At 46.9% G+C, this 54,704-nt stretch overlaps 3 protein-coding genes across 3 annotated transcripts; all 3 read left to right on the top strand.

The window, feature by feature from the left end:
* The first annotated feature begins 1,016 nt into the window (after positions 1-1,016).
* EPGN (epithelial mitogen) lies at positions 1,017-9,366 on the top strand. Its single transcript, XM_072336310.1, has 5 exons — positions 1,017-1,127; positions 1,611-1,700; positions 6,756-6,876; positions 7,517-7,669; positions 7,939-9,366. The coding sequence occupies exons 1-5, from the start codon at positions 1,091-1,093 to the stop codon at positions 7,991-7,993; spliced, it is 456 nt and encodes a 151-aa protein (XP_072192411.1). The 5' UTR covers positions 1,017-1,090; the 3' UTR covers positions 7,994-9,366.
* A 13,166-nt stretch (positions 9,367-22,532) lies between these two features.
* Positions 22,533-30,742, top strand: EREG (epiregulin). The gene is made up of 5 exons (XM_072336308.1): positions 22,533-22,819; positions 27,826-27,909; positions 28,334-28,457; positions 29,008-29,154; positions 30,336-30,742. The coding sequence occupies exons 1-5, from the start codon at positions 22,774-22,776 to the stop codon at positions 30,394-30,396; spliced, it is 462 nt and encodes a 153-aa protein (XP_072192409.1). The 5' UTR covers positions 22,533-22,773; the 3' UTR covers positions 30,397-30,742.
* A 10,024-nt stretch (positions 30,743-40,766) lies between these two features.
* Positions 40,767-47,334, top strand: AREG (amphiregulin). The gene is made up of 6 exons (XM_072335851.1): positions 40,767-40,869; positions 40,956-41,114; positions 43,172-43,355; positions 43,804-43,962; positions 45,459-45,561; positions 46,097-47,334. Exons 1-5 carry the CDS (start codon positions 40,827-40,829, stop codon positions 45,544-45,546), a joined length of 633 nt encoding a protein of 210 aa, XP_072191952.1. The 5' UTR covers positions 40,767-40,826; the 3' UTR covers positions 45,547-45,561; positions 46,097-47,334.
* Positions 47,335-54,704: the final 7,370 nt, after the last annotated feature.

The raw sequence follows: 54,704 nt of genomic DNA, 5'->3' as shown, positions 1-54,704 counted from the left end.
AACCAGCTTGTGTTTTTTCCCGAGCTTATGAAGTGGTTACACTGAATCCCATACATCACCAAGAGCTTGGTGCAGAGGGAGAACTCAGGCTGACCGGAGTTGCTAGAGCATCTGTCATTAGGTTTTGGCTAAAGAAAAGATTAAGTTAAGTTTTTTTATTTTCTGAAGCTCACTGTGGGGAAATTGAAACTTGGGGTGAAGATAGCAGCTCTTTTGGGGTGAGAGTGAAGAGTTCGGGAGCCGTTGATCTGTTTTTCCATTATTCAGCTGGGCCTTCCTGGTGATCTGCCCCAGTGCTATATAACAACACTGCAGGGGGACCAGTCCTGCTTGATCTGAGCTGCCTGCGACAGAGGAATTGACAGCATTTAGGGCTGTGGAGAGTGGCATTAAGAAACGTGTATATCAGGTATTAAAGACCTACAGATTCTTAAGGTAAAAAGCATAATCACTCTCACTGTGTGTCTGCACAGCTCCAGCTGTGATCAAAGGCCTTTTGCTGGCAGACACAGATAGGGGATATCACCGTTATCTCTGTCTGATCACTTCCCAATCTCAGTACAGCTGTTCTCACCGTTCCTTTTCTGGATGAGGAGGAGTTGAAGTGCAGGAGGAACCAGAGCACAGCAGGAGCTGGACCCTGGCTCCTGGCGCTGCATGCTGACCACCCTCCTGGAAGCAGCATAAGACTTTATCACCAGGGGACCAGAGATCTCATTTTTCATGATAGATCTCATTTGTTTGTTTTGCTACCTTCTGGTTTTGCCATATATCATCAATCTGCTCTGGCAGATGCCAGGTCTCTCTAAAACTACATCTCTGCATACACAACAATGCCCACGGGTAATAGGAAACTGGGGTTTCAAGAGAAAACCCGATCCCAGTGCTAGATAATAGCAGTTTCCTAAATAAATGTGTGGTTGCCCCAAGGGCTGAGCTTGCTGCCAGACGCACCTTTTTCTGATTGGTGAGAGCAGTAAATGACGCTTCGTGGCATATAAGTGCAAGAGAAAACACGGCAGCACGGATAAGTGGATCCAACAAGCAGCGGCAGAGGAGAGTTGCAAAGGTGCTAAAGCAGCTGCTTGCCATGGCTTTTGGAATGCTCATCTACATTTTGCTGAAAGGTGGGTTTGGAGGGGCTTTTCCATGTCATGGTATACTGGGCTCTCCTCAGGAGAAGTTTAGTCTTTCTGAAGTAAGCTGTAGGGGTGGTGTGAAGCAGATTCATTTCAGTTCTTTTGAAACTTCAAGGGCAAGGTTTTAAAGGATAGAATGGAACCAAGACCCCGCTAAAAGAAATTTCTTCGGTAAGTAGGTGCAGTGTTTTCTGGTAGTACATTGCAGGTATCTGTGCCATAAGTTACATAGATAATAGAATGGAGAATAGAATGGATGCGTATTTAGGGATTCTGCAAACGTTTGTTTTCCCTACAATCATAATAGTTGCTCTGTAACAAAAGGAGGTTTGGGGCAAGTACTTCCTAAACTGTGCATTTCTGCTTTACATCAGAAGTGTATGAAGTAAGTAAATGTTATCTGGATGAAATGAACCTTGAATAGCCATGCTGAGTTTTCTGTTTCAGTCAGCATCTGTTTGCATTACACAGCAATGGGGGCACTGAGTGAGGAGGCGGCTCTCACTGTTCCATCCCTCAGCACAGAACTGTGGAATAGCTGGACAAAAAACAACACTGAAGGTATTTGTGCTTTGTTCTGTTTATTAATCACTGAGTAAAAGGAGATGTTTTGAGGCTGTTTGTGACAGATTGCCTGCACTTTTGATGGTCGTTTTTGTTTTCAATAATGCCCGGTTTCTATCTGCCTTCAGTCTGAATCTTTATGCACTCAAGTGGGAATGCAGCAAACCAACATAAAGTGATGACACGTTCATTGCTGTTACTCAGGAGTTTTTCTTTGTTGCAGTGTTGCTCTTGGCTATCACAGCTTCTGCAGCCCTTCTCAGAGTGTTAGCTCTCTTTTCTCTTTCTATTCTGACTGAAATGTGAACTCAAGCTATTTACTTGCCAACATCTGAGCCCAGAGCGCTGTGTTTATCCTGCCAGCTGCATTCTTGATGTTACTTCAGGTGCTAATGATGTCATTGCTTTGGGAGAGCTGTGCAATCTGGACCTGAGGTTTTGGCAGGTCAGTAAAGGGGGAAAGGATTTGAACTGTGATACTCATTAATGTCTTTGTACTTTTAAAAGAGCATATTGCACACGAATCATCTTGTGCTAATTTTAGGTCATCTGTCTTGCAAGCTTTCTTAGCAGATCCACATGCTTTTTATTTTTCTCATGACAAGTCAAGCTGCTGTGCTTTGTTCTCTTGTATCTAGTTTCTCACAGTGGTACAGTTTTACACATATACGTGCATTCATATGTATGCTATAAATGTTACACTATAATTTTGCATAATGTATGTGCACATGCTCATACATACACACATATATATACAGACTTACAGAAGTCAAGGTGCTGTTGATTTTTGACAACAGTAGTTTGACTTGGCAGTACAACACTTGCATGCTGGCTTAGGTATTTGTCTATGATATGGTTCTTCCAGAGCACACAGGAATTTAAGGAGCTAGCAATATGTGTTGTTTCTTCAGAAGTACCCAGTAGTATTTCTAGAAAGCAGGAATTATGGGTCAGATTTTAACAAATAAGAGATTTTTGTTTACAGGAGCACAACCATGACTGCAGTTGTTCCATGTACATTTGTGCAAATGAACTAGATACCCATGCTTCTAGTTAGAGAATGTTTCCCTTGGAGGTAATAATGCAAATTTATAAGCTATCAAGCATAAGTTTGCACAGGTAGTTAAAGGTATGTGTAGGTGGTCCTTATCTACAGCCCTTGAAAAACCAGAAAATGGTATTTCTGGCAAGAAGATGAGAAAGAAATGCCTAAAGAATCACCAGAGAAATTGAATGGGTAGGACATTCTGGAGGAGCTGGGAGTTTTCTGTGGGAGGTTCATTTCTGCTCAAGGAAGAACAAGTCCATTTGCATCCCTCCTACAAGATCATGTCCTGTTTCCTTGTTTTATACCTCAGGTAGGCCTATGTAGCTGTGCTGGGGCTAGGAAACGCGAGGTTCCGTGGTCAAAGAGCCATAGAATCACCAAGGTTGGTAAGGACTTCTAAGACCATCCAATCCAACCATCCAGCTATTACCAGTAGTTCCCACTAAACTCAGTACAGCATCTACCGTTTCCTTGAACACTCCCAGGGACAGTGCCTCAACCACCTCCCTGGGCAGCTTATTCCAGCACTTCACCACTCTTGTGGAGAATAAATTTTTCTTAACATCCAAGCTGAATCTCCCGTGGTGCAGCTTGAGGCCATTCCCTCTCATCCTATTGCTAGTTATACAGCAGGAGAAGCCAATCCCCACCTCATTACAACCTCCTTTGAGGCATTTGTAGAAAGCCATAAGGGATTCCCTGAGCCTCCTCAGACAGAACAATCTCAGTTCCCTTATCCACTCCTCAGACTTGTGCTCCAGACTCTGCACACCTTTTCTGGATGCACTCCAGGGCCTTGATGTCTTCCTTGTAGTGAGGGGCCCAAAACCAAACAGAGGTGCAAGGTGGGAAAATGATGGTGAAGAGGATGCTTATCTGGGAGCTGGCTAAGCAGGAATAGGGAATTTCAGGCACAGCTTCAGCTGAAGGGAGGTCTTTGAGCCCTTTGCAGCCTATGAACTGTAGGGGAGTTTCTGACCCTGGAACTGACTTTTTCCCTCCCCTTCTGATGCTCTCATTCTTCTCCGAGCACCATACTGAAGGCCGATCTGCCATGGCCTTGGTGGCTCGCTCTTCTTGTTGCCACTTGGTCTGTGTTGACGTGCCTCAGCTTTCAGGTACCTGCAGGTTTTAACTTCGTGTCATATCTTGCCAGGTGGATCTTTTTGAGTGACTCAATTGCAGGCAGCTGTCAGGTGCTTACACAGCATGCTTGTCTGTCTTTCCTCACGGGACTTGAAAGGCACATGTGTTTGTTCAACAGCTTGCTTAGTATCGAGGTGGGTAATGTGATAGGAGTTAGCATCATGCTCTGGGATGGGTTAGAAAATCTTTGGTTTTGAGACTCATCATTCTTTTGAAGGTCATCATTTGTACTTTTGCAATGTCATAATAATTAACACTTAGGATTTGTTCGTGTACACATAAGATGAGATCTTGCAACCAACACTGGACAAAGTTCTTGCTACTGACAACGATGGAGTCTGTGGCCTGTGCAATAAGATGTTTGTCTCCAGCACTTCTTAGGCAGGCTTCTGTTCTGAGCTGACCTTTGTTTCTAGTGACAATCTTAACCACCACTGTATGCAAGGGAAAGAGGTTTTCCTGCTCACAGGAAGGCAGCTTTCCTCAGCAACGAGTGGATGCCATCTCCTGGCAGAAGTGGTGTAAACCACGAGAGATATTGGGCTGAGGTCTGAGCAGAAGCAGCTGCTCATACCACACGTCTGACACTTGTATTTACACCTTTTCCATTTTTTTTCTTTGTGGCAGAGACCTAAGGGCAATGTGTGACTGTGACTATACAGTAGATGTCTCCCCAGAGTCTGGTAGAAGAGCAACACATTGAGCAGCAGGGCTGGGCAGTGAAGGGTTTTACTTGAGGGTCAGATTGAACTGCTTCATACTGTGTGGTTTGGCCCTGTTGTGCTGGAAGCTGATGAGAGCCATGAATGAGTGTGAATGGGTTGTTCCTTGAAGCTCTCATGTGCAGCATCGTGAAAATCAGCCCTTGCAGTTCTCCTGCATCCTGGATCTCCTCAGCATGCTGCTCCTTGCAGACATTCTTGCCATGTGTTTTGTCTCATACTTTCCCCAGTGACAAGCATCACACTCATCATACTGTCCTGTGGACTGAGTAGCATCATGAATCTCTTTTCATGAGATCAGCCTCGTCTTCCTTAGATCTCTCCCTCCAAGGCCTGGTCCTCTCCTGATTGTGCTCTTGGTCAATGAGCCCAGTGTCTTGGCTGGTGTCTCTAGAGTGTGTCTGCAGTGCTCCCCTGCCAACCAGATGAGTGCCAGAGCTCCATGTTGGAGCTCATTTGCCATCACTGATGGCAGCTCCCTCACAGAGAGCATGATCCAGGGTCCTGGGTGTGTCTGCCCTGCATGAGGCTTCCTGAGCAGAGACAGCATGCTGGTTCCAGTAGATGTGGACACGCTAGCAGTGGTAGCGTTGTTACTTCATTCTGCTGCATGTAATACAGAGAATAGGGTATAACCTTTGGCCCCTTCATTGGCATGTGTGTCATTTTATAACTGAGCAAAAAATGTGCATCTGATAGATAACTTCTAGCACCATTTCCAGATGTAGGTCTGCTTTATCCCTAGTGTAAAGATGCACCTGTGAATGTTTTGTTTTGTTTTGTTTTGTTTTTTTCCTTTTAATCATGCCATTTTCTCCACCAGCAACAACTTTATTTTCAAAAGAAGTTGGTTTCTAACACTTCCACAGCTTTCCCTGGAAACAAGGAGCGAGTCCATCTGTGCTTTTCCAAGAAGATGTGAATTGTCACTTGTTCTCTATAAATCTCTGCAAGTCAGATTTCTCTCTCAGATTTTAGAGGACTCTATTTTCAAAGCAGTGGTGTTCAATTGGATTAGCAGTAATAGCATCAAACCTCTTCGATATCCAAACCAACTTCATGGCTGAAGTTGTGAAGTGCCTCAGCATGTCATAGCGTAGAGCAGCTGTTGACCGTCACTTGCCATGTTTGGGATGCAGCTGCACAAAGGACAAAAAGTCAGCAAGCTGAGTGAATGGTTGGATCGTGGCTAAAGAATGACTCAGAGTGGAGTTTGTTCAGGAAATGGGGGAATTGGTCTTATTGCTCCTGAAAAATCTGTCTTGACATCTCGAGTTGACCGCAGACGGGCTGGAGGCATACATATCTGACAGTATGTTCTTCAGTGTACCATCTCCAAAGCTTGATTCAGCGCTTAGTCAGAAGGAGGGTTTCTGCTGCTGCCCCATTGCTTCATCACTGAGCAGACCTTGTCACCTTCCTGCATGGTGTTATTTTGCTTGTGGTCATCACTGAAACCTGGTGTTGGCATATGCTAAGTTAGGAAATCGCTATCAGTCATCTCTAGGACAGCACTTGGAATATTAAGACACTCAAGTTTAAACACTGAGCAGTTGTGGCCCTGGCTTCCTCTTGGATAGAAAGGCCATGTGGGGAGTGCTGATTACTTAAAACCATAACTGGACACTCTGCTAACATAGGACCATGGAGAACCATTCATCACTCAGTTGTAGCTGCAGCACTGATGGACAGGAATGCAATAATTTGTCGTGGGATTGGAAGAAAAAGATAATTAATTGTTTGAATTCTAGCAGGGAAACATACCGAGAATGATTCCATGCTGCCATTGTATCCTTAACACCTGATGTTTTGGGATACTTTTTTCTGATAGATTGCACTTTGGATAATGCTGGTGTTAGCCAGGGTGAATCTTCCATAATCATTTTTATACATGCCCCTCATTAGGAATTAATTTATTAACAATTTGTTCTTCCTCCAAAGCCAAACTGATATGTTGCAGAAGTTTGTTCTGATCAGCATTATGAGAACCTTCTTGAGAGACACATCACAGCAAACTTATATTAAGTTTGGTTTCTGCAGGAGATGCCTGTTCACCTTGAGTTGTGAAAATACTTTCAAATACTTTCATTTTTGTACTTTTTCTAAATGTAACATGGCTTTTTTCTTTGTTCACAGCAGACTATGCAGAGCAACCAAGGCTCCTGAAGCTCATGCAGACCTGTCTGGAGGAACACTACAGCTATTGCATCAATGGGCTCTGTGCTTTCCACAGTGAACTGAGGAAACCCATATGCAAGTAAAGAGCATTGCTTTTAAGTACCCTTCTTAGAGAATTGCCAACAGTGGCATTGTTTCTTTGTCTGCCACAAGTTATTGTTGTAATGTGACTAATTTTCAGCAGAGCAAAACTTACATGTACCAGCGAAGTTTTTTCAGGCTTCAAGTTTGGCAAAGTCTGGAGTGCTATTCTGATACCAAGGAAAGGGGAGGGAAAGGTGCTGACTTGATGGTGTCTCACATCAGAACTGTGAAAGGGCCAAGATATTTGAAGATGTCAGCTGAAGCTCCAACACTTCACAGCTATTCCATGCCGATTAGAAATGTGATGTGCTCGAGTATCTCTAAAGTACTGAACAACTTGGGAGATCACAGCAGCTGAGGATCAGCAGGGCACACAGCTCTTCGTCCACACCCTCTGCTATGAGGGTATGTTTAGATGGCATTTGGTGCTGTGACTGCAGTACTGGAGCTTGCTTTAAACTAGATGGACTGGGACAACTGGTAGTCTTCAGGAAGAGGCTCTGACCAAGCATTACGTTCAGCCCTTCCTAGTTCAGACTCATTCTACGTTGCTTAAAACTACTTAAAACTAGCATGTATTTCTGAAATAGCAGAAGTTCTGATTAGTTTTTACGTGGTATATCTTTATTTTGCAGGTGCCTTGCAGGTTACAATGGAGAGAGGTGTGAACATTTAACACTGAATTCCTATGCGCATAATTCTTATGAGCGCTACATTGCTGTGGGAATTGGCATAGGAATACTCACAAGTGGGATACTTGCAATCATCTACTGCTATGTAAGAAAGAGGTATGGGAAATATGTGACCTCGTTGCATTGATCTGATTTATGGTGGGGAGGAGAGCAGAGTTGTACAAGAGCATTGGGAGTATGTGTGATCTTAAAGGCACTGACACAATATTTCTGCTGTCTGTTCTGCCAGTTGTATAGCACTGTACAAGTTTACTAAAAGTGGCTTTCACTGGGGCTGCTTCAATGAGCTGAGCAATTTGATTGAGTTCTGTTCAGACTACTGTGGATTTAGATTTGTCTGATTAAAATGATATCTTCTATTTTAGATGCAGGAAATTGAAATCTCCCTACAAAGTCTGCATGGGAGAGACAGCGCTGTGAAGCCCTGGCATCAAGATGCTTACCAGTGTATCTGTAAACAAGAGGCAGTTCTGTTTGGAGGGTCACTCCACGCAGTCTAGCAATGCCCCAGCCTCGCTGAGGGGATGAAATAAAGGGAATGAGAGAGTGAGAGCATGAATGGAGCTGCTGCAGAACTGATGGGCTCCAATTGCTTCTGAAGAAAGACTTACTGTTTTTAGAAAAGGTTGCTAGATGAGCGGGTCAGAACAGCGGAGAATACTTGTAGCCTTCTCAAGCCTTCTCAACGCTCTCCTGTGCTTCAGATTTGCTGAGGGGGAGGACTGACTTCTTTCACCTATTTTCAGTCATTTCAAGCCCCCATTTCAGAGTATTCTGCTCTGCTCTTTTCTGTCTTTTTTTTTTCCCCCTTTCTGCTCTGGAGGAGAAAAACAACCTTGTTTCACAATGGAACTGTATTCTGAGCATCACGTGCTGATGAGAAGCTGTCTGGATTCTGCTGTCACAATGTTGACTGCCTTTCAAAAGGAACTGGACATCTTTCTTCCAATGGATTACTGAGTGCACTCACAACAAAGAACACAACTCCTCCCAGACATCATAGGGTGGCTCATTACATTCCTGAAACTTAAAGCAAACCTTGCCTTGCTGCACTGTGATTTCAGAGCGAGACTCTAGTTGCTACAGAAGCTGGACTTATGAAATGACATTGGGTAGAGCTTTGCCAAGGAAGCAGAACCGCTTCACTCCTTTCTCATATTACACACACAATGTGGTCACTCAAATAAGAAAGAAATGAGCATAGGGATTTTGTTCCACCCCACCCAGACAGGTTATTTATTATCAGGTGCTTGTTTTGCTTCATCTTCCCTGCAGAGAAGTGCAAAGGCAAGAAAAGAAGATTTTGTTCAAGGAGAGGGGAGGAAAATTGGTTCCAATGATGATGACACTAACTGTGATTTCTCACTGACATTTGGAGTTACCGGCCAATGCTAGTGGGACTGGAGACGGCTCCCAGATACCTTTTTCATTTCAGCTGTTGCACATTGTAGACACATCTTCCATGCTTAGTCATCTACGAGGAAAAGACAGTTAGGTACCTTGGCAATCTTTGTGACTGTTACGGAATGATACAGGCTCCTAATTTAAGTGAATTGCTGGGAAGTTTCATTTCTTTGTTCCGTGAGTTCACCTTTACCAAATGATGAACATGATTCCTTTATTAAAACAAAACAAAACTAAAACAACCACAACCAACAAACAAACAAAAAAAAAACCTGTATTTATAAATAACACAGATGCGGTATTTATTTGTATTTATAAGTAATACAATGGTTGTGCTGAAATGTATATGAAACAGTGGGCTTTGAAAGGGTAAATGTGCTTTAGCACGTGGCTGGTCTGAAGTTGGTGGCTTTTCCCATGGGGGTTTCTGGTCAGTAGCTGAATCCTGAACTGAAATGCCTATTAAGAACTGCATATCATCAGGAAAGCACAAGTGAGATATTTCCTCTGAAAAGTTGTAATTGCTGGTCAGCCCAAAAGAGAAAAAGCTGCAAAACATTTGTCATGCACGTTCATCTCCAGAACGTCTCTTCCTGCTGTCACAGAGTGGTGGGTTTTTGCGTATGTGTTTTAACCATTTGTGAATCCTCTCATTAATGTATTTGACATCCAGTAGTACTTCTTGAAAGAAATTTACTTGTCTCAGTGAGATGCTCTATACCTAGAGAAAGGCATAGCAACTTTTTCTATGTTTTGATAAATATGTAAGATAGATAAATATGTAAGATATTTAGATAAATATGTAAGCTAACTGGAAAGGAAGGTGTATTTCAGTTTAGGAGAAAGTTCAACTGTGCAGTGTTTTCTTCTGGTTGCTTTGTGGGCTGAGGCAGCTCTGTAAGGGCAGTCTGTGAAAGCTGATTGGGGTTTTAAGCTAATGGAAGAAAAGCTCAAGAGAAGAACACCAGATGGGCCCCTGCTATGCAAAATGAAACTGAAAGTGCAGGGAGAGGAAAACGGAGAGACAAAGGCACGGAGATGGAAGGGAAAGGATATCTTTGCTTTGTATCTTCTGTTTATCCAAATGGTGTTGAGGCTTCCGAAAGTGGGTTACTCCCCACCTGGGTGCCATATGTGCTTAAGCCTGTCTTGGGAGCAGGCTGCCAGCATCTTGCCTGCTCGGGGGTGGCACCCACCCAGATGATGCTTTCTGTTGGTCTGCGGAGTGTTCACAGGCTATAGCCTATGTGGGAGAAGAGTCATTGCTGCAGCTCTGAGGTTTTCATGTGGCCAGCTGGGTCTCAGGCATTGCTGCAGGAATGACTCACCGCTGAATGGTGGCTCAATGCAGTGACCACGCTGAGGAAATCCGTGCTGCATCAGATCACTTTGTGAAGTCGGCTGCACTCAGCTCTTCTTCCATCAGTGACAGATGCTGCCTGGCTGGTATTGCCCGCTGCTGCTTACTGTGCAGAATTTCCTGCAGAACTGGCCTGGCAGAGGAGTGGGACCATCCTTCCTGCCTCGTTTATCAGACTCCTTCTGTAAAGGTGCACAGTTGGAAGCTGCACGTGCCAAGAATGCTCTCCTCTTTGTGAGGAGACCCTGTGATTATGTGGCTCCTGGGCAGTCTTGTCAGGCTTGTTGGGGGCAAGAAGCTCAGTAGAACTAACAGACAGACAATAAAGTCTGAGACTGCCTTCCCAAAGGGCACAGCACCTATATCGTGTCTGATCCTGGCTGCTGGAACCACACCACATTTTCTGGTGGTGCATCACTCCAGCCTGTCTGTCCTCAGGCCATCAAGTCCTGCACAGGTGCCTGCTCTCAGCATCTGTGTGTTTGTTGCCACTAATGCTGGGGCTCGGGTACCTGTTCAGTATCCAACACTCATTTCCATCTAAAACATCTATGTAGCCTGCAGTTGCCTGACCCCAGCAAGGTCCCCTTAGAAGAATGGGGTACAAGCTTGTGGGAAAAATGGCTGTCCTTGCAAAATAATATTTATGGAGGCAAAACCACTGCTTCTTGTGCATATAAAATAATTCACCTGAAGAGTGCTGATGTGCATGGCAGAAGCCACCTGGTGTCAAGTCTGAGCTATATAATACTGGACTGTGTCCTAGAACACTGTCTACAGTCTGAGCCTATTGTATGTAGGGTCTCCAGTGGTCCTGCTCCTTGGGAGCTCCTGGCTCAGAGCAGAACAGCTTCATGGCTGCCTTTAGAAAGGTCAGCTTGATAAACAAGGAGTGCACAGAGGGAATGTACAGGTTATTGCTAGCATCTCAAAGTGTTAGGTGGCCCTAAGCTGTGATTGAATATGTGGACCTGACAACAGAGAGACTGGAAGTGTTGTTTGCACAACTCTGAGCCATGGAGCACTGATAGCACCTGCAGTGATGTGTGTACACGTTATATTAGCCTGGCTCTGAGGAGGGAAGCACCTGTAGAGGTCTCCGTTGTACTGTAAATCCAGGAAATCATTTGGAACACCTCTATGACCCAGTTAACAAACAAACAGAGGGAAAAAAAAGAGTGCAGGTACTCATTAAAAGCTCATTGTAAGTAGTCGTTAATTATCATGACAGCAATAAAATCTTGTACTATGACAAGACTGGCTGCTCCTACTCTCGCTGAATTGCATGGGAGCGAGAAGGCTCTGTGAGAAGCAGATTTTGGCGATCTGAAGGACATGTCACAGCACTGCTGATGCCTCTTGTTTGAGCAGAAGAGGAAGATGTTGATTGTGCCATTGCTTGGAGCACTGTTCTTCCTAGCTCAGGTTGGAGTTGCATTGCAGATAGAAGGAGCACCCACCCACTGGAGGTCTGACACAGACTCCTGGATGGAGAGCTGTGTTTCACTTGGTTCATGTGCTCATGGCCATGTAGGCAGATGGACCCTTACAAAAAAGGTGAGGTTGGATAACTACAGGGAGAAGAGAATGCCTCTTCTGGAGGAAGTCAGATGGAACAAGAGGGAGGAAACAGTCCTGGAAAAGCGAAGTCACTATACCTAACTTCCACAAGGCAAGGCACATGTGTAGATCCTGGGCCCTCAGGTCACTCACCCTGGACCCCGTAAGGGAAACAGCAGAGGTGTAGGGCATGAAAGGGACTGAAAAAATGTCCACCTGTGGCAGGGCTGCCATCTGCTGTTTCTCATTAGTGAAAGGATGGAAATCTGTTTGCACTTTTGGTCACTTTTCCATAGCCCAAAGTCTAGATCTTTTGTCTTCCTTACTTCAGTTGGATAAATGATCTCGTAGGAAAGGAAGTAAAAATGTAGGCAGGAAGTAGCACAGAAAAATGTCAATCTAATACCCCCTGTCATGGAATTCTCCTTGCAGCTCATTTGTAAATGTTGGTTACGGTCTGTGTCTGCCTGTTACATCTGAGTAGGAGCAGCAGTTTCCTCAGCCACCCTGAGGCTGCTGCATAGCCAGTCTCAAAAGATTGCTATGTGGACTGAATCAGACAAGTTAACATTTCAATTTAGGGAAGAAAGAAAATTAAAAATTTGCTTGAGAATTTCACAAAGCAGGGCAAAAGCAGTTTTAAATGCTCACTATACAGTTTGGCTCTGGAGTTCCACCTTTTGGGAGTTTTCGATCTCTATTTTTTCCTCCCTACTGTGACAACAAATCTAACTAACAAGGAGCACTGGGATCTTTCTGCACTGCTCATTGCAGCTGTGCAGATGCCTCTCTGTAGCTCCTTCTGAGACACAGCACAGCCAAGGCTACGACATGAGCGCACAGCTCCACGCTTTGCGAGAGCATCTGACTAATTCAGGCGAAGATAATTTGTTTGACATCATTTCTGTACATAAGGCTAAGTCTTTTTGTGTCTCATTGTTATGAAAAATCCCATGATGAACCACATGTCATTGACTTCTGCCAGCTGTTTGACAGAGCCCAGTGGCAGATGTGAATGAGCATTGCTCCAGGAAGCTGTCCAATAAATACCAGTCTCAATTTGGAAGGCTATGGGCCAACCCATAGGCTCAGCAGGTTGCTGTGGTGTCTTTGCATAACAGGGAGGACCTGGTGTGTTCAGTGCATCCCTGGTTTGCTAACCTATGAACAGCCAGATCATGCTGGTTTTGATTAACAGTTCTTGTGCCTTTTTTCCCCCTTCAAGACTATGGCATTATATGCTCATGTCATAGAATCATAGAACTACGGTATCATTCAGGTAAGACCTCTAAAATCACCAGGTACAACCACCAACCCATCCCCACTATAGCCATTGACCATGTCCCTCAGTGTCACATCTCCACAGATCTTGAACACCCCACCAGGGACAGCTACTCCACCACCTTTCTGGGCAGCCTGTGCCAGTGCCTCACCAGTCTTTCAGAGAGGAAATATTTCCTAATACCCAACCCGAGACGGTTGAAGTAATGTCTATATGAAGGACGGTGTTCATCCAACCAAACATGAGGAAGGTGCCACATGGCCTTATCTGCATTTGTTCTTTTTGGAAACTCTCAGCATCTCATATGTTGGTTTGTTGGGTGCAGTTGCTGCAGCTCTGGCACAGCACCTCATGCAGTGCTGGTGTTGGTCTACATGCCCTTATGCTGAATAACACAGGTCTAGAAGAATATCCGTTCTGTTTTTCCAGTGAGGAAAACATCTGCAGCTGCAGTTCCCAGCTGAGTGGTGGCTGTGACATGACATCCAATCCCTTTGTCTAACATTAGTTCAGATCTGGGTCTACACACAGAAACAAGTCCAGTGATGGCTGTGACAGGTGGAGTGGTGGCTGTGGAAATCTCCAAGTAGGGATTCCTGCTGATTTCTCTTGCAGCCCTCATGGCAAGAGGCAGAACTGTGAACTTCAAGATAAACATGAATGTGATGACGAAGGCAATGTAAGCCTGGCAAAAGGCGCTGAGCTTAATGGACCTTTGAGATTTGTAATTTCTAACCTGCAAAACAAATCAGGAGAATCTGGATGGTATATTACAAAGCAACAGACTCCCAGGGAGCTGTGGGACTGGAAATTCTCCTGCCCTTTCCCCTCACCTTGTTAATGCTTCTCCTGACTTTTTTGGTGGCACGTTCGTGATTTCTCATGTGCAAATATGTTTGAATGTTCTCTTCCCTCAGGCACTTCTCAGCCATCTGAATGCCTTCCTCCATCACCAACTGCTTTTTCCATCAAGATTACAGCAGCAAAAAAATGTTCTCTATGGGCTGGGTGCTCCTCTGTGCATGAAAAATATGTGCAGGAGCCAAGAAACACCAGGAGTTTCTTCCTGATTGTTCCAAGTAAGAATGGGCAGTGACGCAGTCTGGGGGCACGACCTTGCACACACGTGTGCACGTGCTCTGGAACCAGCACAGAAGTGCCCATGACCTCAGCAAAACCATACAGAGTCTGGGGGTAGCTGGACTGGGCTGTGTTTGTGCAGGGTTGACCTCTCAGTTCACTGAGGCAGAGGAAAGATACACCTGTGTGGGAAACAGCTATAAACTGCTCTGGTGCACTCTTGTAATTCAGGTGCCATTTTCAAACTGCAGCCTGGAAAGTCCTGAAAAGGGTATTTAGGCAACACTTAGGTGGTGGTTGCTTTTTAAACCATTAAGCGTTTGTGAAATGTAGAAATTGAATGTCTCCACTGGAAGACTTTTAAGAGAGAATATTATTAAGAGAAATAATCATTAAGTGGGCATCTGGGATTCCCCTGTTAGATCTGGCCTGGCTCCCAGCCCTGCTGCAGCAAACCTCTACTCACTTCAGTGGGTGGGGACTTGGGCTACCTGTACTGTCGGTATCCTTGAGTGTCCTGAGAGCCTCATACATGCTTTGGTCTGATTCCTGCCTTTGGCTGCCAGCAGAGTTCTGCATTTGTGTGTGTAACAGCTGTAGCAAGGGATGCAGCACAGAGCCCCAAATGCCTCCTAATTAATGACTGCTGACTGCTGCATGCAGAAGTAAAACCTCTGTTTTCAGCCAGAGCAGAAGTCAGTGACACACAGAACTTTTTCTTGCCCTACACAAAACCTTGAGCCCACGAATTAAACTTCCTAGAGGATTATAGCCTTACGTGAAATAATACTGTCATACAAATAAGACAGAATGACAATTCCATATGATACAATGAAGATCCAGACAAGGGTTTCCACATCTCATGAGGATTTGGGTAGTAGCTCCAACATGGGTCTACCCATGTAGACCTCCCAGCTCTCCCATCTCTCGTAAGGCAACAGGCTACCAAGGTTCAGGGTTTGTGGCACAAGATGCAGGCTTACCTGCCTGTGATAAGGGGGAGGAAGCAGGCATAGGAAGGCTTGGTTCTTTGAGAGCACCATGACAACTCCCAGCAGGCAGTGTGTGTATCCAAGGGACAAAGTGATGGCTACAGTTAGAACCCCCATTCACATACACCACACCATCTGCTTTTGCTTTGCTGCCTACCTCCTTCATCTCTCCCACCTTCAAACAGCCGAGGGGAAGTTTCAGGTGTTAGTAATTTGAAACAAGTGGTTTTAAGAATGCTTTTCCCCTCTGCAGTTTTCATCACATGCACTGTGTTATGTTATTGCCTGGTGGATGCTGATTTGGAATGTTCTGTTACTGAAGCTGTACACCCTCCCACCATGGCTGCTCCAACTTCCAGTCTCCTTTGCTTTTGGAGGCTTACGTCAGACTTTTAGGCACTATTGAGCAGTACTGTTTCTGTTTATCAATTTACCAGGTAAGGGAAAGGTGAGCAATTTTTATGCTTTAAATGCTTCTCGTATCTCTCCAAGGACACTGAATTATCTCATCTCTTAGCTGGAGATACATTCATAGTGCATGTAAGTTAGTTTCTCCCTGATTTATCTGCAAAGCTATCTGAAGCCAAGCTGAGTTCATAGTGCAATACACAGAACAAGTGACATCAGGGCTTCACAACAGTATATTCTTGGGGCTCCCTCATGCGCTTGAGTAACACTGAATGTTACATCAATTATTATTTCTCAAATGTTTTGTTTTTACCTGATCTTAACTGACCACGGCTGTTGCCTGGAGTTAACAGTTCCTGAGGGCACTAGTGTTGGAGCTGAGGATGTGCTGTCAGGCTGCCCTGTATCAATGCAAACCCAGCAGTAGGCTAGTCATTCTTGTGCTAGAAATGACAGTGTACCAGTTTACGTGCAGATCCTGACTCACTGACCACCCAAATGTCCTGTTCTGCAACACTCAAGAAAGTCCCAAGAAAATTTTAGAGCAACAGACTTTTTCCATTTGTATATGCTAGTTTGGACACTCATGTGTCCCCATCTCTGTTCTGCTGAAGGGAAGTTTCTGTGAAGAGCAAAAGGTAATGCAACAAAAACCCTCTAGGTAAGTTATAGCAATGGGAATTTAGAGCTATGTAATTCCCTTGCTATTGCTGAATATGGAAAATGATGACAAAAATTGGGCTTTATTTCTTTGATTCTGTGTTCCCCAGAAAACATTCTGAAGATGTACCAACTCCAGAATCAATGTGTGGAACCTAGGAAGTACAATTATTGATACATGCAATTAGAATCATGGAATCATTTGACTTGGAAAGGACCCTTAAAGGCCATCCAGTCCAACTCCCCTGCAATGCAAGTCGATTGGGTACTCAGATCCCCTCCAGCCTAACCCTGAATGTCTCCAGGGATGGGGCATCTACCACCCCCTGGGCAACCTGTGCCAGTGCCTCTCTGCCCTCACTGTAAAAAACTTCTTCCTTACATCCAATCTAAATCTCTCCTCTTTTAGTTTAAAAGCAATTGCCTGTGTCCTGTCACAACAGACCCCGCTAAAGTGTCTGCCCCTTCTTTCCTGTTACCTGTCATTAGATACTGAAATGCTGCTTTCAGGTCTCCCCAGAGCCTTCTCTTCTCCAGGCTGAATAGCCCTGACTCTCTTAGTCTGTTCGTGTAGGGAAGGTGTTCCATGTTGCATCCCTGCGGTCATTTTAGTGTCCTTCCTCTGGAAGTGCTCTAACAGGCCCATTAGTAGCAGTTTGTTGTGGTCAGAAATGGTCATGTAATGTTAACAATGAAGGTTTTTTTTCAGTAGGGATAGACTTACTGCAGATGAGCATATACTAAACTGGTCCATTGTGAATTTGGAAATCCACAGCTGATGGATTTCCAATGGATATTTACAAATTGTTAGCATCCTGTTTATGAAAACTGTAAACAATCAAAGGCCATTGCCTAGAGGCTCCAACCTTATTTAGATCTACGTAAAGGACGATTCCCACGTTTGCAATGCTGTCAGCGATGCTGGCATGTCACATGGTTACTGCACATGGTCATCAGAGTTGCTCCAGTGTAATCAGATGCATGCCACCGTGTGCAGTGCATTGTGTAAGAGTGCTCTATGAGAGAGGAGAGAGAATTGCGCAGAGACCTCTTTTCCGATGTAGCTAACCCACGTGCCCTTTAAAGGGGTTGATTTGGAAAGACAGGCAATTAGTTTTGCATACGATAGTCCTTCCTGGAAATTGCTCTCCTTGGTCCACGCAGGGGAATGTTACGCGAACAAAGAGGGAGGGCTGGGAGGTGTGGATGGAGCAAAAAGTTGGGCTGTTTTCTGCATGAGCTCTGCTGCCTGGCATGTTCCACCTGAGCACAGGCCATCTCTGGTGCTAGCTTAATGCTCTGTGTTGTGATTGATGTCAGGCTGCCTGTACACCTGGTTGGGCAAGGTGGATTAATCTGGGTGTGGAGCTGGAACATGTGTTATGTATGAAGGGGTGACCGCTGCTGTAAGCATGCTGCAAGTTGGTGGCTGAGATTGTCTCATCCAGAGCATCCAATGCACAGCCTCTGTTTGGAATCCTACAAAAATTAACTGAAATTTTTAAAAAAAGAACAAAAAGTTTTTTGGGGATGCCTATGTTCTCTGAATACCCTTTAGAGGGACCATCTTTGCTGAGGAATTGAACTGGATTCAGAAGACTCTGTTCTGTAGTTTTGTCCAGTGTTTCCCAGAGTGCATTCTTCCTCACCTGGCATTTCATCCTTAGCTTCAGTTCACATTAGAATGGAATGCAGTGGAAGGAAATCAATGTTGGAACAAAGAGGTCCTGTGTGGGATGGAGCTCTCCACCCTTCTCAGTTGTGCAGATGCCAGCAGCTTCTCCCTGCAGCTCCCTATTGGTACCCAGCCCATGACCCAGCTTTCTCATCCCTTCCTTCTGTCCATCACCTAGAGATGATCTTCAGGGAAGCTGGATACCTGAGGTCGTGTTCAGACTGTGGATGGGAGGGGAAGGTGACTGGAAGATTATTTCAGTTACTCTTGCTCGTTCCTACTCACAGCTGGCTCTTGGAGCTGGTGATGTGAAATTCACAAAGACCAAAGAATATGGGGTTCTATTGCAGATTGCACTAGCAGAGTGAAAATACAGAAGGGAAACATCTTGTTGAGTGCTGAGATCCAGAGGTGTTCCTGGCCAGCTCCTTACCCTCCAGCCACACTTGGTCGGAGCATGATGCCAGCATCCTGGCTCCAAGCAGACACAAATGAGGCTGCTATAGCTCAGCCCAAGGGAATGCTGTGGTTTGTTTTTGCTCAGGTTGTAGAAGAGCTTCATTGGGCACTACAGTGTCCTACTTTGCAATGTGACTGCGGTGATAAATTGGGCACCATGTTTATGGGTTCCCTGGGGCGGGCTGTCTCATCATCCCTCCATGACAATGCTGCTCCAATGACGGCCTGATCCTGACTGCTTTCTTTTTGGTCACTGCAGTAATAGTAATGATTAACAGTAATTATAAGAACAGTAATAGGAGTGTCCCATAATGCCAGTGGATGGGGGAATTCCACTAAGTGCATCTCCTCTCATGCCTAGCAGCCATCACTGGGCCAAACAAATACACCATAGACCTGTACCTCTTTCCTAGGTTCTGCGTTGGGGATGTGCGCTGGCTGATCTGGTTCCAGTGAATTGCTGTTTACTTCATCATCCCCAGCACCACACCTCATGCTGAGAGTACCCATCTCCATGCACATGGCCAAGCGTGCAAGTGGCACTCACCACTGAGTCACAGACAAAATGCGGAGGCCACAGCAATCTGTCTCTTTCCCTCTGATGGTAACACTCATACAGAGCATCTCCTTGCCCTCTGCCTTCCCTAGGCTGTCCATGGCAAGGATGCAGGAGAGTAAAGAAGGGCAGTGGTGCAGAGCCCACAGCTTGGGCTGAGTGCTGTGGTGAAAGCCAGTGGGAGGCAGTGAGTGCAGCTGAGTCACACCACCTTGCAGCAGTGGCTCTCGCTGCCATTTCTCAGTCCCCAGAGTGTTACTGTGCTCAGAGCCATCAAGCAGAAGTGCCACGAGGTTGGCTGGCAGCAACGCACTATCATTTCATGGCGTGCTTACTGTTTGCTAACAATAAAATGCCTTTAGATCACGAGGAAGGCAATTCAGAAGTGTGGCATCGTGCTTCCCTGAGCCTTTGCTGAATGCATGTAAGAAAGTATCAGTTGTGAGTCCAGGTGAAGGGGGGAAAGGCAGAAACCTGTATGGCTAGTAGCTTAATTCTTGCCACCCACAGTGGGGAAACCACTCCTCTTCCACCTTGGTCCTACTTAGAGTCTTAACAAATGATTAGGAGCAAGGGTCCAAACTGACTGAATGCATAGATGGGACCTGGCTTGGTGCACCCTTCACATGGGTACAAATACAGGTTTGCTTAGCAGCAAGTCAAGACAGAAACCATGAAAAGATCCTGTAAATGGAAGAAGCTGCCACCTCCTTCGAGACGAGGGAACTACTTTGCAGAGAGCTATAATTAGGAAAGGGAAAACAGCAGATGAGCACTAAGGAGCTCTTCCTGCCGGCGGCATGTGTTGGGACACTCAGGAGCTGCTCAGAGGAATGGAAATTTCCTATATGCCAGCAGAGTGAAAACCTGCTTTTGCCTTTACCTTTCCATCTTTTGAGATGCATCAAGATTGATGGGATTTAGAACTCTTTGGTTTGTTGCTTCTGTTTTTGTTTCAGTTTCTGCTTAATGCTGACCCAAGAAGTTGCCCAAGAAACCACTGAATTTGGGGTGATTGTTATTTTAAACAGCAAAATGTCTTTTGTCTGGGAGCTTTGACCTCACCATGCGTTTCCAGGAAGAGCTACTTGCAGCCTTGGGTTAGCATTTTGAACTCATCGTTTATGGAAGAGCTTGGTTAAGTACACTGGCCCTAAATGATTCATCACAGATGTAGATTTGAGTCTGACCTCTCTATAGAGTAAGTCTGGCTCAAGGCTTTTTCCTTACTCCATTTCCTGCAGCCTATCTCAAGTATGGATCCCAATTAGGTATATGCCTTCTTACAGCATTTGTGATCATGTTTTTCACCTTTTTAGTTCTTATGTAAAGTTACCCAGTGCTTCAAAGCAAGGTTATGATTGTCTTCTATTTTCAAAAACACTTTCTAACAAAAATATGTTGTTTTTGGAAATAGGTGATAATCTTGACAGACAAAAAAGCAATGCAGATCAGTACCCAGAATGGCAGTGCCTAACACTGGACGTGGGTTTTACAGAAAGTAGGAGTCATCTGTCATGTATGGGTTTGTTATGCAAGAACACATACATAAAGTGACAGTTCACTATTAGGAATGCACCTGTATTCTTCTACAGCCAATCACTATGAAGAAATGCATTCTCAAGCATCTTCTGCTTTTCTCCTTGGATTCATGGGATGTAACAAATCTGCCTTACAATGGATCCATTGGTGTAGAAAGGTACTACCCAATGTGAAGAGTAGCAACTGGAACAGTGGCTCTTAAGAGTGTGTATGGTCAGTATCCAAAGAGGCACCTCCACACAGGGGAAGAGGATGGTGAATCATTCAAGTGGGGATGGCTGATGTGGAAACATAAACCACAAGACAGAGAAAATTACAGAAAGGTGAAGCAAAGATCTGTATGTGGTACTTGTTGCCTACAGATTCAAATCTGAAAGAGGAAATTCCAATGAATGGCTTCAGTGGTGTCAGCGTTACCTGGTATCTGGATACCGGTACAGAACTATAATTAAATGCTCTCTTTTCAGAGGATAAATCACACAGGAATTTAAGGGTGAAATTAATTATAAAGTGGAAGTTCTGCAATGATGTTGCTTTTAAAGCATCCTGGAAAATGCCCACATGCACAAACGTTTTCCTATGATTGCAATTACTTCCTTTACTCACTGTGAGCCCCAAAGGAGCAGACAATAAAGTCCTTAATAAAAGGGATCAGCCCCAATTAAAGAAGCAACAAAAGCAGTCATGTGGCATCAGAAAAGCTACCACCTGCTCAACTTAATGCAATGAAGTGATCGTATTGGGGCCATAGCACTGCAGGGACAAAAATGGACTTGGCAAAAGATTCAGGCTAACATTATGTCCCATTTCTTCACAGAGTGAACTTCGGTTCCATGCAGAGCTTTCGGTACCCAATCTTGCCAACTCTATGTTTGCATAGTTAACAGCTTGTGCTGACGTAATGCAGTAGTAACACACTGAGCTTTTTACTTTCAGCATCTCCACGCTTCCGTGGATCTATGAAAGTGTTCCCAAAATAAGCAGAAGAGTGACTTGTAAGTACCAGGTCTGTTCCCAAACTCCCAAAATTGATGTGTTTATTTCTTAGAACTGGAATCCGAGTATGGAGACATGCTCTGTCATGTTCTCCAGTATCTTCTGTAGTGAACTCTGTTGTATCAATAACACTTGCGCAGTAGAGAAACTATGAATACTGGAGTTATCAGCTATTTAATTGCACCTTGTTATCAACAGTCCCATTCCTTGCACTATGAGGTAGGCTTATCAGTTCCACAATAAATAGGGTATAACATTACCTTTTTTGATGAAAAAGGTCATGGTGTTGCTTTAAAAGGAAAACAGCTCTCATTGCTGAGCAGTTCGGGCAAAAAGTGTTTCACCTGTCAGACACATGTACAGAGAGATGTGGGGTGGCGTATCCCCCAACTCTGATGGCGTAGGCAATGAGGCCATGCTTCACCTAGCAATGGAGTGTAGCAACTGCCTTCAGCAGAATGCAGGAAGAACTAAACCCAGCCAAGTGCTGGTCAGTTGGCATAGCAGCTGCCCACGCTGCCGAGCACTGGAGGGACACGGTGCCCTTCAGCCATCCCAGCAGGCGGAGGTGAGGTACTACATTCCTGAGTCCTATTCTGGAACCTAATGGACCATTTCTGTGCCTAGCGCCCAGGCTCATGGCACGCGTGGGCTGAGGGGTGACAGGAAATGCCAGCAGGTGGGAGACTGGGGAGGGCAGCGAGTTTGTGGCTGCCTTCCCAACGCTGTTGGTCAACGTTCGGCGGTGCTGGGGGTATGCTGCATCCCCAGGCCCCATCCAAGTGGTTCTGCACCCACCTGCGCTGGCACCCACACCATTATACCCAGCCCCAACAACGCTGCCCTCAGCCGTGGCTATGCGTCCCCGGGCCCGCTTGGCAGCCCGTTTTACAGCCAGGTGTGCCACCGCAGCAATGTTTGCTGAAAGAGGGATAAAGGCAGCACGTGCACCAGGGGGCGGGGTCCGGGTCGAGGGTGCCCCAGTCCCCCTCGGGGCATCGCCTCCGGGCACGGGGGGACGGGAGGAGGCGGAACGCGCCGCGGGAGGAAGCTGGTGTGGACGAGCACCTGCTCCGAGCCCTGCAGGGTTTCATCACTTCGCCGCCCCGCCTCTCCGCCGCACATAAAGACCGGGACGGCCCGGCTGCCCCACAGCGCTCCGCAGCTCTGCCGCCGCCTTCCTCTTCTCCTCTTCCTCCTTCTCTCAACCAGTGTACGCGACAGCGATGGACGCCGGCGGCCCTCGAACCCGCAGTCTGCTTCTCTTCTTCGGTGAGTGCCTGGAATCTTGCATGTGCAGGGGTGCGATGTGATGGGGGAAAGTGTGTGCTCGTTCCCTTTTTCCTGCCCGGCAGCAGGAGCTGCTCTGTTCTCTCATCCTGTCCTACTGTTCTGAGTGAGCTCAGTGCTGGGGGCAAATAGAGGGGCCTCTGCTTGTCACAGCAGGCCGTGTGCCCCTTGCCTTCCTGCTTCTTACATCCTTACCTGAAGTGAGCTCCTCAGAAAAGTGCTTCCTCCTGGCTCCCAGAGTCCCAGAACACACAGCTGATTCCCATCCTACAGCTCCACTGGGGCTGTGAGGCAGTGACCCTTTGGGGTGATGCACACTGCATGCAGCAATGCTTGAGGCAGGGCTGAGACTTGCAGCGCTCACTCTGCCCTCATCACAAAGCGTGTTCTTATGCCTGCAGTGCTGGGCTCAGAGTCTGAGGCAATGGGTCAGTCAGCTCCCAAGGCCAATTCCAAGACCAATTGCAGCAGGAGTTTCTGTCTTTCCTCTTGGCCAGGTGTTTCCATAGGGCTCATGCCTCAGCTGCTGCAGTGACAGCAGGTTAAACCTCTTTTAACCTGTGACTCAGCCGTGCTTTGCGCACAGCTGGCACTGGAAGGAACTGGTATGTCTTCATGGATTTGTGTACAGATTGATGTATTTCCGGGGCAGGCACAGAATCTAATGGTAGGGGACAGATTAGTCACAGCGAGGTGGCCTCATAGCAAGTGCTGGGAGCGCTTCAGTGCCTTTCTAGCCCAGGTCAGCAGTCCAAGCAGAACTCTGTGATGCAGCTGGGAAGTCCGTCTCCAGCTGATGGCTGCTGTTGTGCCAGGCTGCAGAGCTTCACTGCCCCAAGGCAGGACTTAATTCCAGTGGCCATCATCAGCTCCATATCCAGGCTGTCACTGGCTCAGGGGAACTTTGTGGTTTCCTATGCCATGTCTGAGCTGACTGCAGAGGTGTCTGAACCTGGAGGTACAGAAGGTGGCAGCAGGTGGTGTGTCTGACAGGAAGCAATAATGGATTTCTCCTTCCCCTGCAGTGTAGGGCCCTCTGTCCCATGCTAGGAGCAAGGGTGGTGTGTGAATCCAGTCATTGGTGTGCAGGTCTGCATGGGAGTGGAAGTGGTGCTGAAATGACTGGTGTGCATAATAAGTAATTATCTGAATTATCTCTTCGTAAGAGTAAGTTCTGTCACAGAGTACAAGGTGATTGTGGGGGCTTTGCTGGAGTGATGGTACTCCCATGCAGGCTGCTGTCTGCAGGGCTGCTTTAGGGCATCCGTGGCTCTGAGTCAGCAGTTCTGAAGTTGTGGGTGCAATATGCAGTGCAGACACTGCTTCCCAGTGACATGCACAGGTGCTTCAGCTCATTGCTGCAGGGGGAATTCATTTGGATCTCTCTCTTTACCACCATGTGTACACAGAGTATGGAGAAGTGGGGGGCAGAGAGGGTGAACATCTCCTTTACATGGTGGGACATGCCTGTGCCTCTGGCATGTCTCATTCCAGGAAGAGGAGTGCTAGGCATGTTTGCTGGCCATGGCCATACAGTACAGTTACATCCCACCTTGGGCACTAAGCAGAAGCAAGGTGTTATATCCCAAGCATGAAGATGGGGAGGTGTGCTCTCTCTGCAGTGGTTAAAATAATTTCAAATGACTGCTTTCCCTTTCCCAGAGCTTTGTTCAGCGTACACAGATAACCCAAACTCCAGAGATGCTGTTGCAAGGGCAGAGTTGCACAGCCACATGTTGAAGCAGAGCAAGTCATTAGCAAGGCTTTCATTGCCAGCCCTATGGCTCTGTACTCCTCACCTGGAGCACAGCCACTCCACCTGGCCTTCACTGCCAGAAGGAATTGCTGGGTTTGACATGGCCTGGAGAGGCGTGTGGTAGGGCAGAGTGGTTCACTGCAGAAAGAGACAGAAGGTGATGCACTAAATTTGGGTGGTGGTGGTAGTGGTGCTCACAGAGGCTGTGAAACAGGCTGACCTTAGTTCATTGCTTGCTCTGCACAAAGAAGGCCTTAGGCAGTCAGGTGGTCTTTGAGTGTGTAAAACCAGATGATGGCGATCCAGCTGGATCCAGCCCCCAAGTTAAATGGGTTGAGACCCAGCGGGGGATGTCACCTGGGTACCACTGTGCCTGGCACTTCTTTGGTAGTGCAACCCAAGTGACGTGTGTTTGAGGGGAGTGCAGAGGTGCCAGATGTGAAATAGCATTAGAGAATTTTCTGCAGGTGAATTGACATGTGGCCAGTGATCTTGGGGGTGAATGAAGCCAAATTAAGTGATGATAGGGACCTAGCACTCCTCAGGATCCTAACAATTCCCCATTGAAGTAGTGTGACTCTTGCAGAGAGACTAGTTCTTTATTTTGTAAGTCTTGTATGTATGTCCCTCATCCTGCAGCTGGAAGCCATAGTGGCTGACCTGATAATTACCATAGGACATCACTTCTGATAAAGGCTTCAGGAAGCTGAGGAACCACTCTGTTTCTCCTTTATCCTTTGTGAAGGGTCCAGCAAACAGCAGCAATACCCCCATTCCAGAAACAGAGTTAATCTTAGAGTGATACCCGCAGGACCTGACCAGGTATTGCGTGCTGGCGGCACAGCACTGGCATTCCTGAGAGGCATTAATAAATACCATCAACCTCATTACTGTTATCTTGTACCCTGTGCAGTATTTACTTAGTGAACGGTGAAGGAATAAAAATAGAAATACCTCTCCCAGGTCCTACGTTTGATATACATCACTTGATAACTATTCTGGGAAAGGTATTCCTCTGTTACTGCAGCATGTGGAACCGTAATCCTCCAGCAGGATCCCCCTCCCACTGATGTCAGAGGAAAAATATGTGCATGGGGGAAAGGGCAAAATGGAGCAAGAAGAACTTTGCCCAAATGCCGAAAATACTGCTGGGTGTCAGCAAATACCACACCTGTGCTTCAGCCTCTGGCCTGTACCCACAGTCAGGTGGAGGTTATTGGCTGCCGGGATGGGGCAGGCTTTGCTCAGCTTTGTGTGAGCAGGTGTGCCTTAGTCTGTCGATTATGGAGTCTAGTGTTTTGTCTCCGTTTGTGCTCTGAGCACAGAGGGGCTGACCTGCCTCTCAGTTGTACTTCTAGTCTGCCTTGGTTGCGGTTTCTCAGCTGTGTTCTGGTATCTGTCCAACAGAGAACTTTGGACTAAGAAGGTACTGCTTAGATCATTCTCAGGTGGAGGAAGCATGCAAGTCAAAGCAGAAGTGTGTAGGCTGAACAGAGACCTTCTGCTGGCTTAAAACCCATCTACCCAACTACCTGCATCTCCTGGTAAAATCTGTACTGAACACAAAGTGCTGTGAAAATAAATACATAAAAATTAAAAGAATAATAATAATAAAATCCCACCCTGAAAGTAAACTTTCATGTCCTGCCCTGTCAGAGTGCAAGGCAGCTCCTGCTGAGTCATGCATCAGAAGCAGCTGTCTCTGGCATGCTCATCTATGGTCCCTCATGTCACTGCCCTCTTGCTGTGGCTCTGGTTGAGTGCACCCAGCCTACATCCTTTCTCTAAAGCCCTGTGGTAACCTGGCTGTGCAGGAAATACGTTTAGAACAGAAAAAAAAGCTCTGTCCATCTGAGGCGGATGTTCTGCCTTTCTGTCATCTAACTGAACTACATCTTAAGGGATGCCCTGCCAATCACCCAGAAATGGATGAGCTGTAGGAAATTCCTAAATTGCTGTAGATTTAGCACTGAGGGGTAATGAAACTTTCTAATAACTGGAGTTGAACTGGGGTGATCAAGAAACTATGAAGGCACATTCCATCTATTAGGCATGCATGAGCTGACAAGTTAATGGAGGCAAACAGCCCAAAGACACCAACTGCAGGCTTCTCTGGCATGGGGCTGATGACTGAATGGGTTAGGTTGTGACCACAACAGGGGTGTCCCCAAAGTGGATTCATGCTCAGCTGGGACAAGCATTCATTGCTTTTTGTGGGCTAGCCATGGAGCCTTTAGATTGTTCTTGGAAATGTTCATTCAAGTACTGGAAAGCTTGTTCTGTGCAGCATCACAGGACACCCCAAAAGAGGTCAAAATACGTTATAGGCTGCATCTGTGGGAGAAGGGAAGCAGGGCCCCTACTCCCCAGGGGAATGCAGCAAGATTCCTCTGCCTGCATGCTGCAGGCCCTCCCAGTGTGGCAGGTACCCACACCAGGCCTGCTGAGCTGCAGTTCTTAGAATCACAGAACTGTAACGATTGAAAAAGACCTCTAAGACCACCAAGTACAGCCCCAACCCATCCCCACCATGCCCACTGACCACAATCCCCAGTGCCACGTCTCTGCAGTTCTTGAGCATCTTCAGAGGCAGTGACTCCACCGCTTCCCTGAGGAGCCCGTTCCATTACCTCACCACTCTTCTTGAGAAGAAATGTTTCCTAACATCCAGCCTGAATCTCGCTTGATGCAACCTAAGGACATTGCCTCTCATCCTCTTCTTGCTGTAGTGTGGGTGGTGGAGGAAGGACAGCAGTGTCCTCATTTCTGCCCAGGGTCCTTCCCAGATGAGTGACAGTGGCCCAGCACCTGTGACTGGATTGACATCTTTTGAATTCATTGAGCAGATAGAGGGAGTCTGGGGTCTCATGGTAGCTCTCTCTAAGTGGGCTTTCATTTGAATAGTGGAGAGGAGTGAGTGCAGGAACTGGCCAGCATTTCAGGTAGGGTGCAGCAAGGCTGAGGGAGCTGTCTCCTGCAGAAGAGTAGCTTTGCTTTGATCTTCCTTTGGACAGACCATGGTGGGTGCTGAGCCTGGCCAAGTACTGACCCTCAGTATAATGCTGCAGCACTACCATGCTGACTGCTGGGTCCTGGGAAGTCCTCTGCCCAGAGTCAGCCACAACTCCAGGAGTTCTCCGTGTTGATTACTTCCTGCGATGAATGCAGGCTTGTCATGCCTATTCATAACTGTAGTCAATAGGAACCTTATTCTGATTTTATTTTCTCATAGGTTACCTATTGCAAGCGGTCATGGGCACAACAGTGATCCCGTTATGTGCACCTGGTGAAATGGAAAACTGCACAACAGCATTAGGTAAGTGTACACCACAGCCCTCTTTGCAAATAGCAAGTGTTTGGTTGCCATCTTCCTCGAGCTGGTGACCCTTGGAAAACACTTCAGCTCTACCCATAGGTTACTGTTGAACTACATTCCAAACATCCACAGAGCATTTGCTGATGCTGAACATGAACTTTCTTAAAGCTTGTATGCTCTTGAGTCTCACTTTTCAGTGTAGTATCTGTGTCTTAGTTGAAAACTGCTGTGAAAGCAGTAATAGCTGATATGGGGCTTATAAGGGAGGAGTCAGTGTAAGTATAACTCTATCCAGAAGGCTCATCTGCTGCAGTGCCCACTGCATTGCAGCTCTGTTGGTAGCCTTGTTGGACGTGTAATGCTTGCACATTGTTTGAGAAAGGAAAAATGAAGCTGATGAGGTGCTAACCAAACCTTTCTGCAGTCCAGACAGAGAACAGTCCTCGTGTGGCTCAAGTTGGGATAACCAGGTGCAAGCCTGAAATGAAGGACTACTGTTTCCATGGACAGTGTGTGTACATAGTGGACCTAGATGAGCACTATTGCAGGTAAGGACTGAGCACAGCATGCCCTGTGGCCTCCCTGACATAGTCTTTGGGATGAACTGCTTGTGGTTCTGATCTTGCTGATGTTTAGGCAATCAGCAACCCAGCAAAGAGTTTAAATACTCACAAGAACTTAAAGAGAAGCAGAGTATCTCTAACAGACCGTAGCTGGATTTAAGCAAGTATGGAGCATATGAGCTGGCTGCAGTGAAACCAGAGTGAGAGTCTGAGACAGGTGAGGTTAGTCACCAACCCACCATAGGCATGGCACACTCACTGTGATGTTCCTGCTATTGTTCATCTTCATTTACAATAGTGAGAGGTCCAGATTGCATACATGGCAGTGAGGTGTCTCCTAAAAAATGACCCTCTGGGCACTTTAAGGGGCCTCACTTTCCTGAAAGATTTGCATTCCTAGACCCACAAGGAGTTTGGCCATAGAAGTTGGAATTGCTTGTCCCTAAGGAAACATCCAGCAGCAGAGCATACACTGTGGAGTGCTGAAATGTAATTCTGTGGCAATTTCTCCATTTTTTGTCTCTCTTGTCCTCAGGTGTGATGTAGGTTTCTCTGGTGTCAGATGTGTGCATTCAGAACTTGTCCGACAGCCCCTCAGTACAGAGTATGTGGCACTGACAGTCATCCTTGTTTTGCTTTTCCTCATCGCCATCTCTATCGCAGGCTACTACATCTGCAGGAGGTAAGAGCATTTCCTTTGTGGTTCAGTAGTGTGCATATAGTAAGATATCCAGTTGGACAGAAGTACTTATCTCCATGCAATCAACTGAGTATAGTTTGAGCAAACCTGCTGGCATAACCCAAAAAAAACCCCATGTTCTGACTGCATAACCCAAATGGAAGGCTGGGTCACACTGGGGCACAAGTACCTGCTAATTCTCTCTGACCCTGTTGGATCACTGAGCAGGTTGGTTCTCCTGTCTTAGAGAATGTCTTAGAGTAGATGAGAGAGCAGGCAGGGAGTGGGAGAGCTCTAGTTTCTTCTCTTGGTAATGCCATTTCCTTGGTCATCGGGAACTGCAGATCAGCTGGATAGAATTGTGGAATCATCAAGGTTGGAAAAGATCTCTAAGATCATACAGTCCAACCATCCACCTACCATCAGTACTGCCTACCAAATCAAGTCCCAAAGTACTACGTCTGTCCTTTCATTAAACATTTCCAGGCATGGTGATACCACAACCTCCATGGGCAGCCCCGTTCCAATGCCTCACCACTCTAAGAGTGGTAATAATCTAAGAAGATAGTGGTTATAATCTAAGAGATTATTCCTAATATCCATCCTGAACCTCCCCTGGTGCAATTTGAAGCCATTCCCGCTCATGCTATCTGCTGTGCTGTGGTGACTGTGCCATATGACAAGCATTGTTTTGCCAGCTGCAGAGCACATAGGACAACAATCTTCTCTACCAACAGACACAAGGGCAACAAGAATTGTTCTTTGTGCTAATAACTAATTGCAAGGCAGAACAGCTCTAGAGGGAAGTCTAAGCCTCACAAATCTGATAGGTAGGTGGTAGCTGCCTAAATTCCTCCTCCTTGCCTGAAGTCTCCATAGCACATGAGAAAATGGCAATGTTGGTTGGGGCACTCAGCCCCAGTGCAGGCAAGGATGCAGCAGGATTTCACAGCCCACTACCAGCAGCAAGATTTCAACATATGTGTGAAATCTTCAGGACTAAGCTTAGATGTGAGGCTCTGCATGCAAGTTATCTCAGCACAGGCATAGCCCATATGCTAGAAGGAACAAACACAGAGAGGTCACATTGAGTTCTCTTGTCTTCCTCCTTCCCTCCATTTGTTCCTTAAAAAGCCCCTTGGGATGACAGGCTTTTCAGAAGTGACGCTTCTCTCTGTTCTCAGGTACCGACACAAGAAGAGACACAGCAACACTAGTGAATACAAGGAGGTTGGTGCCCTGTAGAAGAAAGTGTGACTTCCTTCAACATTCTGTTCGTCTGGACGGACTCAGTGGCTCCACATCTATTTAAATGTTATTTTTATTAATGATATTTACAATATTTATATCCTTTTACAAATTTCAATTGTTTGGTGTTCCAATCAATATAGGTCAAGCATTTTGTTTTCAGTGTTTTATTTTTTTATTAAATAATATTTCTTAATAAGAACCCTGCATCAGTGTTTCTGTGCAAAAGAGATATATTTTTGTAAAAAGTTGTCTTCTTACTCTGAAGAGTAATTTTATATTTATTGTTGTGAATATGCTTAGAACAATTTTACACCTGTAAATAAAAGTTCTTGACAAAGTCAGAATGTCTGTGTGTTTTGATCAAAGTGAAGCTTGGCTTGGGTGAGATGCTGCAAAGCAAGGATGCTACTGCAGAAGGTGCTGTGCCTGTAGAGAGAGCTGATGCTTGCCCAGCTGATTGCAGAGCCACCTCTTTCTCTATCATATTAAATGCTGTCCTGACTTAATTGTTGTTAAGGTCAAGAAAATGAAAAGGGGGTGCCTGTCCTTGTTTTTTCTGTGATGTTATCCAGTTCTGTGTGAACTTGGAGGAAGCAGGACTTAGGCCTGTCTTGAGCCATCCCATTTCTGTGTCAGCCAGTTGCTGACTGCCACCAAAGGGACCCACGAGCTCTTTTACACACAGCAAACCAACAGAAGGAGAGCAGTTGTATCAAGGCCTTGAGCTCTTGTTCAAGTGGTCCAAGGAACTTGGGAGGCAAGGTGGGATGGGTTTCCCCAGTGCCTTGACATGTGGCAAAACCCTTTCCTTTGGAAAAGATGAGTCATTGAAATGACAGCTCTGCTGCTCCCCAGCTTAGTACTCACTTCCTGACCTTGCCTTACTTTCTCTGTTATCTTCCCACTGATGAGCACCAAAGCAAAGGTGTGGTAGGGCAGAGCCAGGCTGCAGTGGAACAGCTCTGCCCAGGTTCTGCCTGCTTTTGTTGTGCTTCTCCTCCCCTGGTGCCTCAGTGGGCAGTGCATGCAGCAATGAGGAGGAAAGAGGTCTGTTTAGCAACACAAAGATGCAATCTGGGCACAGTCTGACATTACTTATGGCAGATCCCTCTGGCAGTGCATAGCAGGAGAGCAGCCCTGATGGCTGTCAGAGCTGTGCCTGGCACCAAGGAACTTTTTATGTGTTCTCTGTTCACCTTCCAGCACTCATGGTCCCTCCAGCAGAGGTACCACCAACTGCTGGAGCCTTTGTGTCAAGGCAGTACATGTCTCCCTGGTACCCAGTTAGAAGAGCACTTCAGGTCAATCCCTGCTAGTTGGGTGATGTGTCGCAAGCTCTCATTATTTGCCCCTCAGCTTTTCACTTCCTCTCTCCTCTTGTAATGTCACAGAGAAACCTGTTCTGCTGGGTGACAGCTGATGGCAGGCACAGCCCCATGCCTGCACGGCCTTCCCTGGTGGGAACTATTTTTTAATGTCCAACTTTGAGCTGACTGCCTTAGTTTGGCTTGGGCTTTCCCCACCTACCTGTTGCTCATTTCAATCCCAGCCCATAGCAGCTCTTCAAATCCTGCATTTTCTTCCCTCCTGCATACGATTGAGTAAGCAGTGAGCTCGAGGTTGCATACCGGGCTGCCAGCTCACGGCGTGCCAGCCGGACTGCGGCTACCAGCCCCGCAACCGCGTGGCTGGTCCTCTGACACACCCAGGTAATTTCTCTCTGAGAGTGAACCTCCCTCATTCCTCCCATGGTTTCTGCTGGCACCACCTCCATCTCTCCAGTGCAGGCAAGCAGCTCAGGAGGCCGACCTCTCTCTGGCCGGAGATCATCTGGCCTTGCGTACTTCATGGTAATGTCACTGGAGGTGCTTCGGCAATCTGAAGCCTCTGTGAGTCATGTGTCCCCCCAGCGGGTTTCCTTGCGGTGTGTCAGCCAGTGATGCCACCAGTGTGCTGAGAGCCAGAGGAAGACTCAGTGGTGATCCTGGATTACATCACAGGGCCGGAGGATGTTTGGAGGGCTGGTTGTCAGCTGCACAGAGGCAAGTCTGATTGCACAGAGTGCCTCACCTCAGCACTGCTCGTGAGAAGGGCAGATTTGGGGCACAGGGAGGAAGGGAGCTGAAATGGGCTGGAAAGGCTTGCAGGTCATGCACTCATTGCACACCTGGGCTGGGTCAGCTGCAATCATCTTTGTGATGAAGAAAGGATGGATGGGTGGATGCATGGAAGGATGGGTGGGTGGATGAATGGAGGGAGGGGGTGAGAGACAGAGGGAGGGATGGAAGGGATGGAAGGGATGGAAGGGAGGGAGGAAGGGAGGGAGGGAGAGAGGGAGGGAGGGAGGGAGGAAGAGAGGAAGGGAGGAAGGGAGGAAGGGAGGAAGGGAGGAAGGAAGGAAGGAAGGAAGGAAGGAAGGAAGGAAGGAAGGAAGGAAGGAAGGAAGGAAGGAAGGAAGGAAGGAAGGAAGGAAGGAAGGAAGGAAGGAAGGAAGGAAGGAAGGAAGGAAGGAAGGAAGGAAGGAAGGAAGGAAGGAAGGAAGGAAGGAAGGAAAACCGTGTAAGTTTCATCTTGCAAAAACAGTCATTATTCTTTTAATAAAGCTGGTGCCAAACCTAAATTACTCTAACACTCCCATTACATAATTCCATCCAGTGTGATTAAAAGCTTTCCCAGCAAACTGAGAGATTAAAACAATTGGCCAAAAAATATTGAGAAATCTCTCTGCCCCACCCTGGTGGCTGCTGGTCTGATCCTTCTGATCCAGTCAGCAAAGTGCATCAAGATGTTGGTATGAAAAGCAGCAGGAATTTAGAAGAAGAAATGCAGTGATGGTCCAGCAGCACATTTAACATGGAGCCATTCTTTGTCCATGGATGTTAGACAGTGGTCCTGTGATGGTGGCTCTTTCTCTTCTGGTTTTTCAGGCTGATGGTCAGTGCTCTCTATTATAACGGGAAACTGAGATAGTTGTATAAGCCACACATGAATGAGGAAGAAAAGCCAGTTTAGCTGCCTCTTCCAGAACTGCTGCCACTTAGACAGGAGAGGAGGGGGAAACAGGGCTTATTTAAGCAGATAAGCTAGCTAATGGTAGATGGATCTCCATTGGGATGCATGAAACAAGAAGTGAGTAAACTGTCAGCTTGCTTCTGAGAGGGAGACAGTGGAAACCAGCACAGAACGTTATAATAAGGTGTCAGAAAATCAAGAAAGAGCAGGGTTTAAATAAGGGCAAGAAAAGTTGGTTGGACATATTATTATCAAAAGGACATCATAATAAAGTCAATATCAAATGGGAGGACTCAGTGCCTCTCAAAATTGATGCACCTTTGGCCTTCCCAATTGGCCCATCCATACCAATAACAAGCATTTTTAAAACAGTGGTGCAAGAGGCAGCAAGTTCCAACCCTTGTAGGAAGATTCTAGGAAGACAGTAGCACTTTTGTGAGCAAGGTCAAATGCTGGAAGATCTGATCAGATTTACACCAGCAGGGAAGTCTGGGCAGAGGGAATGCAAGCCATCATTTTCCAGGGAGCGCTGAGAGAGATGCTCACAAACCTTTCCCAAGCCTGCTCCAAGAGCCTTCTCCCTCGTGACATGTTTTGGAATGGGAAGTGAACACTGAAACCAAGGGTATTCCAGACCCTCAGCAGCTGGGAGGCTCAGCTAGAAAGGTTCTAATGATCTCAAATCAGACAAACAAAAGGAAAAGGTTTTCTTTAATCAGTATTCCTGAACAGCTGAGACCCACGAATCTTCTGCCTCTGGTTCTGTTCCCACCTAGTGGTCACATCGCAGACTGCCATCACCCGTTGCAGATCCTAATCTCTTGGCGCACGGCATCGTACTGTGCACTGGGTCCCGTCCTGTCACCTGGAGCCAGCTGGAAGAAAGGAGCAACATGCAGAAATCCCTTGTTGAAAAGGAGCATTTTATGCCCCCAAACAGCAGAGAACATTCTGAGCTTACTGAATAAAAGACACTTTTGTGTGCACCAAGAAAATCTTTTCATTAATGTTCATCAATCTGTGCATTATGTCAGTGCAAAATTTGCAGCGTTACCCCACATGGAAAAAAGTAATTCCAAAATTTCAGTGTTACACAGAATGGAAATCGAAGTTGGAAAGTCAGACTACCCCATAGGTGAAGATATGTGCCTGCAGTCCATCCTTATCTGACATGCATCTCCAATGGCCTTCCTGTTCCCCATGCGCGCTGTTTTTGGAGCAGCCAATTGTTTCTGCAGGGTTTGGGTTCCTGATATATCCCAGATAAGTCTTGTCTTCCCAAGCCTGGGCCCGGCAGCAGATCTGTGCAGCCACCAAAGGCTTGTTCCTCAACGCTGCGGGTATATCAAAACTCAGCTCATCCTCAGCAGAGTCTGACAGTGATGCCAAGTAGAATGATAGATTTTGGGCACCTCACAGCCACCCTTACTGCAAATTCATCCACTTCAAAACAAACTGCTCGAGCTCACAGTCTGAGAATGTAGGAGTCACTGTGTCCTCCCAGGGTTTGGTGATGAGTTCAGCCAGAAGTTGCTCGGTCCACCGGTGGCACTCAAATAGTGACAGTGCTGAGTCTCCTCTCTGCACTGATGGAGCGATGCCTCCCATACAAGCCTAGCCTGGATCAAGGGTTGAGAGCAACCACCCAGCAGGGCCAATGGCATAGGACTCCAGATCCACCTCTGTGGGGACATGCCAGGAAAATGTATACCTCCCATTTAGCAGTAGGATTGGGATGGAGCTCGTGTGCAAATAGCATCCACAGAGGCATTTCTAATGTTCTGTGCAAGGCTGCTGTGACTGGAAGCCTGTAAGGCCCTAGGGAGCCTGGGTTCAATTCCGTTCAGTTTCCTCCAACACTCTTAATTTGTTTGCTTACCACAGCACACAGTGTGCAATACATGACACCTGCAGAATGGAGTACCTGGCACTGGCGTGGGTCTGTATATTGAAACATGACTCTTGAATGGAAACCGTATGGCCATTCCTGAGTTTCCATACAAAGCCTTGTGCATGTTTTCCAGTTCATCTAATTCTTTTAAGTGCTTTTAACTTTATTTTCCAGCATTCTACTAATGTGGGGGGAAATGACTTTCTGGCTGCAGTGCTCTGCAGAGTCTATTGTTAATTCCTAATAGGATTGTTAAATGAGGACCGTTAAATCCTCATAGTACAAGGGAACCTGTTTCAAACTAAAAGAGGGTGGGTTCAGACTGGATGTAAGGAGGATGTTTTTTACAGCCTAGGTGTTGAGGCGCTGGCACAGGTTGTCCATAGAGGTGATGGAAGCCCCACCCCTGGAGACATTCAGTGCCAAACTGGATGGGACCCTGGGCACCTACTGTAGTTGTAGGTGTCCCTGCAGTGGAGTTGAATTAGGCAGATCCCTTCCAACTCAAGTGATTCTGTGATTCTATTGCTTAATGATTCTAAATATTTAAATTCTAAAACATTTTAAATTTAGACGAATTTCATTAAATTCTCTCTTTTTCTACAGAGATATGTTTATTTCAAGCAACTTCAGCAAGGTTGGGAATTACTTTTTGGTGTTAAGAATGGAAGAGACCATTCATTACCATTGAAGCAGGTACATCTTGAACGAAGATGTCAGAAGACACCTCTCAGGGTGGGGGGAAAACCTTTCGCCAAAGCTCACGCATTACAGGACACCTCTGTAACACACCAATGCCAACAAGTACAAGAACTTTCAAGAATATGGGCTTTTCCTAAACAAAAGTAGAAGGAAATGAGACTGTGCTTTGGAAACCTCCTTCATGCATGATTGTGCCATCTTTACGCAAACAAGGCCTTACTCACACGGTGTCTCAGCAGTCCTCTTCTGGGAAGGCACTGGCTCACACTGCTGGGGACCAGCGCAGTGTGAAGGAATAAGGGACCTGAGGAGCACTGCTGACAGATGGACGTGTGCAGCTGGAGGCAGCCAGCGTCACGGGGCACGGGAGCTGCAGCTAATTCATGCACTGCCAGCACAATGGAATTTCCAAGGAAGCATAACAAACTGATCCTGAAGTGGAGTGTTCTCCTGAGCTTCTTTGCTTACTCACGGTCTGAGAAAAAAAGAAAACCAAAACAAAACAAAATCCAGAGCAACCTACGTCATCATTGCTGTGCGTAAGGAGGCTTGCCTAGGCTTAGTTCTGGGGAAAAAATCCCACTTTGGCAAAGGTGAGAGGAAAGGAATTTCTAATTGCTTTGGGCTTCTCTTTGTGATTCATTGTTTTTTTCGCATACAAAATGACTTCACATAGGTAAAGAAAATTCACCACTGATGCACCGGTGGGAGGGCACTGGGAAAAACTCAGCTGTGGCATGACACTACCGATGCCATCCCCTTCCCAGCAGCGCTGTGGTTTGGGTAATTCAGGTGATTCAAGTAAAAAGTTGAAAGTTCTGCTGCACCTCCAAGAGAGAATTCCCAAATGATTCTCACGTGTACTTTATTTCTCTAATGGAAATAACTCATGACACAGAAGTAAAACATTGTCTATTTTGGTCACATGCTCCCAGTCCTCACGTGAGGTAGGAGTCCCTCAAAATGCTTAGCACCGTGCAATTCACTCACATGCTGTGTGCTTTCAGAGAGGTTGATAACACATCCTCATGGTGACTTCACGCTCAAGTCACTGAAGTGAGAAATGGGATGCAGTATTCACCCCATTAACAGACTCAGTTATCCAATCCATCTCTTGCAGCTTCCTTTGGCACCAGTGTGCTCCATCTGGGATGGATTTCCCACAGCCAAGGTTCTTCTGGTGCAGCCTGACACCTATTCCAAGTGATGGCTGGTCTATCTGTACAAGGCCATGCCAAGGAACTTTGCCTTATACTGTGGCTACAAGAAGTTGCCCCTCCGCTGTGAAAACCAGCATCTGTGTTTGATTCTGACTGTGCCACACAGTACTCCTTACAAAGAAGGGGCTGCACTCAACGTGAAATAATTAATAACCACCTAAGGGCTTTTGCTCACAGAAAGTTACTTGGTCACAGTGTGCAAAAAAGTGATATTGTGCAAAAGTTGCATGGGATAAAGAAATCAGAAGAATATTACAAGCATTAGAGGCAATGTGTTTTAGCTTTTAAAAATGCAGTGTTGCAGGACTTTGGGGTTTTATTTGTTTGTCTGCATGTTTGTGGTAGGGCTTTTTTAATCTGATTTTTTGTGCTCAATCTGTAAGACACTAGAGAAAGAAAAAGCCTGTGTTTTCCCAACAATAGACATTAATTCTTCAACAGCCTCAGTGCACACAGTTAGACACATTGTCCAAGCTGAGACTGGATGCTCATTTACCAGTGAAATGGTGTTCTCAATATATAATATGCAATTGTGGAATCATAGAATTATTAAGGTTGAAAAAGATCTCTAAAGTCAAACAGTCCAGCTGTCCACTTACCAGCAGTATTGCCTACCAACCATGTCTCTCAGAGCCACATCTCCATGATTCTTGAACACTTTACAGGGGCAGTGCCTTCACCACTTCCCTGGGCAGCCTGTGCCAGTGTATCACCACTCTTTCTGAGAAGAAATGTTTCCTAATATGCAACCCGAACCTCCCCTGGCACAACCTGAAGTCATTACCTCTTGTCCTATTGAACTGTGTGCAGGATGCAGGTGAAACACTGATGTGCAAAGTGAAGGGCCAAAGGGACATCGGTGCATCAGCTCACGCTGACGACAACAGCTGAGGTCCAAGTTCCTTAAGGGATTCCTGTCTAACACCTCTACCCCTTGTTGTGCCTCCCCTGGAGCAGTGTGGTCAGGAAGTGGCGTTGTGCTGTGGTATCATGAAGAGTTGTCTCCAGGAGGATATGGGCAGGACAGCCTGAGATTGCTAGAGAAGGTTCCAGTGAGTGGATCATCTGAGGAGACAGAGGAATTGACAGCAAGTTCTAGTACTCCCCCCATAGGATGGCTAGCTGTTCTGGTGTAAATCCATGTTGCTTCACCTAGCTTGCTGCTTCAGCCCTTACAGTGATTGCTAGGGTCAGAATCTGCCTAAAGGATTTGCTGAGTAATTACACGTAAACTGGAGGATGTGTTGGGTCAGATAAGAGCTGCTGGGTGCATGCTGGGTAGAAAATGGAGCAGTCAGAGCTGGTAGCAGAGTGCTCACAGCAGGCAGCTTCCAAACATCCTCTCAGCATTGGGCAAGACTTATGTCTCACCTGAATTATAATATTATTCCCTTTCTGGACAGGTTTTATCCATTCAAGCCTGGAAAGCCCAGCACAGTTGTCTGGGAAAGGAAGGGTGCATTGTGGAACTGTCACCATCTCAGGAGCAACATTGCTGTTGAAGATTTTCAGAACAGGAATGCACAGCCATCTGAATGCCTGTGTATTGCAAAGGGGAGCATGATCTGTGCTGATTTGCAGAGGTGCAGCATCCGGGCCCTTCCCCTTCCCTCCTCCTCAGCATCCGGGCTGGGCTTCCACGTCCCCTTTATTATGGCACTCCTGGCTTGCATCAGCAGGAACTGGAGTCACGCACACCACACTTCAAAGCCCTCTCCCAGCTTGTGAGGTGGCTGCTGATAGCAGAAGATATGGCATCTGCAGATCAGAAGTCGAGAGAAAGTCATGAGCTGCCCAGACAGACACCGCTTGAGTCATCCCCCTTCCACCTGTTCTCACCTGGATGCATGGGAAAGGATAACTCATGTTCAAACACCCAGCTCAGCTGTGCCCGCCCCTACAGAACAAACATTTGATGTCAGTAGAGAAAATTAATGGGCAGCAATTGCAGCAACTTCCTTTCCCTTCACGCATTTCTCTGGGATTTTATCAAAAGCAAAGAAAGTGAATAATGAGATCGTAGTTGTCACATGGACACTTCTGGAGGACATGATGCCCCATCAGGGCTGAGCAGCCGTCAGAATTGGTGTCACTGGGCAAGTCCTGCCCACACCCCAAGGGCTGCTGCATGGTGGTGAGGGACAGGGGCAGAGAAGGGTGGGAGCGGGGTGGCTCCCCCAGTAGTGGGGTCAGGACAAGGGAAATGCCATCTACGTATTCTGCCTGTCTGACGGCTGAACATGCATAACTTCACATCCTGGGCACGTGCTTCCACTTGGATCATCTCAGGCAGTGGCTCAGTAGGTGGCACTCTGCACCCACAGGGAAGCAGCACCCTTCTGAAAGCAAGCCCTTGCACCATCGCAGCGGGACAGCCCATGGGGAGAGTCCTGCATTACTTCGTGGCTTCTCCTTCCACCACTCCTGGGGATGTCCTCCAGAAGCTCAGCTGGGGGCAAAACCCAACACAGTTTCCAGAATCCTCCTCTTCCTTTGGGTCCCTCTGCAGTCAATGGAAGCTGTGTGGGTGATGTATGGCAGAGCACCGGGGCTCTGAGGGACCCTACCTTGCATGTCCCCAGAAGAGGCAACCTTTGGGGAGTGTCTCCTCCAAGGAGAAGCTACAGAAGATAGGCTGCAAGAGGAAGTAGGGGAAATGCTGGTGAAATTCAGAGCGTGCTGAGCCAAACTCCTTGACACTGCCTGCCAGCAGAGCAGAGCCATTGGTTAGAGATTGGAGAAGAGAAGAATGAGTCAGGCACGGGATATGCCATGTTTGCTCTCCAAACACTGCAGCTAACGGCCACTTGCACTTGGGTCACTCAACCTTTCCCCCACTTTGGGTGCTATTTTCTGTTGCTTAGCAGCATGCCAAGCACAACGCTGGGCTGAAAGCTTCAGTGCTTCTTATGCTGATCTGGAAAAAATTATGTGAAATTTATATAACCTTAGACTCATTTGAATTCAAAGGGACCCTTAAAGGCCACCTAGACCCTGCATTGAACAGGGACACCTACAGCTACCTCAGGTGCTTGGAGAACCTCCAGCCTGACCCTGAATGTCTCCAGGGACGGGGCTTCCCCCACCTCCCTGGGCAACCTGTGCCAGTGCCTCACCACCCTTATCATAGAAAGCTTCTTCCTTACGCCCAATCAAAATCTCCCCTCTTTTAGTTTGGAACCATTTTCCCTATCCCTTCACAACAGACATCACTGTGTCTGTGGTCAATCTCTTTCTGACCAAAGGATGGGAAAACAGAAAACTGACTGGGCAGGCTGAATCTCCCCATCCTGAGAGCACATCGTGGAGAAAGAAGGTCTCAGGAAAGAAGGTCTTGTGGACCACTCTTTGGCCATACCCACACGTGGCAAAGCAAACCCCGGGCCCGCATCTCTGCCTTTGGAAAGATACACTCCATCATCTCTGCTCACCCGCCCTCTCCTGCACTCCGCCCTCACCTGCCCACTCCGCCCCATGACGCGGCCCCGGCGCCTATAAAGCGGGTGGCGGCGGCGGGCGGCCCTTATGGAGCGCTGTGCACCGCCGGGTCCCCGCTCCGCCCGCGTCCTCTCCGCGTCTCCGCCGCCCCCGGAGCCCCAATGCGCGCCGCGGCGCTACTGGCCGCGCTGGCCGTGCTCGCAGGTGTGTGGCTGAGGGCGGGGAGGAGGAGGAAGGGGGGATGTCGATGTGTTTGCGGAGCGCTCACCACTCTGTCTGTGTCCCCGCAGCCTGCCGAACCGCCGCCGCCTCCGAGCCCAACGGCACCGAGCCCGAGCGGCGCGGGGGCCCGAGGGAGCCTGAGTCCGCGCCGGGCTCCGACTACGAGGAGGAGGAGTACGAAGAGGCACCGGTTGCGCACCAGTACTTGGTGGGGGACCTGGTCCGAGGTGAGCCTCGGGAAGGGGCGTGGAGGTGCGTGAGGGCTGCGCGTGGGCTGAGCGTGCCGCTGCTCTACGATAATCCTGTCAGCCGGGCTGGAGGCACCGGCAGGGGTTCGGCGTGCTGCTCGGCCCCAAACGTGGGGTTTAAGTGAGCTCATAAAGCGTCCTTTAGGCCATGCAAAAATGTGTGCATGCGTTGTGAGCTGCTTGTGAATTACGAGGATGCCTGAACAGCTCCCCAAGCAGTGATGTGGCAGGGATAGGAGGGTCTGGTTGGTTGTGTGGCTGTAAAGTGAGCCATGAGGGCACTTCTTGAGCCTCAGCCTCCAAGGGATTTGCTCCTCTGCAGAGCTCTGTAGCCCTCTGGGATGGGCTTCAGCTGCTGGAGGGACACCCTGAGATGTGGATGAGACCAGAGGGATTTTGCTCCAGATGCTGACTTGGAATCGTGGATGCTCACTCCAGTTTTTTGGGAGTGTGAAGCCTCCAAGGGGAGCAGGAATATCAGATCAGAGAGCAGTTAGGCCAGCAGAACTACTGGTGCAGTGACTTGTGTTGTATAACTGCACAGAAACCAGACTTGCTAGCAAGGTGGTTGGTTTGTAGACCAGCTCTTCTACTTGGCAGGAGGTTTATCTGTACATCCTTCATGTTATGATTCAGCTGTGGATGGCTTTCTTTGCTGTGCAGCTTACATACAGGGCACAGATCAAACTGACAACCTGAGCCTTGAAGAGGGGAATGGGAACAACCTCAATTATCCAAGTATGAACCTCAGCATCAGGTTGAACAGGACAGAGGAGAGGACTCTACTGTGAATTCACAGTCCTAGGGATAGGAAACCTTGCTGCAGGAGCAGTGCTCCTGGTTTGCATATTAATATAGTTTATACCATTTGAATCAGACTTCTGGTTGCTAAAGGCAGTTCTGCTTTTAAGTGACTTCAAGCCAAGCTTGTTGCTCTAGAACTTAAAATGATTGCTGTCTAGACAGTAGTGAGCTACACCTTGTTTCTTTTTGCAGGATCTCTTCTTGTCACTACACAAATAGGCCTATGAAGTAGTTAGAAACCATTATGCTTATCTCTGTAGCACAATGGAGAAGTAAGCAGCTGGGAAGACTGTTGCAGCTGTCTGCTATTTCTGAGGCCTGCTGAAACTTTCCTGGTTGACTGCCACTCTCAAGTAGTGTGGCATCCCTCTGGGAGAACTTGCCTTATGGCTAGCAGTAAAGAGATAACTTGCTTATGAGCCCAACTGCTCCATAATAATGCTGCAGAGCTTTGTTGCTATGGAGTCTATATTCCTCGGTTGGTGACTGCCTTGTTCTCCATCTACAAGGAAGATGATTGCCCTTCCTTAAATCCACAGACTACTGAATCACCACCAGTCTTTAAACCACACTCTTCTGGAGATTTAATTGAGATAATGAGGGGCAACAGCAAGTGGCAGAACAAATAACCTGTCTCTTGTGGATGATCCTGCTTTCACCCTTTGGTGCACTTGGCATCTCTCTCAAAGCAGGAGAACTGGAAATGAAGTATCTCTTCTGCTGAGGATAGCACTGCAGGTTATTTGGGAGAAACAAGTCTGATAAGTGGGATAGCAGGCTGTCGTGCCTCTACAAGTGCCCAGGACTATCTAGCAGCTCACAATGCCTTTCATCACTGATGCAAATAGAGAGTTTAGAGCAATGGAGTTGGTTAGCCTTGTGTCTGAGTCGATATGAAATGAGGGGATGGTTTGGCTCAGTGCAACCTCATAATATTCAGCACAGGTCCTTGCTTGAACCTATACAGTTTCACTCAGTCTCTGGTGGCCTTCCCAGCACATCTTCTCACATTGCTCTGTCTGCATTGCTCAGGATGTGGTGACAGATTTGAGCTCCATGAGCCTCAAAGCCCGTTGTCTCTGTTATGGATGTGAAGCAGTCTGCTTTGTTGACTTGCATCCCATGCTTCCTGCTCAGAGGCTCTCATGCAATGATTCCCAATCGCTGTAATAGCATTTTCACAGCATCTAGCTTTTCTGCAATACTAGAATGAGCAACCTTGTCCTTTACAGTGGAACCTGTGGTTAAACCCAAGCCGGTGAAGAGGGGAAATGAAAAGAATGCTGGCAAACCAAGGAGGAGGAAGAATAAAGGGAAGAACAAAAAGAAAGGGACTCCTTGTGAAATGGAGTACAAAAATTTCTGCATCCATGGTGAATGCGTGTACTTACAGCATCTTCAGATGGCAACCTGCAAGTAAGTTCTGTGCAGTGTGTGAGTGAGGTGTGGTTTGCATGTGCTGGTGACATAGAAAGGCTTAGAGGGAAACATTGGTGTCAGCTTGGCCTAGATACATCTCCTACTGTATTTTGACTGAGAATCTTCTGCCATGTAAATTAAGTGCTGATGGAATCTGAGATGCATAACAAGCCACTGAACTCATCGGTTGGTCATAAACTTGAACCTAAAGAATGGAAAGGTGTGTCCTGCTGGGACATCACACCCAAACTAATCTCAACTTGTTGAAATACTAACAAACCTTCTGCTAGAGCAGTGACTGTGTTCCATGAACATGCTCCAAGTGAGCATCTTGAGATTCATCTGCAACTGTGAGGATGTCTAAGTCAGACTTGACTGTGTGTGGGCATCCTTGGCTCCAGACAGCATAGGAGCTGATAAGAACTTGTGTTTATGTTTGTTGCAGGTGTTATCAGGATTATTTTGGTGAGCGCTGTGGTGAACAGTTCATGAAGACTCAAAGGAAGAATGATGTGGCAGACTACTCAAAGACTGTGTTGGTTGTGGTAGCTGTCCTGCTCTCCAGCATCAGCTTTGTTGCTGTAGTTGTCATTGTGATAGTGCAGTAAGTACGCTCTTTAGTATATGTCTGGCTCAAACGTGAGCAGGACTTTTGTCCAGCAGTTGCAAAATATGCATGGCTTATTTGAATTTCCTGTGTGGAAGACCTCCAGAAGCATGAGTTCTTATTCTGGCTTCCTGCTCCTGCTACAACCAGAGCACTTAGTGCTATAGAACATCAGCAGGAGCTGGAGGAGGAGCATTCATGCTGATACAGCAGTGCGTTTCCCAACCCTTGTGCAGAAGAGGCCTGCCAGCAGGAATGTAGCTGCTCAGTGTGTGGCTGTGATCCAACAGCTGGCTGCGCAGCTGGAAGGAAGGAGTGCTCCAGCTGACCACTAATTAATGGAGGCTGTTGAGCTTAAATACTTGCACAGTGGGGGTATCAAATGGGGGAGTAAGTGCTGTCAGTCTGAAGTTCTGTACTGCTTGCTGCTAAGAATAAGGAAGCAATTGTGTGATTTAAAGCTGCAGTGAGGTAGATAACCTGCGGTCCTGCTGTGAAACGAGTAAAAGTCCAAAACTTTGAGTGCATGCTTCAAGCACTGCATCAAACTCTTACCTGCTGACATGCAGTATCTAGCAGCTTCTGATCACCTGTGCCTCTGCAGCTTTTCAGTTGGTTCTCCAGGATTTGTGCAGGTCCTCCAGGTCTGGCACTGCAGCAGGGCTTGGGTAGTACAGGTGGAACTCAGAAGTGCAGTCTAATTTTAGATCTCACAGTACACTGACACAATTTGGTACATGCTGTACCCGTCCCTGCATTTCAGGAAACAAGGTGTGCATTTGTTTTGCTGCTTCATATTTAGATCTAAACTTAAGGCACACTGGGAGGAACACTCTCATTCCACTCTGCTATGAGAAAGAACCAGTTCTGTAGTGCAGTGAGAATGAGCATTGCTCTCTGCTGAAGCAAGCCATGCAGTAGGATAGTGGTTCTGGTTCTTCATGATCTAAACACTCATAAGCTTAAACAGTGAGATGGATGTTACTGTACCTTCCTCTAGAGAAACTGGGTGGTCAATTGGAAACACCAGTAAAGGCATAACAATGAAAAATTCTGGTAGCAGCTGGCTTTTGATGTATTCATGGGACACATGCATTTGAATTCCTGTCCCCTTGAAGTTCCCAGGGCTCTGCTGTGGGAAGGGGCAGAGTGCTCTGCACATTGCAGCTGTTAGCTCTAGCCTTCAGGAAATCTGGCCACGAGAAAGTCTCCCTATGTTCTGCACACTTCCAGCCTCTTGCTACCTGATGGTGCTTGCATCAGGAAGCCCCAGCTATGCGTGGCAAAGCTCTGTGCTTAACCCAAGGCTCCTTGATGTTATCAAGCTATTGGATACGTCTTGTAGCTGAATAGTTAAACATTCACAATGATGTGCTCAAAGTTTCCTGGTGCCTAGGAGCTGCTTGAGGATCCAAAGGGCTTAGCTACAGAGCATGGGATGGATGGATGTCAGCCTTTAAAATGATCATATTTTATGCACTCCAATTCCACAGGGTCAGGAAAAAGTGTCCTCAGTATGAAGAGAAGGAAGAAAGGAAAAAACTTCGACAAGAGAACAGAAATGGTCACGTTGGTGTGTAAATGAGGAGAAAGCAGGTATGTGAGCCAATTTCCAACTCTGTTTTTTCCAGGCTGGAGCTGCCTGTGCAGGAGTTGCGTGTGTGTTTAGCGAAGCTAGAATTATCTTTCTTTCTTGTTTAGCACTCAAAGGGCCTTGAAACGTGTAGGTTACATGTATATGACCCAAAATGACTGGATTTTAAGGGTGTGAATTCAACAGCACTCTTTAAGACAACAGCCAGAAAGCCAAAGGAGAAGTAATCCATTCCAGTAATGGAAAGCACTATTGAAATGAGTCCCCTTTTGGGGAATCAAAACTAATCTCTAGACCAGGGTGAATTACTGTAAGAAACCATGGTAGCCTTCCATCATGAGATGGTGCAGCAACAGATGGACTGTCACCTTCATAAGAGAAGTACCCAGCATTTCCACATCTCAAGGCATTAAGGAGCTTCTGGTGTGTAGAGACTGCAGACAAAGGCAAAGCTGCCTGCCTTGGGTATAGGCTTGTTCATGTGCAGAGTGCTCATATCTTGGGTGATAGTTAACATGCCTGGTCTTCCCCTTACAGAACAACTCTGATGTGGCCACTGCCAAGCTTCAGGGGACTTCTGGCTACCTGACACAACTACCTGGACACTGGGCTGGAGCTGTTGCCACTAAGCCTTGGTTCATCAAAACAGAGGCTGCTGCAGGGAGATGCCCAATGTGTCTGTCACTTGCTGCTGAATCACTTGCTGGGGAGGACAGTTAACTGCTACAGCTTGGTACAACAATGTGGAAGGAGCTGCCACTATAAGGGTAGAGGGCTGCTATCAAGACCTGCTGGAGACTACTCCTGAGCTTTCTCTATTGGTGCTGGACCTCCAGACTCTGCTTGTATGTGGATGGACTTTCTTCTGCTAGCAAGTCTCCTTTGGCAGCTCTAGCTCACGGGGCAGAAGCTGTGGCTCCCAGGAGAGCAAGACAAAGGAGAGAAGATTCCTCTCCTCAAAGGCAGAAAAGGGAAGAGCTCATCTCACTAGACCTCAATGGACAAAAACAAATTCTGCTGTTGTTGTGCTCCCTGTTGATATCTGCTTCAAAGAATTTCATCTCTAATTCTGACTTGGTGGGTGTTGGTGACAGGTCTGTCAACCACACCTGGGTTCTGTTACTGTATGTGTGGAAGGTATTCCCACTGAACCCAGTAGGATTTACTGTGTGAGTGGAGCTATCAATTTGTGTGTGTATGATGCGGAGTTAAAACTCAAGATGCTGAGACAACAAATGTGAGGTCTGACACTCTGTCTCTGAAGGAATAGAGTGCTCAAACAAGCTGATAAGTCTGGACACTGATGCTGCAGCATCTATCCATTGGCCGAAACAAAGCTTCTGTTATCTAGAAGGTTGGTGCTGCTTTGAGCAGCACTTGAAGTTGAGCAGTTTAATCAGATCTGACAGTATGAGAACTTGACCAAAAAATCAGTTCATTTGAAGAACTAAATTCAGGCATTGTTACACAGCATGTGGTGATTTCCTATGCTCTTCATTACGATACGAAGAACTTGACTTACCTCAAACCTTTCTGACCCAGCTATCCTCAGTTTCTTGATGTCCATGAAATTTTGAGCACAGAGTAGTGTTTGAGTTCAGCTTCTTCTTGGAAGAGTGAGTGTTCTGTATAAACAGAGCAGAATTCTTCTGGTAGCAGAGTAACACCATTAATTGTTAAGACATATCTGTAAATGTGTAAATATTTATTATTGTATTTAATATTTAATGCTTCTATAACAAACTTATTTATTTTATAATTAAACTTTTTACATAATCTAACCATGGTAAGAGTTTGTTCTTGCTCTCAGGTTTACATGTAAACACTTCTAATTAGAGATTGGTTTCTCCTTTAAGTGTGAGTTTCAACACTTTTAAGAGCATGAAACAAGGTTATGAAGAACTAGAGTGGTGTGTAAAGTAGAGCTCAGTGCTCTCATGGGAATGCAAGTTGTTTGTAAACAAAATGTGCAGATACCAGTGCTTGTTTCAGTAGGAAGTCCATTTAATTCAACTACAAAGGAATCCTTCAGGTACTGGACTCCAGGGAGGGGTTTGGTGAACTAACTTATTGGGAGCAAAATTTCAAATGGAAGTTTCAGCAAATGAGTGGAGAGCTGGGATTGTTGAGTAGGAGAGAGTCTTTCATCTGTGTGGTCAAAGGATTGGAGCAGCAGCTTGGGATTCCATCCTAAAAGAGGAAGAGTAGAGTAGCCCCAGGCCCATGACTCTGAGAGGCAAGAAAGCCTTGGTCTCTAAAGTCTACCTTTAATTTTTCTGCAGGTGATCATTAGTCCAACTGCAAGCTGATATTCCTGTTAGGTGCTACCAGCAGAGAGCTGGATTCTGAGGTCAGTGCTGCCCAAAAATAGTACTATAGGGACGAGTTCATAAAATTCATGGTCTTAGTGGATTTATGAGGGCCTTCTTGTAGGGTCTGTCTCCTATAAGAAGTCTCTTATTGGATTTAATTTCTATGTCTTATCCTGTGGTAGCTAGGATAACTTTATAAAGAAACCAAGCACCAGGTAAATTTTCAGTGGAGACCCAAGTTGTGTACTTGTTGTGAGAGTGGGGTACAGTGCTGTAAGGAAGATCTGAGCATCAGTCCTTGGTCTCCTAGCTCAGCTGAGAAGTTCTCATGCTCTGAGTGCCTGTGTGGTATGGTACATAGCTGAGGCACAGGTAAGTGGATTGCAACATCTTCTGGGAACACTGCAATGCTACATTCCAGGGAACTCACCTCATTACCAAAGTAAATAGCACTTCTCCGAACAGCTTTTCCACAGACATTTAGTATTAGGGCTCTGGCAAGGAAAGCTGTTGCTATAAGTCATGCCAAGCTTCTTGCTTTCTGTAAACAAGCCTAATCTCGGTGGTGGCTGAGCAATAGCACAGTGAGCCTGGGAATGGATTACACCTCTCACCTGAAAGCCATGAGGATCTTCTTCCCCAATCATTTCTACCCTCTGTTTTCTTTCTAGTGTAAATACTGGGTTTGCTACTTAGTAGGTGAAATCACTGCTGTCATGAGAGAGATGTACTTTCCTTCTTCCCTCCCCAATTCTAAAGCTTAACACCAGTGTGGCCACTGTAGTGCAACATGTGAATTTCCTGTTCCTCTCTTAAGATTTGGGTTATGTTCTGATTCTCTGAAAGTTGGGCAGCTGTGTCTGAGAAAAGCCTTTTGCTGTGTGTCAGTCCCATCCAGCACTGTTGTAGCACTTACATAGACAGCTCTGCTCCCATACTCTACTGCTGTGAGAGTTCAGTTTCTGTGTTCCCTGTTCCTGCCCAGCCAGGTCTTTTCTTTAGGATAGGTGCCATTTGGCTCTCAACTTGCTTCTCTCAGCTTGCAGTTCCCTTTGTTGCAGTAAGCATGGATGTTGGTCCCACATTTTATCAGTAGGTCTTTTCCCCCATATTATTACTTATTTTATTTTATTTTATTTTATTTTATTTTATTTTATTTTATTTTATTTTATTTTATTTTATTATTTTATGCCTTCTAGCGGTGATGTTACTCTGCCTCGAGAGCATCTATACTCATGTTGTAAAATAGTTGAATGGCTTAGGCTGGAGGGGGCCTTAAAGATCAGCTGGTTCTGACCCACTGCTGTGGGCTGGTTGCCAATCGTTGAGTCAGGCTGTCTAGAACCCCTTCCGACCTGGCCTTGAACACCCATCTTTGTAGCTGCCCCCTGTAAGACCTGTAGCAGCTGCCTGATGTTTCTTGCACTATTTTCTGTGCATGTGGCTGCTTTTGCAAAGCATTTTTTGTATATAGCTCAACATCCTGGAATTCTGGTACAGTGAGGACCACATCTGTTTGCACACCACCTTCTTTCCTATTTGTTGTATTCTCGGTGATCTTTTAGAAAACTGAGTAGTTCATCACACTGTTTTTTCCCTGGTGTGGATTTGAGGAGTTCTTTCATGCTTTGCAGTTGTCTATGAGCTGAACTGCTTCCTGCCTACCCATGAGCTTTGAAGTCCTCCTTCCAGCGGTTCCATCTTCTGCTCTACTTTGAGCTCCTGTTGACGAGTGCAGTAAGTGAGCATGCTTCTGGAGGAAGGGCACTGTGCCCAACAGAGGCCCTTCACATGAGATAAATCATTGACAGAAGGGTCAGACATCCTTTAATAAGCAAAGTGTGATTCCTTCTCATTTTGCAAATAAAGCTCTGCATACCTATCGTTCCTCTGCTGGTTACACCTTCCTCCGGTGACTAATCCCCATTCAGTGCAGGTCTGGCTTTGCCTTGGACTGGGGAGGTAGCTCAGCTGAGGCAGCTGTGCCTGTGAGTGTCAGAGGGAGCTGCTTTTGTTGGCTCGCTATGCTCTGGGCTAATGCCAAAAAGCAGGGTTTGTGTCTTCTTCAGTGTAAATGTCAAACCCTCTTTTTGGGCATACTGATCCAGGTAACACCGTCATTATATCTGCTGGTGGGCCCCTGCCTATGGATGCTTTGGTGAAGACTTTGAAGTACAGCTTCTTTCTCTTAGTGTAGTTTTCCTTACCCAGCTGGAGGTAGGTTTCTATCTGAATATCAGACTGCAGTCACTCACAGATTCAGTGGGTTCATAGGCAAACCTGTTGTTTGTAAGAGCTCAGCAAGGATGTGTTTGGTATCAGGTTCTTCCTGCTTAGGAAAGGAGATCATAGAATCATTATGTCTGGGAAAGACCTCTAAGGCCGTCTAGTCCAACTGTCCACCTACCACCAATATTGCCCACCAACCATGTCCTCAAGCACCATGTCTCCATGATTCTTGAACTCCTCCAGGAATGGTAACTCCACCATCTCCTTGAGCAGCCTGTGCCAGTACCTCACTGCTCTTACTGAAAAGAAATTGTTCCTAACATCCAATCTGAGCCTTCCCTGGCACAACTTGATGTCCTTCTCATTCGTCCTATCACTGTCACCTGGAGGAAGAGGTGGCTGTCATCCACCTCACCCCAAATTCCTTTTAAGAAGTTTTAGAGAGCCATAAAGTCTCCTCTGAACCTCCTCTTCTCAGACTACCTCAGAACTATCCAAGCTCCCTCAGCCATTCCTCCTAAGTCTTGCACTTTAGACCCCTCACAATCCATCACATGGATCACTCCAGTACTGCAGGTAGCAAGCTGCAAACAGCAGAACCAGGAGTGATTTTAGAGGTGTCCAAGCAATGGATGCATTTTTAAGTGTTTCTGATAAATTATCCAATTAAACAGCTCTAATCAGCGTACGGTCTGAGCACCTCCAAACCATCCCAAACTGTACAAAGCATTGCCAGATCTGCCTTGCACTCCCTGTTTCACCACTGGGATGATAAGATGCAGTGGTGGTGGTCAAACCTGAAATGCACCCGGCAGCTCTCCCACATCTTAAGTCACAAGACTGTCCTTCCTTGTGCATCCTCTGCCCTTGCCTCTCTAAGTAGCGTGATTTATGTTCTGAAATGATTAAAGGCACACAAGGAAAATGCAAAGAAAGAGTTGCAAATGCAACTTTCAGATGTGATTTCCATAGGCACAGAGTCAGTGCAGCTCCCGCTGCTATCTGTCTGTATTGCTTTCATGCAGGATCTGCCTGCTGTGGATCTGGCTGCTCTCCCAGCCAAAAGGCACTTTCCTGTCTTACGCCCAGAGATGATTACTGTTGGGGATGAAAGGCAGACAGCTCCTGGGTGGAGCGGAACGGAGTAAAACCACAGCAGGGCTCAGGGCAATAGTGTCCTCCCAGGGCCCAGTCCCTCTCATTTGTGATGAAAGCTTTTCAAGAACAGTAGCTGTGCGTTTAATCCTGCTGGGATGCTCTGCACAAGCACTCACACATTGCCTGAACAAGGCAGCAGCACCTGGGATGTCAGCTGGAGAGGGGTGAGATGAGAAACAGTATCAGACCTTGGAAAAGCAGGGCACAGTACAGTATTTTGCATTTTTATTCTCCAACAAATACTCCTGCCATGAGACACAGTAACATGTCTTTAGTTTTAAGCACTACAGCTCCTTGCTTATGTCTCTTGATCATGTTTGCAGTCTTTTTGTTTATGAGATTCTTCATGGAAAAGCAGTGTTACCATCAGCTACATAACCATGCCTTTCAAAGAGAGATTTGAGAGTTACAAGATCCACAGATAAAACTGCTCCTCAGTTTCAAACCTCTAATTAGGTGCTGTTGTGTGTACAAGCTGTGTGACGGCACTTGCAAATAGGTAGCCCTTGGAATTTGGCATTTGAAGAGGTCTCTGCAGATAGAAGGGTGATTCTGCTTGCTGGGGATATGTCTTGCTGTGTCTTTACACAGGGTCTTTGGCTTTAATGTTTTTAAAGAAAAAACCTACCACAAGCATCATTAGCATCTTGGTTCTTCTTCTCTGTTCTGTGTCCATCCCAGCAGTGCAGACTGGAACTGAACTGGTTTTACTGTGGGCTGGTATAATTTACATAAGAAATCCCTGCAGTGCTAATAAGCACACAGCGTGAGGTTTGACAGTGTGTGCCTGGTAGCAAAGACAGTGCAAGAACAATTGGGGAGGGATGGTGGGCAGTGATGGAGGGAGCTCTCAGCCACCCACACCATCTGATTTAATTCTCTCTTTGCCTGGTATTGAAGCACACATACACAATGCTCACAGTTCAGCTGCTTCATCTTCAGGATACATTTAAGTCCATCCTCAGTTGCAGAGCATGTCGTGTAAAGCTGCCATGCACTAAATCCTGAGTGGGAGTGGGATGAGTATCGCCACTGAAATAGCTCAGTGCTTTCCTGTCTCACCTCTGTGTTGCACAACACTCTCCGACAATTCCCAATTCTGTGTCCCAAGTGGTTGCATATGGTTCAACACTGTGATTCAAAATCCATGGTCTCAACATAGGGACTGAATGCACTGAATGGTGAACCTGAAGCAAAATGAAGTCCTGGGAGCAGCCAACTTGGTAGCAAGCACTGTCTCCATCAGACACTCCCAGCTTTATCATTTGGCGAGGGCCTTCCATCCCTTGGCCCACATTTCGTCACCGCCATCTCCAGGTTCAGCTCCACATGGAGGGAGCTCTTTGGAAAGCAGTGCTGTTCTGCCAGATGGGATCCAGTTGCATCAGCACAGGGCAGGAATGCTCCAGGGCTGGTGGGACCAGTTCTGGCTGCTCTTCCCACAGCTCCTCCTGCACAGCTCCTGCAGGACAGCCACTTCACGCATCAGAAGCATGGTACTGGGTGATCCGTGGGCCCTGAGATAGAACAGCTGCTCCCTGGGGACCCAACAAGGGGTCAGCCCTTCACTGGGCTGCAGCAGGACAAAGGGAGTTATCAGTGGAACAGCGATGACGGTGCTCCCAGCCGCTATCTTGTCACCATCACAGCTGCAGAACTATCACGGCCAACATCTGCCAAAACACAGACAAGCTAGGCTCTTGTTTCATGAGAGCTGAACTCACCTGCTTTGCGCTGATGGCACCGATAACACAACAGGAGGCACTGCAGCCCTTCCTTCAGAGTGGCTGTGATGGATCGGCTGCAAGGTTATCACACTCATCTCTGTGCTGTGAACCTTCCCATCACAGCTGGACCAGTAGGGAGGAAATCACTGTAGACACTGGTCTTTTAGCTATGTTTCAGTGTGCAGCTCTTCAGGAACCCTAAAGATGTCAGTACTTTGTATGCGTGTGCATCAGATCTAAGTGTCCCCATCTGCCTGGTGTTGAGGAGGACCAGAGTGAGCAGACCCTCCTGCCTGGTTCTTTCATGTCCTTCCCCTGATGGGAAGGAGAGGGGGCAACAGACAGAGCCTAGGTCCTGTTAGTGACATGTCTCTGTGCAGCAGCCACCAAAGTGAGGTGTGGGGAGGCCCACAGCTGCTGGGGGAGGAGGAAGCAGGGATGAGGGCTCTTGCTGCTAATGCCACGACCCATGCAAAAAGATGCCTGGCAATTGCTTCCTCCTTCACCCTGCTAATTACTGTTGGAAAAACTGTCTCCAATGCAAAGCACCTGGGCTGGCTTCACAGCAAGGAGAGCATTGCTTAAACAGATGGTATCACCCATGCACACTGGTGAGCAGACGGTGACCTCGTACATGTCTTGGGGTGAAGCAGGATATGCCACATAGAAGAGCACTTTGCATTGGCTTGCTGTGCCCACACGCCTCCTGCCATGACCTGATGTGTGCCAAAGGGCGCTTGCAGCCCACAGGTACGCTGTTTGGTTGAATGTGGTCGATTGCAGCTCAGAGGCCTAGCTGGTGTGGTTGGGGCTGCTGAGCACAAATACAGGGCCATGGGAGCAGAGACACTGAAGGCATTTGTTTCTTGGCAACAGTCTGCCAGGAAGGGCTCATCCCACCTGAGCTCAGCATTCCAGTACTTCTTCAGCTCCTCACTACAAGAAATACATGGAGGCCCTGGAGCATGTCCAGGGCAACAGAGCTGTGATGGGTCTGGAGCACAAGCCTAATGGGGAATGAAAGGATAATTCAGTTTGAGAAGAGGAAGCTCAGGAAAGACCTTATGGCTCTCATAAACTCCTCAAAAGGAAGTTGTGGCAAGGGGGGTGTCAGCCTCTTCTCCCAGGTAACAGTGATAGAACATGTGGGAATAGCCTCAACCAGGGGAGGTGCAGGTTGGAGGTGGTGGAGTCACTGTCCCTGGAGGTCTTCAAGAGCCATGTGGATGTGGTATTGGGGGATGTGATTAGTGGGTATGGTGGAGATGGGTTGGAGCTGTACTTGGTGATCTTAGAGGTCTTTTTCCAGACGTAACGATTCTCTGATTCTTCCTCACTGTAGTTTCCTGTCTGGTTTCTCTCTGCATGTTCCCTCTCATACATGTACCCTTCTAAGCTTCCATCTAAGTTGCAATGCATTCCCCAGGAACCTCAACCCAGGAAACTCAACTCTCAGCCAGTGCCTTGTGTTTCTGTCAGCCTGCACTACTCTTCAGATGCAGAAGTACTCTGAGTTCCAGTGAGTAAACCAAGGCTAGCCCATCCTTTTCTTATTTGGGCTTCTGCTGCAGTCTCAACCCCACCTCCCAGTGCTGTGCAGCCAAAGAACAGCTGCCATGCTCACTGCTGAACCTGAATCCTCTCAGTTAGATACATCTTGAGCAGCTCCAGCTACCAGAGTTCAGCCCCCCAGATGAGGGCTTGAAGATGTCGTGCAAA

This window comes from Excalfactoria chinensis, chromosome 4, assembly GCF_039878825.1.
Source record: "Excalfactoria chinensis isolate bCotChi1 chromosome 4, bCotChi1.hap2, whole genome shotgun sequence".
Taxonomy (NCBI): Eukaryota; Metazoa; Chordata; class Aves; order Galliformes; family Phasianidae; genus Excalfactoria; species Excalfactoria chinensis.
Note: the sequence above shows the minus strand (reverse complement) of the source record. Positions and strands in the feature narration are given on the sequence as shown.

Coding starts and splice junctions, on each gene's coding strand:
- AREG (XM_072335851.1), top strand. CDS start 40,827: ATGCGCGCCGCGGCGCTACTGGCCGCGCTGGCCGTGCTCGCAG. Junction 43,356..43,803: donor CTTCAGATGGCAACCTGCAA/GTAAGTTCTGTG, acceptor TGTTTGTTGCAG/GTGTTATCAGGATTATTTTG. Junction 43,963..45,458: donor GTTGTCATTGTGATAGTGCA/GTAAGTACGCTC, acceptor CCAATTCCACAG/GGTCAGGAAAAAGTGTCCTC.
- EPGN (XM_072336310.1), top strand. CDS start 1,091: ATGGCTTTTGGAATGCTCATCTACATTTTGCTGAAAG. Junction 1,128..1,610: donor CATCTACATTTTGCTGAAAG/GTGGGTTTGGAG, acceptor TGCATTACACAG/CAATGGGGGCACTGAGTGAG. Junction 7,670..7,938: donor TACTGCTATGTAAGAAAGAG/GTATGGGAAATA, acceptor CTTCTATTTTAG/ATGCAGGAAATTGAAATCTC.
- EREG (XM_072336308.1), top strand. CDS start 22,774: ATGGACGCCGGCGGCCCTCGAACCCGCAGTCTGCTTCTCTTCTTCG. Junction 27,910..28,333: donor AAACTGCACAACAGCATTAG/GTAAGTGTACAC, acceptor ACCTTTCTGCAG/TCCAGACAGAGAACAGTCCT. Junction 29,155..30,335: donor GGCTACTACATCTGCAGGAG/GTAAGAGCATTT, acceptor CTCTGTTCTCAG/GTACCGACACAAGAAGAGAC.